Source organism: Anguilla rostrata, chromosome 18 (genome assembly GCF_018555375.3).
Source record: "Anguilla rostrata isolate EN2019 chromosome 18, ASM1855537v3, whole genome shotgun sequence".
NCBI classification, from domain to species: domain Eukaryota; kingdom Metazoa; phylum Chordata; class Actinopteri; order Anguilliformes; family Anguillidae; genus Anguilla; species Anguilla rostrata.
In genome coordinates, this window is record NC_057950.1 from 12,305,906 (window position 1) to 12,372,493 (window position 66,588).

Genomic DNA, 66,588 nt, shown 5'->3' on the forward strand with positions numbered 1-66,588 from the left:
TACATACATATAGGATGAAACAAAGCAGTGAGAGTGAGAAACAGAGGGGAAAAACAGAGTTGGGGCGGGGGGGGGGAACAAGAGAAAAAGGGAGACTTTTTAAAAGAAAGAGAGAGGGAGAAAGGGGGGAGACTAGAAGCCTGGTACTGACTGAGCAACATGTAAAACAGCCCCCGTGCTGAATCCTAAAAAAGTCTGTGGACTCGCCACCACTCACTGTCTCTGGGAGCAGGCATACGGTTGCTGATCACCAAGGCAATGGCGGTAAGTTTAGACATGCTGACACCACCCCGAGGCCTCTGTTCTATTAGCTCTGCGCCAGCCGTATGTGTGACAAGCACTTTGCTGGCAGCTGCTTGTTTTTGTGTTTGCAATGCCATGCCTCCAACCACAGGGAACCTGGAAACACACGCAGGGTAGACAGTTGGTCTCTGCGCAGCGAGACAACCTAGGGGATAACACTGAAGAAAATCAAAAAGTACAAGAGTAGGGAGGCATAGGAAGGAACACGGTGAACTAAGCTAAATGATGACAAGCAAGGTCCTTTCTAAAAAAACTTAAAAAAACCCCATCCCCATCCTGCCCAGCTGACTTGCGAATCAGAATCAGCAAATTTTGTCACAATTCTAAGAATCATTTTCTCATAAATGATAGGTCCGATAAATGCTTTGTAGCAATTCATGTCAATTCGTGGAATTCTGTACAGTACCTGCCTGTTCCTGTGAATAAGGTGCACCTGGATACTTAGAATCTACCGGGGTGTGGATGTCAAGCAGAGCTTTTTTATGTCCTCTTAATGACCTATCTCAAATTTTGGACTAAATTATACATTTAGGTCTTTAATATGAAGGCTCATTACAGATCATGCTGTCACCACTTAATCACACAGCATTTGGAGAGCAGAATATGTCATTGTCATTACATGTCATAATCATTTCATGACCTTCTGTTTCTTTTCTGTCATGTCATACTCATTTTATCATTTGTCAAACACATTCCATTATAGCCCATAGTCTCTTTATCGTGTGTCAAACTCGTTTCATCGTTGCTGTATTTGCCTGGTAATTTGTCATTGCCAGGTTTTGCGCCAGGAAGGGCAAAGTGATAGATCAGAGAGTCCATAAGTGGGCCTAAGGTATTAAAACTACCTGGCCATGGAGGCACAGGGAAATGAACTATGGAGAGGGAGTGACATTATTTCAAGGGACCACAGAAAATCTGGAGAGAATGTGATCAAGATTTTATAGTGTCTCTCTTAACCATTTTGTAAATGTATGCCATTCTGGGTATTTGGTCATATTTATTGTATCCCATTTCATACTTATTGACATATGTTCTTTACAAAATATTCCAGTTGTGAGTCATGTTCACATCTATAGTTTACTGCCTTGAAGCGAGCCAATTTTTTATTAAAAAAAACTGAAATTGAAAAAATATACTCCATTTGAAAGGGGATGGGATAAATGTTTCAGTTTTTTAATGTCATCAACATTCAGATATTACAGTCCAGCTAACACTGATTTTTTTTTTTTTAAAGCAGTCATTACAGGCTTTACAGCATATGATTTTATTTAAAAAAATATTTTCTGTGATCAGTTAAAATTGACTAGTACTGCATGACTGATTGAAATTAAATTTGGGGATTCTAAGCAATTTCAAGCCAAGTGAATCAAATGGCATAACATTTTATTATTCATCCATTTTCCAAAGATGAATAAATAATCGAACACCAATAACAACAATGAAAGAAAATCTCTCCCTTTCTGGAAACAGATGAGAAGAAAGCTCATACAGATGCCCAGTGGGGAGTTGGGGGGTTTTACTTGTCGAGATGATAAAAAATTGAATGAGAAAAATGAATAATTCATTAAGTGAAGTGTGTCGCTCCTTGTCACAGATGCTTTGATGTGTGACACACTGTAGAGGAGGAGCTGAGCAGCCTTTCATACATTTGTAAGGGTTGCAAACAATATTGTTAGGGTGCCCTGAGAAAACAAAGGAGAAATAAGATAATGTGACAGAAAGTTTGCAGGAAGAAACGCAAAGTGTGGGTGGGCCTGGTGTGTATAAATATCTCCCCCTCCCACCACCTGAGACAGCGTAATCCCTCTTCTCACCTCCTCCATAAACGGCCTCTCACCTGTGGGTGTGTGGTACGCGTTATAAAAGTATAAGTCTGTTCTTTTCTGCTTTAACAGTGTCTCCTCCAGAGTCGCAAAGTCTCTGCCATTACTCGTGCTCATCGTGAAGAACATGGTTCCCATGGGGGTTCTATACCCACCGGATTTCGTGGTTGACCCCGTGAATGTGAGATGCTGACGTTCACCGAATGTCACACCAAAACATTCCGTCGTCTGACCCTTTCGTAGCCTTTCTATAAATTCTCCACGTCTGGAGATCCTTATCTATCTCAAGAACGAAGGACTATGGGTTTGGGAAACCAACATGTCAGCACTAATACTCCATTTAGCTAATTAAAAACCTAGCATTGTTCCCCACAGTTTATTGAAAGTATATCCGCCAATGCCTTACGAGGTGAATATGGCACGATACATTTTAATAAATAACAAGGTGCAACAAAAACATACATCCAAGAGGCCAGCCATGGTGGTTTTTACTCTAGAATTCCACTGTGCTCAATTATTTTATCCTTAGAATCAACACATCAATATCTTTCATAAACTCATAAATAAATGAACAAATCTCTTGTACCATTTTTGCTGCAGTGATTACCTGAAATGTTCAAATTACATTCAACATGTAGTAATGTAATAAGCAATATCTGTCAAGCTGACAATTAGGATTTAAGCTGTGTCAACCTTTAATAAATATACCATTTAGTACAATGCTAACTACATATTATCGAGGCCTACAAAAGTTACATTAGTTAGTAATATCAGTGAGGTAGTAACAGATTACATGCAGTTAGAACGATCTATAATATCTGTAACTCAGGTTATTTTATGTATGTCGTGAGATTGCAGTTACTTTCAAAATATGCAAATATCAAAATTTAAAATGCAATAAATCTATCTAGCTATGGATCAACAGGTCATCAGCAATTTTCCCAGACTGGAACACCATTCTTGAGTAATCTAAAGTTTAGGTAACTTTAATACATAAAAATGTTATATATCAATACATTAAAAAGCTATATTATAGTATAGCGCATCCTCAAGCAAAAACAAAAACAGAAAATTCTAAAGCTAAGCTGTTAAAAAATGTAAATAATTATAGACTATGAACTACATTTTCTATAAAACAAAGTCTTCTCCTGTTATATGTGAATTGTCCTTCAGTTATTTTCTGCATACAGGGAGAGCACGAAAGAGAAAGAGACCGAGAGACAGAGACACTGGAGCTGCACATTTTTTGCACTGATTCTACAGCTCAGGCTTACACATTCCTTGCTGTCACTGCCACACGCCACAGATGGGGCTCGACAGCCATGCAAATGGGAGATTTCAGGTCTCTTATCCCTCATCTGCCCATTAAAAAAGAAAAGGTAAACTTTGCTTTGATGACTGCACAGCTGTTCAGCTGAGCTTTCAGTCGTGCGAAGGACAGGCACAGTCCTGCAGAACGGAACAGTGCCGATTGTGGCGCGCGGCTAGCCTTCGTAGGGCCAAAGCCTCTGCACTCCGCTACTTGTTTGTGAGCTTTGGCTTGCTTGGTGTATCCAGTAATGAATTCCACCTGCGTGGACAATTTGAGCAGAGTTCCTGAACTAGTGTCCGAGGACCCCCGGGGACGTATAAAGGAGTCCCAGGGGAGCCACAGGGCAGTCAGTACATGAGAGCCTTGAGATAAAACATTCTGGCAACCCCTAGCTCAGGGAACGCGTATCAGCGTAAACAGACGACGGCATAGGAAGCGAGGAGGACAGAGGGGATATGTGCCCCCAATATTGGTACCAGTGAAACTTGTCCCCGCAAAAATTGTACCAGAAAAAAAATGTTCGTCACGTACTTTTATTTTGAAAGGAAAGCTGCGTGAGTCAATGCAGCAAAGCACAATCTTAAAAAAAATAAATTAATTAATTTAATAAAAAACCCTGACCAAATCGTGCAGTAACCTAGTAAACAATTGGCTCAGCAGGTTGCAATCAGACGACTGAATGGCTACGGTATCAGTCTTTAAGAATCACCCCATTCAAATCATGCACCGTGGGACTTTGCAAGGAAGTTTGTAGCCGTATGAAGGTAACGTGAATACTATGCTACAGCTATTACTTAAAATAAGTTCCTTGCATTGTTCAAAATGTACTATATAGTTACTATACATTTACATATACTGTTTATGTCATAAATTGAACATGCATTAATGGACTACGTATTTGGGTGTCTTATGTGTATGAAAGAACAGAGCCTTTTTTGGTTCCACCATGAATCAAGCTATGGGTAGACTCTTCTGGAGCTGGATTGCGTAGTAATGTTGGCTGAACGTATCTGAGCCGGGCTAGAAGTCGGATGGCCCAGTGGCTGATTTGGCGGTGTTCATTTCATTTATTTCCAGCTTATTCCAGTGGTACACTGGAATTATGGAAACCACAACCTGCATTACCACCTAATCTTCCGACATGAGTGCTTTGGATCAATCCAACAGAAAATACTGCATTTACAGGACTAGGCTTTTTAGGATAATTAAACTCGGTTCTGTTCTGTATGCTACAGAACTTGAATTGGAGAGGGAAGGAAGGATTACCAGAGCTCTTTGTTCTCGTTTTTATCAAATGGCAGATAGACCCCACACACCATGTGTGACAGCTCAGCTCCAAGCTCCATCATTCCTCACCACAACCTGCCAAGAATAACTATATAAATTATATAGCGTATTTTTAATGCTTACACCACAAACGTGTGACACATTCAAAATTGATATATACTTCAACCCCACATAAAGAACACATGGACTGTGCGCTTTATGATTTATGCGTTTATTTTATTTTTCTGAAAATGCATGTTATCCATTTTTAAAGCCGCGTTTTCAGGGAGGTTCATTTGGCCTGTTCTCCTGCCTTGCGGGGAAAGGCTGTTTATTTATTTACTAAAATCATCTAAGTGGGAGAGGAAACTGGCGGGGTGAGAAATCTCATTTTCTGGAGGCGTCCCAAGGAGCGGCGGCGTGCTCGACGGGGTGGCGGCGGGGGGGGGGGGGGGTTCGTAATCGGGAACCGAGCGTGTGCGGGCGAGCTCATTCCTCCGCGTGCCGACGTCGGGCCGAGCAGACTCCGGCCGTTCGGGCGGCAAGCGTCTCTCATCGATACGAGCAGCGCTTTATTTATGCCTTTTCATCTATCCACCCGTCTGTTTAGGTGTATCAGCGGGGCTCGGCTGCCCCTAGCCGGGGTCGGCCTGTTATTTTCGGCTGAGCGGATCCCGTTTCTCTCTCTCTGTTTTTCAAACCGCACCTGAGCCACACTTGTCATGCAGCCGGAGCTCCCTCCTCCGACAATCTGGGGCTCACCCCCCTGCCCCCCCGCCTCTCCCCTTCCCTCCCTCTCCCAATGTTTGTGCTCTGAGCATATTCCCCAGCTTAATCAGTGGGTTGCCATACTGCTTAAAACAGATTTCCATGCTTTTTTTTTTTTTTTAAACAATCCAAGTGTTTCTGCTTTGCAGGAATTTAGATCATTTGGTTCCCTTCCCACTTTTCAAGTATCGTTTAGCAATTAAAAGGCAAGAAAGCCCCCCAATTTGTATGCGCTAACCTCTTCAGTGATGGAATCTATGAATGTTGGCTCTGATTCGGATGTATTGTGGGAATCCTCCTGAGCGAGGAGTTCTCTGTTGGCTCCGAACTCAACGTAGTAATCTCTACTATATGTTGGCTCTGATTCCAATGCAGAATCCTCGTTGTTGGCTCTGCATTGTATGTAGTAACATGTGCAGACGCACATCCACATGCAGCCCAGCAGTTTCAGATTCGCACACAGCGACCTCTCCGAGCAGGGCAGACGAAATCACAAACGGTTCATGAATATTTACGAAGCTGTCTTTTTCAGCAGAGTGCTTTATTTAAAAAGCAGCGAGCCGATTGCCAAAATCATTCTCGCCCATCACGCATCCAATCAAAATTCTTTGCTGAAATTTGATTTTTAGAAACAGATTACATTTCAAGGAAAAGGAAAATTGATAAGCGCTAACCACAGAAAGGGCCTAATTTGCACAGGACTGCAGTGAGGAACACTGATATTTGCGCTCCCTTCACCCCACAAGAACCTACAGCACTGAAGACCAATGCTGCTCAGCATTGTCATGATGAAAAGATTTCTTTGTCAGTTCAATTCCAGATTTTGAATTACATGCAAGACCGTGCTCATTAAGAATTAACAAGCTTCACACTTCCTGACACAAGATGCTTTCATGATTTGAGGTTTTATGCAAAATATACAACAACCTCCAAGTTGCATGACTTTCTAGAGTTGGACCAAAGTGCAGATTAAGACAACACCATTTCTGTTCAGTTCTTTGGCTGCAATTAATCACAAACAAATTGCTTTAGGGGCTTCATAAATTGTTGACAAACATTTCGATTAACATGCAATCATTCATTTATTTGATGGTAAAACAGGAAAACAAACATAAATCATTTGTTAAAGACAGGCAATTAGGAAACCAGTCAGGCACCGCGAGGTTAATAACACTCTTAATGCTTTAATAATTGATACAGTTTAGCCTTGAGGTGCTGGCTGTGGCATAAATTGCGCGTTCTCAGACCGCCCTCCATCCCCATCCCAAGCATTCACCAGGTGCTGCAGGTGCCAATATCTGCACCTTTAACTCCACAACAGATTGCAGCGTATGCAACATTTATAGCTTCACACCCATTAGCTAAATTGTTGCCCCGTGTTTATGTTCTTCTGAAATAGTTCAAGCTTCGGGATTCAAGGGACCCCATTAATACAGTGTCAGAGCCTAACAGGCTCTCTCTCGCTCTCGCTCGCCCTCAGCAAAGGAACTTCGCTATATTCTTATATACTTGTATCAATTTTCACAAGCGAGCATGTGTGCATGCATGCATACAATCCACATTAACGAGTCTATGAACAGCATTACTGTGCTTTTTCAGCCCACACAATAACCACCCCCGCGCCTCAGGGGAACTGACGGATGAACGGATTTGCCCGTATGATTTATAAGGCTTTACTTTCAGTAATTGATAAGCCATTACAGCATTTCGGTCCAGACGGCTTGTTCGCAGGGACAGAGCTGGCGCGCACTGATTTCTATGGAATGTGGCAATAGGTAATGCTTGTTCATAAGTAATGCATGCAACACTCCTGGATGTTACACAAACCCGTTGAAGTAAGGTTGCCCTAATCCATGTCTCCCATACTCTCTGAAGCCAGAGATCAATTGCAGCAGTGGGTTTAGATATGGTGTTATAGGCTGATATAACACCATACCATGCATTATCAGTCTCACTGGGGATTTTATTCTTTTACTGTCCATGCTAAATGGCACTATGATAAACACTTTTCTTAAACCCCTGGGTCTGTTTTCACAGCAGGCAAAACGGTGAATTTGTGATCTTGACCCAAAGAATATCTGCAAGTCTTTAGTCACGGATTGTCAAGTCCAAAATTGGTTAAATCATCAGTCCAATGAGTATTCAGACTAGTAGTATCTGTATGGATTTATGTGGTTTTTTTTAATTATTTTTTTTAAATGCCAATTCATGCCAACTGCAGATTTTATTATGAGGAGTATTTGGAAGGCACACCCATTTGATAGCCTGTAATTCCATATAACTGAAAAACTCTAATCTACCTGCCTGATCTGTGGCCTGAATTACAGTGATCTTCTGGGTCAGGGTCCCCTGCCTGGCATTTTATGAAAGATACAGGACATTAAAAAAACTGCATTGTCATATCTGCCATACAGGGCAGGCTGAAGTCAACACTTCCTCTCCTAACACACATTATTCCATTGAAAGAATCACTGAATGGCAGCTGAAAATAAGGAAGGGTTCCAGCTAAATTGAAAACTGAATTTGAAAGTTCTCTGTGCGACTGTAGTTCACGAAGACATTTTGAACAAAATTTTGATTACCCATATATTTCGGTATGGTGGGGGAAGGGGCCGGGATGCAGTTAAAATATCAAAATTCTGAGGCACCCCTTTCACCCCGGAAGTGAAATTCTTGAAAGGGTGGGGGGTTGGATTGGGTCACTTGCCAGACAAGACAAATGATTGTCTTATGCTTTGAATTGTAATCTACATTTCTCCCTGTGAAAATGGAGGGTAGGTAACAGGCTGTGGGGGGAGCAGGGATCCCTATCCCTTTAAATGAAGGCCTGCTTGGCTTAAACACTGTAAACCTGTCCCCTTGATTAACATCTGCAGATCTGAAAACCGGCCCCTTTTTCCCCCTATTCCATTTCTGTCCTACGGAATGGAGCAATTACTCTTTTCCCATAAAACTTTCCCCAAACGACTCTCAGCTGCCCAGCTTTAAATCTGCACAGCACGGCGCAGTCACGCCTGTGAACGCACAGCCTGCATGCGCAGGCACTGCAACACATCCAGATATGCGCACGCGCGTACATGCGTTCATTATGCAGCACAGCCGCGTCAGCCCAGGACTGCGGCTGGGAGTCTGCTGCGGCGGGACACAGTTGACCTAATCACCGCTGTATTCCTCCTAAACGTGTGGCACTTTCCCATAGGGCAGCAGCTGTTTTTGGTGAGTCGTCCTTCCAGTCAGCGATACCTCTCTCCAGTAGTACTGTGTGCCCGGTGTTGCGTAAATAAGAATATTTGGCTCGAAAGCAGCGGAGGAGAACCTCAGCTCCAGCAAACCTTTGCGTGAGTGGGATGTGCGGCGAACAAAAATTAATTAATACAACACGTGCCTGCGCAGGGGCACACACACACACACACACACACACGCGCACACGCAGATCAGTGCATTAATAAGCCCACATACAGGCACAAATCACATAGAGGCTTGCCATCATTTCCTTATGAAATGCAAACATAGCCGTTTCAAACAGTCAAAAATAGCTGAAGGAGGAGGTGCTGTTTACGCCTCCTACAGATCCTCTCAACCTCCTGATGCGCAGCTTGTAAAAGAGTTCTCATCCGTGGGAAAAGTCCTTCTTCCTTCTCCACGGCACAGAAAAGAGTGGGAGATTAAAAATCTTACACGCTCTCAACACACCCTCTTAAATGTGTCTGCTCAAGGAAAACTTTCAGTAATGCTGCAGAGAGGCCCAGAGCTCTGTTCCTGGAGGCAGATGTATGTATGTATGACGCAAGTGGTACAGCATACAGTAAACAAACACGTGAACACCGCACCTACCCTCTTAATCACCCAGAGCTCTCAGAAAAGGGCTGTGCACCCTATAACACATATCTAAGATGGATGGATGGAGATTTCTCTTCCTCTCTTTTTAGGGGCTTTACAACATTCTACCTTGAGTTGTTTTTTGTTTCTATGTCCTGTGTTCTATGTTTCTATCCAGCATATTTCTATCCAAGCTTTGTGTACTAGTAGCAACACAAGGATTTTTTGCTCTGTTTTATAATGAGGTTTACTCTGATTTGTGGTTGGTTAGCACTGCTGGTCTTTGCGTTAGATGTTACGGGGGTTCGTTAGCCCCAGAAATGGCTGACCGAGGTTCTCACTGAAGGCCAGTGACTGCTGTAAACTCTCTCTTCTTCTCTGATGTCTCCCACCCTCCCTTCCCTCTCTCTCTTCCTGTCCCTCCTTCCCTGTACTTGTTCTCACCTGTTCCTTGCTTTCGTCTCCGTTCCTCTCGTCCTCGTTTTCTCTCAATCTCCTTTTCTCACAGCACCCTCTCTTCTGTCCTTCCTCGTCCTTTTTCTCACCCTCTCTTTCTAATGCTGTTAATACACTGATGAGTAGCTGGGTGTGGGATTCAAATTTTAAAAAAATGAAATGAGGGAAAGAGTGCATTCAGTGTAAGCCTGGAGTCTGGATTACACTTGGCTACATGGAGGAAAGGAACTGACCTCAAAAAAAATGAATAAAAGAAAAAGGTGGAGATGGGGAGGAGGCTAGCACAAGAGGGTGTAGATTGGTCATTTGTTCATACTTGTTAGCAGAATTGGAGGTAATAACTTCACAAATTCATCTGCAAAATGTTGAATGCACATTTGAAACTGTATACATACTGTAATGGCACCCAGCACCCAGTCTGTGTTCTTTATTTCATTCAAATTGTAATAAAAACCGCAATCAAAAATCTCTCTCGATCGCTCGCTCTCAAAAACAGAACTGCTCATCACACCCGCACAAAAGATTAAGGTCCCGGTCTCTCAAACAATTACAAACTGATGAAAAATGCAGACTGCACACAGACATTTATTTGCATTGATTTTAACAGCATAATATGTTCCGGATGAAGGCGTGAGCTTTCATGCTAGAAAAAAAAAGTATACAAATAAATGTGTGTGCAGTCTGCATTAATCAGAATACGTCCAAAAAAATCCCACGAGCGTGCAGATTGAATAAGTACGTGCAATAATCTGACAGGAGAGTAACTGAATCTCTCAAAGGGGTAAGAGACTCTGCTAAGCAGGATTAGGAGACTGCGATCGGGAATGGGCCTCATTTTCATTCTGCCCATTACTGCCGCTGCCTTCGCTGAGCCCCCACCCTCTCCCTCCCCTAGGTAAGTAGCCAAATTGATTCACTCAAAAGTTCGAGACCCGCTCAGTAGTTCCCTCGCTCCAGTTTCACAATGGGTGCCACTGCTGTTAAGAGCTCTTCATTAATAGGAAATGATCCTTTTAAAGAGCGGCAGACAAAGGGCTTTGATTGGGCGTCTCAGCCCGGCCAGGGCCCCGGCTCAAACAATGAGAGAGAAACGCTGGACACTGCGAGCCCTCCGCACACAGGGGAGAGAGAGAGAGGATGAAATGGGGAGAAAGGGAAAGGATGCCAGGAAAGGCAGAAAGAGCACAGGAGTGGATGAGAGAAGTAGGAAGGGATGGGGGGGAGCAAATCTAAAAGAACGACTGGAAAAGGGTGTTGTTGTTGAAGAGAACCGTGTTGATGGACAGAGAGAAAATGCAAGAGACTGCAATATGAGGAGGGGAGTGGTGGGGAACAGGGACAGGAAACCGAGAAGCAGCAGAACAGAGAGGCTAAGGGATGGAGACAGGGGAAGAATGAGATTTAGAGACACTGAGAGGAGAGGAGAAATTAGGGAACGACGATAAAGAGAAGAGTCTCAGTGGGGGGTTCACGGGAGAAGGAACAGACCGAATGAGTGAAAGAAAGAGGGGAGGGGGGGAATGGGTAATGAAGAGAGGAGCCCGCTGTGTGTAACCTAAGCTGAACTGGCGGAGAGAAAAAAATGACTGACTATTGATTTTAAACATTTTTAATAGAGTACATTGAAAAATAATCCACATCTGATTCATTATTCATTTTCCTGAGGCTACATGAAGTTTCCCCCCCTGCTCTTATGAGAAGTAACGGCTCCGTGAAAAACAGAACCGAGCATCTGGTCTGCAGGGGGTCCTCTCTGCTTTTCTAAGGATGGCGGGCAGGTCACTGCAGTCCAGTGGATCAAAAGCACTGACCGAATTAACCATCGCTGTGAATATATGCCTCCCATATTCAGAGCTGCTCAAAGGTGCCAGCTATTCATATCAGAGACCGTTATTTCGGTATAAATACAGAGCATTTGAGGGCGTAGATGTAGAAAAAATAAGATCCAACAGTCAGTCATCTGTATCAAAAGAACAACAGAAAACCAGAAGGCATTCAATTTTTTAAAAAATGTATTAAAATAATCAAAGCTGACCCTGATCCTGCCTCAGTGAAAGAAAATTAAACGAGAAAAAATAGCTTCAACCTTTCCCTGTTAATTGCGGTTTTCTTCAGTCTTCAAACTTTTAAATTAAAGCGGTGAAGCACAGAACATTTACAAGAAGTTAATGTCACTTAACATTGTGTTCTGTGGCGAGCCCATTTAGAGTTAATGTTTTTAGAGTACAGATCTTATACGTCTCCCACAGGAAAACTGCCTTCTCTCTGCTCCTCGGATTCCCTCAGTTCGCCTTAGATTAATTAAGTCACTGTGATGTTTTCAGTAATCATTTTGTTTTTCCCCAGCATACCGCGGGCGAAGCGCTTCATCATGTATATTGCATTGTTTATGAAAACATAATAGCTTGCGTTTAAAATGGCTTTATAGTAAGGTGAGCTTGTTCCTGCGTATGCACGAGTCGCAAGGAGTTACTCGGTTACAAGGGGAATATCGGAACCATCATTGTTTGTTTACTCAAATTAAAATGTTGGAGCTGAAAGTATCACATTTCTGTCTGAGTTTAATGGATCATAACATCTTGGGTTTGTCAATAATGTCTCATAGGACACTTCAGCCCAATAGATCACACCACGTAGGTTATGTTAATTATGCCTGACAGGGCATCTCAGTGTAATGGATTTCAGCATCTTGGTTTGTGAATAATGTTTGACAGGGAGAGTCAGTTCAGCGGATCATAGCATCTCCATTTCGGCAGGACAGGGCATTTCAGTGGATTATGAAATCTTTGCTTTCTTAAATGTCTGACGGGCCTCACCAGTCTAGCGGATCAGGTAATCTAGGCTTTGCTACCGTTGCCAGACAGGGTACCTCTCTTATCTAACAGAATCACATCATGGCACAGCGAGCAGGCCAACTCAATTCAGCTGAGTGCAGTTATTACCCTCCTGCACTACACCTGAATGCTTCAGAGCTTGAGCCACACTGGAGAGCTGAGCCCATACACACCATACAGCCATTTGATATTACTTACATATAAATGGGTTGAACCTAATCTAAATTCAGTACAACTTACACCATACCATTACCCCCGATCATATAAAAATGAGTAAATATCTACAAAACAGTCCAATTCTTTGTGTTTCTGGGAAGCATAGAGAATGGCTCCATCAAGGTCTAATGCTCTATATTTCACACACATTCTGCATGTAGAGAACAGAAAAGGCCAAGTATATTGCATTACTGAGATGGGCAACACTGATGCAGTTTACAGGAAAAGTAGCCTGGGCGCTTAACCTAAACATTCAGCTAAATGTTCAATAAAAAATGCATACATGATACAAAAGGGGGGAAAACAACTCCTAGTGACATTTCTAAAATTATATGCTTGCATTGCAAACTAATATTTATAATTTTAGTGTAATAAAATTGAATTTCTCAACTGTGCATTGCCATGAGTTATGACTCACCAGATGGTCCACCAGTTTCGTCTACAGTCATTTCCTCATGACGTTCTTCAGTCCTCTGCCAACAAGAGGTTTACAGCCATTTAGTTAAGCCACATGTCAAACAATTACCCTGATTTCACAACCCCAGTCATCTACTATAGTTACCACTGATTAAGCAGAGGATGACCAATAATGCTTTCCAAATGATGCTCACAAGGTAATTTCAGTCAAATTACCCAGGACCCCTGTGTGAAGTGCATCAGGTAGATACTGCAGCACTCCCAAAGACATGCACCCTTCTTCCTTGCCCTCTCCCCATATCGGGTCAACTAACCGCTTATGTGAATTTCGCAATTAGCCAGTCAGTCGTATATTATGCAGTTGATTATGCTGCGCTAGCACCTATAGGTACCCCTGAAGGATAATGATTGAATTTAATCCCTGTGTAGATCCCAGTCAGTAAAAGGACAGAGACAAATGTCCCTAGTCACATAACAAAGGGTTAGACTAGTTTGCACTGCTTTGATGAAAGCAAACCTTGTCACAACAGAAGTGCCACTGAGAATCATTGCCATGGAACTACAGAGAGGACTTTGGCAGCTTTAGGTTTGCAGAAATACAACCAAATAACATTTTAAATCAGTTAAAAATAATAATATGCTTGCCATTAGATAATGTTTTCAATCTACCCTGAAGCGCGGGTAATCTGAATGTGGCACACAGTGCTTTGATCGCTGGCCATCTCGCGTCACCGACTGTATTCAAATCAGAAATCTTTCATTCGCACACCTGCCACACACCCCTGGCTTTATCTTTTCCATTTATCGACTCATCCGCTCGGTTCCCCCCCTCCCTGCAGCGAGATGAAGAGTGAGCCAGGAGGGCTGATTAGTCCGAGGCACAGAACCCCTCGCAGCAGGTCTCCTCAGGAGGGTTAATAACAGTTCGCTGCAGGTACCACCGCCACCCGAACGCACAAACGGGCTCATCTCTCAGGTCCTGAGCGTTCTGAGTACCAGACCAGGGCGAGCAAGACCACTGGGGAGTCGGGGGGGGGGGGGGGGGGCAGTGATGTCATTTACATCCATCTGGAAGAGGATGAAGGCCGTGAGCAAGGGGGGTATGTGATTGAATGGGTGAGCATGCATGCATGTTCCTTTGTGCTTGGGTGTGTGTGTATACATTCAAATACATTTTTATTCATGTGAAATCACTTAAGTTAATCCAAAAGATGAGGTTCAAGCAGAAGTGAGTAAGGATAAGGATAAGAAACGTTTAAGATAAGAAAGTGCATTCTAAAATACAGGATTTAAAAAAAAAAAAAAAAAAAAAGATCATTTTTACAGCTACTCCAAAAGCAGGGGAAATAAACTTTGCTTATTCTTTAAAATGAGTAGAAGAATAAGATATGGTAATAATAAGATACCGTCCTGCTTCAGACACTGCCGCAGCACATGCAAATGCAGCAAACAGACCGTGCCAGGGGAGACAGCATGGGTCCCGCGTCCCAGCAGAACCGGCGAGGACACCGCTCGGTGAATTAAGGACTCCCGAGCCACTGTGCGGCGCACACGCATAGAGAACGTTAATGCAGCGGCCAGCGGGAGGGAGCGCCGGAATCCAGGGCTCTCCGCTAATCTCAGTGTACACGCGGGCACGGAAAACCAAACAGAGATGAGCGAGAAGAGATTATCTGAGGAGTAAACAAGAGGCGTTTTTACCCAGCGACTCGCCGCATCGGGACAATGGCAGTGATTTCACCGCCCGGCAGATTAATGCTACAACAGCAGCCTTTTCTTAGAAAAAGACGCAGAATCTATACTCGCTATAAATACGCACATCACATCAAGCGCAAGCGTAAAGCAGCCTGGAGGGGAGGGGGGTCTGAGCCGCTGAAAGATGAATCGATCGGACATCTGCCAAGCCGCTATCTTGCTGGAGTGATCAGCGGATGATGGATTTGAACTCGAGACCCCACTCTTGAAAAAGAGGGCATGAGACTACAACAATGGAGCTGGGAAGAAAGGAGAGACATTCCACCTGAACATGCAGGGGAACAAGAACCAGACACGATCAGATTCTACACCACGAGTATGAACATGGTGGAGAAAAACACTCACTCTCAAGCCTCCCCATCCTGTGGCATTCTGGGCACACTGAAGCGAAGGGCTTGCAACCTCCTGCCAATGCGCCATTTGTACCGATCCGCAAATACTTAGTCACTTGACCTCTAGCCTTGTACACTGCTAACAGCCCCGATTGCCCGGTTAGCCATATGGGCTCAGAGCACCTCCTGGACTTGCACTCTGACAGAAGGCATTCCAAAGATACAGCACAACATGACCCTTTCCTCCGTCTATTTTGGGAACGGATCTCGATTGGCCGTCGCTGTGCACTGACACGACGCGCGGTTGGTGCTCCTCCACCCCTTCCATCCCCGCGAGCTGCTCTGATGGACACATGGTCTCCTCCTGGATAAATAAAGCTTCCCATCGCCCTGAGCTCCCCCTCTTTTACCAGCCCCCCCCCCCCCCCATTTCAACCTGATCCAGACGGGAGGAGCAGGTCCAGGGAGGTAATGGGGCGGGGGGAGGGGGGAGGGGGGCGGTACGGTGGGCGAGGATAGCGTGACATCCTTAAATGGGTTCCCCTCCATCAATCACTCGCTCAGCAGGGAGACGCTTCAGGGCGGCTGACAGAAAGCAGCGTGGCTTACCGCGCGCTGTGTTCTGCTCCGCTGCCACACCCTGCTGCTGTGACTCAGCCGAGACACTACGAGGAGGGGGGGCAGGGGGCGGGGCATCTCTGCACGCTCGTGTACAGGGTCCGGTACCACACAGTGCTGGAGGCCTGGGCTTGCAAGGTTCGGCAGTTGGGAGGGAGGGAGGGAGGGGGAGAGAGAGAGAGAGAGGGGGGGGGGAGAGAGAGAGAGAGAGACGGACAGACAGATAGAGAGGGAGAGAGAGGGGGGAGAGAGAGAGAGAGGGGGACAGAGAGAGAGAGAGAAAGGGGGGGACAGAGAGAGAGAGAGGGGCGAGAGAGAGAGAGAGAGAGAGGGACAGACAGATAGAGAGGGAGAGAAAGGGGGGAGAGAGAGAGAAAAAGCAAGGAGAGATTTTTGATCACATTAACACAAAGCATCTTACATATTTAGGTGCCATTACTATATGCAGTTTCAAACATATATTCAACATTTTGCAGACAACTTCAGTGTCATTACCTCCAAAACCAGTTTTGCTAATAAGTATAAACAAATGACCACTCCACACCCTCTTGTGCTAGCCTCCTCCCCATCTCCCTCTTTTTCTTTTATTCATTTCTTAGAGGTCAGTACCTTCCCTCCATGTAGCCAAGTGTAATCCAGACTCCAGGCTGACACTGAATGCACTAAATGTTTCAAATGAAATTGCTTCCTGAAAACTTGCATGGAATTTTTGCCTTTTTTGATGAGATTGCTTTCATCTCAATTTTTTATTTGAACCCAACACCCAGCTACTCATCAGTATATTAGAAGCATGCAGAAAAACCTCCAGCGCCTTTGCGCTGGAGATCAGGAAATTGATTGTGTGTCACTGCCTGCGGTTGTATCTAATGGAACTGAAAATTACACCAACTGAAAATGGCATGTTTAAGGCTAACCATTGCCACGCAGTGCTGGGGTGGCCCACAGTGTCACAAATGGCAAAGACAAAACCAAAATGTTTCGCTTACCACCTTTGAGCCCAGGAACTTAAAACAAGGCAAAACACACTTCAGAAACTTAGAAATTATTATACGAGAAACAAAAACTTTCCCGGCAAAGCAACCTACCAACAACAGTCACATCTCCTCTTTAGGCCTGGGAGCAAGGCCTTTTATAAAGTGCTATAATTAGGCAATGGGCCACAGCTGTGAAAACTACAATGGGCTACAGCTGCTGCCTTAGCTGTGAGTGGAGCCGGCGCTGTCCATGGTTCTGCAGCTCTCTCAGGCAGGAGCTCTGAAATGCCTAGGGTGCTGAAGGGACAGCGCACCACCACCCTTCATGGCACCACGCACATCTATTCAGATTTCTATATGACTACCCCTGGTAGAACCAAGCACAAAATATTCAAGTGTGAAATCAGCTCTGAAAGAGTATCTTTTCTCGAAAAATATCAAAACCGCGCTTTCCTTGTTCACTGGCCCGAAAGTACAGAGGACTGAGTATGACTCACTGTTTCCAAATATAGTAGAACACTAAATTCAGCAGCAAGAGGGGACTTCAGGGAGCTGGAGAAGAAATGCCCCGTGATTTTGAGCCATAACCCACAACTCAGTCCCTTCCTCTTTTGCCATTAATGTCATTCCCAGTTATGTACGGACAGTGCAGAAGATGTGGAGGATGAGTCAACAAGTATAAAACAATTTTAGAAATTTTTTTTTTTTTTTTTTAAATCACAAAAACTTAGAGCTTTCTTTATATTGGTTATTTGTAAGCCTTGTGCTTTGTGTTTTAGATTTCATTTATTCACTCATTTTCAGGAGGCACAGCAGTCAGCCCTCCAAAATGCAACGGTGATGAACCGGCCTGCCCGCGCTGCAGCGTTTCCACGGAAACCGGCCCACATTAAAACAGACCAGAGGGGACGCTGGAGGAAGGAGGGCTGGATGCCCCTAATGGATCAGGCAGCACAGCGCCAGCGTTTGGCAGGCTGACCAGCGCATTCCTTACAGCTGACGAGGGGCATAATGAGATCTCCCAGGCTGAGTGGCAGACCCACCCCCACACTGCTCACAGACAGGGGTGCACGGAGAGCCACGAAAACGGCTTCTCTGCTCCTGCCACACCCCCCCCCACCCCCCATAGAGAAGCCTCGCTGTGAAGCCCCCCTCGCCCCCCGCCCCAGTAATGCCGAATCATTCCTTAAGGCGCAGGCGTCTCCACAGCGCCACCTCCGCTCCTTCTTTTGAAATTATTTATAAACTGCCCCTCCCTCACCATTCCTTATCCAATTATAAGTGAGTGGCAGGAGTGTGTTCAGCTCAATTCGAAAAGAAAGAAAAAAATGAAAAAACTGCGAGTTGGGGTGTTTATGCTTTTACTCTGTTAGGTTTGGTGTTCCAGGCAGACTATGAAAGCGTAGCGATATGCCAGGCTAAAGCGTTTAGTTTTACTCCCTTGTCTTTTAGTGCTTTGGCAAAACGAAACGCTTTACTAATGCGCACACTTCTGAATAACGGCTGGAAGGTCCCTTCATTCATCACAGGAAACGTTCCATTTTTCATTTGTCACCCGCCATGGCGACGAGCACGGGAGGAGCGCGTTTCCCCAGCCTCGTCCCCGTTAAAGGTTCCAGAACCGCAGCGGAATCCTGGCAGCTGCCAGCCCCTCCGCTCTGATACGACGAGATTCTCTGAAAATGCAAAAAGGTGGAGGAGAATCGCTTCTTAGCAGGAAGCCTTTTTTTAAAGACCAAATGGAGCTGCGGAGATGTGTTCTGTCACTGTTCTTTATGGTTTTTAAGTAGGCTTCCCCATAAAAGGGAGGGAATATGCAATCTCTGTATGACTGGTGTACATGCTACACAGAAGAATAAGCATCCGTTTAATGATTTGTCATGGTAGTAAAGCTTTGGTAACACAGAAAATATATTCAGTATGGAGTAGCATTGCCTCCTCTAGAATTTCACTTCATAATATGAGCCCAGCAGTTCATCTTTTAAAGCCCAAGGTAGGAGAAGCCATGAATCTTAAGGCACGGTCAGCCACCAAACTAATTGAAGCTCAAATAAATTAACTTTTAATATTAAAATCACAATTATGTTTTCAGAATGAAAAATAATGGAAGTATTAGACAGGGTTCCGCTTCTGCAGGCTGCGTGGCCTTTTCCTTTCGGCCAATAGAGGGCCGGGTGGAGAGCGGCAGTTTATCACGACGCCCTACGAGAACGCGGCGAGCGCAAAAAAAAAAAAAAAGCCATTTTCACAGGAGGTGAGCGTGGCCCCGTCGCCTCCTCCGGCTCGATCGCGCCTCCTGTTACGCGCTCCTAATTCGCTCCTCCTGGCGCGCGCCCCTCCCTCCCGCCACAGAGAGCGCGTGCGTGCGTGCGCTGCACCCGGCCAGCCGGACGGAGATTCGGAGGCAGATTAACGCAGGCGAAATGGATGAGCTGGGCTTCGGGTGGCTCCAGACCCCGGGGCGCGGCGGGCCGGTGCGCGGACCGCTCCTCCGGAGGGGGGGAGCCGGCCGTGTCGAGCCCCGCCGAACTGCCATGTATTACCCGAGCGCACCAGCGCGGTTTCGGGTTTTTACACCCACGCCGGCTCAACAGGCGAGCTCCGCGCTGGCTCTGCTGGCCGCGGCCGAACGTGCTGCTCGGGACCAGAGCTTCCACGGCCCCCGCGTGGGACCAGACAGGAACCTGACAGCGGTTCTGTCAGGAGTTTCTCCAACTGATGGCCAGCGATGGCATGAGTCACAATGCACAAAACGACGTTCATTTCACCATTAAAGCAGCACCTGCATTAAAAGATGTGGGGACTGGTGGGTGGGCTCATCCTTTTAAGGCACTGCCCTACTGGATGGACGGGCCCCAGCCCCAGGTCGAGACAGGGCCCACTGAGGCCGGCGGGCAGCACAGCGGGGGGGGCTGGCGAACAGGGACAGGGGGATTTCATTTCAGGGGGCATCTCATCGTGTACCAGCAGTCTCTGGGGTGCCTGCAGTTCTGCCCCACAGGCTGTGCATGAACAGTCCTCCTCTGGCTTGTGTCAGTGCAACCTGCTAACAATGTCAAAGAACAACACCACACACGCACACAATGCCCTTTATATATGAAATTTAAGTGTTTTCATTTTTTTAATTAAGAGTAATAAATACCTTTGTAGCATGACAGATGTGTTTTGTAACACTTAACGTGTCGTATACACTACAGTAATTCTAGATAACGCTGTTAAGATAACTGTCATAAGTGTTATAGGTTGCCAAGGCTTTTTTATGACAACATATCACAGCTTACAAAACATTTCATAGCACTGTCCTGTCACGTTTATGCCAACAATATGTTGGCTTTATGGAGAATGGCTGAAGTAAAATACCATTTTCCTATATGATTCCTCATATATCCTGTAGCCTAAGTCAAGTCATTCCTGGGCGCTGTTCTTTTCCCATTTTTTGTATTTTTCTTTGAGTTTAGTGTGAAATGCACCCTGGTCAGTCATCCAAGACACCGTTATTACGTCATTATGGTGAAGGAGCCAATAGCCCGGCGGTGGTCACAGCGTTTCTCTGTGAGCGGCGGGGAGGGGGGTGGGGGGGTGTCAGCTGCAGGGTGGGGGTGTCAGCTGCACGGTGTGAGGTGCTGACAAAGCCATTTGAGAATGAGAGGGGCAGACATCGTTGGAAGCCAGCCATCGAGCAGCTGGGGATCGGCATTAGGGGCTGCTTCTATAGCTTCACTACAACCGGGAACAAATTTCGGGGAGGTTTGGGAGGGGAAGCGTGTCCTGTGAAATAAACAGAGCATTGAGCCTCTGATGAACAGAAGGGGCCATTCCCGTCAGACGCGAGGAGGGTGGGGGGAGGGGGCGGGGGTCTGCACATTCACGAGCACAGCGTACTCGTTACAGTGTCAAATACTGCCGGCCTGGGGGGCGGGGGGGGGGGGGGGGGGTCACACGTCAAAATGGCCACCGTAGAAACGAACAGAACGAGTTAGGGCAGAGAAAGAGAAAGCAGGTTCCTGCAGTACGGCTTTAAAATCTAAAAATAATACAATGGAGAAGAAAGCAGTGCAGATAAATACCGCCTGAAAATTGATATTAAAATCCTCATGAACCTCCAGAGACGATTTTAGAGTAATGAATGTTTTCAGGCACACAGTGCAGTTTGTTCTGTGCAGAAAGACAAGCATACATCATTTACCGTTTTTGCCGTTACTGCAGTTAGTCCCCAAAGTGGCACTTAAATGTTTGTGTTAAAAGAAAGCGACGAAGGCACGTGCGGAGGTTTGTGTGAATTTCGTACTGCATGACTTCAAATTTACGAACGTCAGATGTGCTAGGTCTTGCTCACACTCAATTTGCTGCACATCACATCAAAGCCTTACAGCTCAACTCCAAAGTGTAATCAAAATACAATTATGCGATTACAGGCCCCAGATGCATGTTTAAAAAGAGGATACACAGTTAAAACAACCTTCTCTTGAGGATACCACACAGTACGACAGGATTCCTGGGAGCACTGCTCCTGTTGTGTGAGAAAAGAAATGCAGCAGAGTCAGAGGGTCAAATAGCGTTCCTCACACACCGATTTCCTTTATACATTTCAAAGGAGTGAAACATCTGGCAGAATGATACTATACCTCAGCAGGAGGCCACCTTTAAAGAACCAGCGCCTCATTAAGGTACGATAACACATCTATGTGCCCACAGCCACACACAGTCATTGCACAACTCCATGCATGCACACACACACACACACGTACCACACCACTGCTGTTTTTGCCAGCAGGTTTTGATTTAGTCAGGGTCTGGAGTATCAGATGCTTTTTGTAAACTACAATATTTCATTTTCATACAAAATGCTGCCAAAAGGTCACCGGCCAAAAAGGCTAGTAGGAGTGAACGAATTACACGCCTCCACCAAATTCTACACACAATTGGCCGGATGTTAATGTCAAGCCCTGGTTGAAATATATTTATATGTGCAACAAAGCAACCACAACAAAAAAAAGTTGTGGTCCGTTTTCTTTTCCTTCGAGTTTTCCTCGTTGAAAATGCAAAACAAATTCATCATTGTCATCGTTCTAAAAAGGCGTTTTCATCATGTTATTGTCTACGGCATTACCATCAAAAAAACTGGGCACTGACAAAAAATTCAGTCATAATTTTAGTTGACAAAAACACACACAAACGCAAACGCAAACAAACACACAAACGCAAACGCAAACACACAAACCGAGGTGTCAAATAGAGATCTAGTCCTTACTCGCACTTGTGTACAATTCTGTGACAAAGAGCAGCTGATTGGACACAAACATCAATCATTTGTTGTTCCAGCGGTCAATCAGCCGCTGAAAGGTGCTTAAAGGAAGCGGTCTCTAAAACCCCCGGGACAATATATCTCCAGGGCCAGGAGTGGATGCCTATGAAAAAGATCATGAATTCACCTTGAATTACTGCGCTCCGCGGATAGCGTCTTGATAAATTAATCCCGGCATAACCGTTGAAATAAGATTCCTGGCCCAGTTATCTGCAGCCATTTACAGAGGCCCGTATAACTCAGGGTTACAGCCTAACATAGGGCTTTCATTAACAGTGCTGAAAGGCCCTGATAAACGTCCAAGCGCAGTATAAAATAAATAAGAATAAACTTGGAGCCACTGGGGGACAGAGCGGGCAGGAGCTGGTAGGTATAGGGAGAGCCAGTGAACCCTGTTCAGTGTCCCTCACCTGTAATGGATCCTGGCTCCGAATTTTAAAAAAGGAGACCTTTTCCCATGCGTCAGTCCTCGCTACAAAGTTCTGTAGTCCTATTCTCAGGCCCAGAGCACACAGTCATGCTCCATGGCCAATGCAGAGGGTAATTTACTCAGTGCCACTAATTGGATGGAAGGTCAAACAATCTTTTTTTTTTGGCATCAGGCTCAAATCGAACCACTGACTGAAATGTACTCAGTCTCCTTAAGCGCAGATTCCATTGGATGCATTGGAAAACAATTTCTGGAATTACTATACGCGTTCCTTCTGAACCAGTTGTAACACGTATGAATGCAACATTTATTTGGATTGCATTGGGAGTTATTGAAGTTGAAGTTCATTCTTGGCTATGTTTGTCTGAATTTATCAAAAAGATTACTGGCAGTCAAAAACTCATCTCTTTAAAGGCTACCCATTTACATTTTTAGAATTTTAAATGTGAAGCCATTTAAAGAGGTGGCGTTTAGACTTATGGATTACACCTTAGAACTTAGAAGATTTTTATTTTTTTTTTACCAAGGAGAAAAGATTAAAACAAGAGATTTATGATTATTAAATTGACTGAAGGATCTCCTAAATGCGGGGGTTTCTAACCTCTTTAATAAGATGTGAGAAATGACAAGAGATGCATGAGTCTTCATGGTGAAGAGGAAAGAACCCTTCCTGGACAGCGAAGGGTTAAAATGAGATCAGTAGGTGAGCACAGGGAGTATTTTTAGACAGGCCCTGACACATGAGAACTCTCAGCTAATTAATAACTAGTCAGTTGCTCTGGAGATGCGTTTGAATATTCAGAGAAAACTCAATCATTTATTAATGAGACCACCGCTGCCAGCACCAGAGGCCAAGAGAGCCGCCGTCATACCGCTAAACCGCCCCACACCGCCGCTCGTTTTTAATCCCCTCACCCCCCCCCCTCGCCTGCCCCCAACTCTCACTTTCAGCACGCAGCCAATCAGAAATATTTCGCCAACGTGAGTAAATACTCATACTTTTCTTCAAAAAAAAAAAAAAAAAAAAAGAAATGCAGGATCTTGAGCCGAAAGTGCAGGAAAGCGGGATTTCATCGGTGGAATCTTAACGAGCGCGGATCAGAGCCAATCCGCTGCTGGGACGCGGAACGGGAGTCCCTGTCTCCGGAGCAATTAGTTCCACATCTGGAACCGCCTCAGGATAATCCTGTAAGTATTTTATACTCTGCACTGTTATATCTGCAAAAACAAAAACAAGAAAACCCAAGGCCTTGGAGGGAGGGGGGCCACTGGGATGGATGGGGGGGGGGGCTGATGTGGGTGTGGGGGGGTGGGTGTGGGGAGGGTGGTCGGGGGGGGGGGGGGGGTTATTCATGTCTCTGCAGGACTCAGGGCTTAGCAGCTGTTAACTCTGCAGCAAACTGCTGCATGGAATTCTCGCATCATTAGAAATGAAGGGATTCTTTCTTCCCACTGATCCCCACACATTGGGCTTCTCCATCAAGGCAGCGCATGGAGATTGCAGGGTGAAAATCTCTGGGAAATCTTTCACTGCCTTACTTGAACTCCTTCAGTTATGCGTTTGCTTCTATGAATTTAAACCTGGGGCTTATAAAAGCTATTGTAAATAAACAGGCCTGCCAATGGCATCTATTATAAGAGCACTATTTATCTGGATTAAAATATCTATATAGGAAGCAAGAGAAAGCCACCACGCTCACTAGGGCTAAACTATACACTTATTTCTTTCATTGACTGCTAGTGATTTATCTGAACTTACATCATGGTCATGAGGTAAACATAAGATTACTGTCATAATATAGATTTCTGGTACATATTTATATGGCATAAGCATGCCTAAATACCCCTTAAGATTGTTGGTACACAATTACAGAAGTGCACGGTAGGTACATTGTAATCACATACAGGTATTTGGGCCCCAACATATAGCCTAACGTTACACCATTAACCAGTATTTAAAGAAATATTCACATAAAAAAATCTATATATTTGGAAGCAAACCGTTGGAGAAGTTTTACATACTGTCATAAATCTCTCTCACGATGTCTGCGGTGTGGAACTGCCTGGGGATAGATACTGAGCCTAGCCCATTCCAGCTGAAGTGTCTGCGAAAAACCAAGGCTTTGATAGGTAGTGTGTTGAGCGCCTTGTTTGGACAATGCTAATTAGCACGGCTGACGGTTTTGATTGGCTGATGGATTTGACTGCACCGATGAAGCTGTATGGTCTGGAGCACTCTACCTTAAGCGGTTACCAAGACCTCCGGGAAGAAGATTCTCCATTCTCCAAAACACACACGGGCACAGAAACACTTCCCACAAACATGGTGTTTGTATTGGTATTGCTTTAACGTTTGTTTCACAAACAGGGCATTTTTTTTGTTCCACTTTAGTAAATGCTGTGTAGCACCAGTGGCAGCGTCTAACCTAGATTCTGGCAGGTTTCAATGCATAAGCAGGGTCACCATCAGGCTTCATGTAGGGGAAACCCAGCTCTCCACACAGTTCCCAACCTCCCTAGATCATTCATAACAGCCTGAGGACTTCAGTAGGTTTTCCCATTTTACCTGCAAATGCAGCACTATGCACTTATTTGCCTATTTAAGTCATTCCTTCAGTAGTTGATTTTGTTCCCCTAAAAAAACCCAGTTGTGTAAGAGGATCATTTTAGCAGGCAAATAACACGCTGCCATTGTGACAAACATGTCTGAACTCTTAGCCTTGTGGACATGCCCAACTTGGGTCCCTTCATCCACAGACACCCTCCTCTCCCCTTCATCTTCTGTGGCATCTGCTTTTTCCGTGAATATTTTCAATAGCTAAAAGTGATGTTTTTTTTTGTTTTTTTAGAAAGGAATTTGTTTTTGTGTTGTCAGCTCTGTTGGTATAGCACTCAGAGCGCTGATGAATGGCATTTATGATGGGTGACTAATGATGCAAATGCTGCAGCCTAGGGCAACCACGCTCCACTGCGGTTTTGCCACTTAGATATATAATGCGACACAGTGGAAAGTTTCAGAGTTGTTAGTAATCCGTTTAGGGCTACATTTGATGAAGGTGTACATTCTTCAAAGCACCTTATCTAGCTTTGCAATATTATTGTACTGTCAGGAACAACAGCAGCGCTGATGAGGATAAGCATAATGGGGCCTCACTTTATTTACTTATAAAGTCTCATGGGACACCCTGTGGAAGAAAATTCTGTTTACACTAATGTCTGTGGACAACGGGGGCCTCTAACAAACAACTTAAAAGGAGCGTATAAACGAGCTGGAACCCCGGTGTGTGTTTAGCAAGGTACAAAATCAACGACTATCGCTAAATCAGATTAGAATGAGAGAAGTCAAGAACAGAATCAGATTGAGAGATATTCTCCATTTTATCCTGCTAGATACTTATTTGGGACATTCTAAGTGATTATAAGAGTAAATGATTAATAATTTATTTACAGCGTCATGAAAAAATATTTGCCCCCTTCCTGATTTCCTCTAATACTTTATATTTGTCACAATGAATGGCTTCAGATCTTTACACAAAATTTAATAAACAAAGGTAGCCCGCATAAACACAAAACACTTTTTTTATGATTAGTTCATTTATTTCATGAAATAAAAACCCATGTGAAAAAGCAATTCCCCCTTAAACTTAACTGGTTGCACCACTTTTATCAGCAATAACTGCTACCAAATGCTTCCTATAATTTGATATCAGACACATCGCTGTGGAGAAATATTAGCCCACACTTCTTTGCAGAGCTGGTTTATTGCAGACAAATTGGTGTGTTTTCGAACATCAACTGCTCGTCTCAAGTCCTGTCACAGCACCTCAATTGGGTTCAAGTCAGGACTTTGACTAGGCCACTCCAAAACAAACCTAATTTTGTTTCTTTCCAGCCATTCAGATGTGGGCTTGCTTTTCTGTTCTGGATCATCATCTTAATACCTAACCGAATTATGCTTCAGCTTCAGCTCACAGACAGATGACCGGACATTCTCCTTAAGAACTACCTGGTACAGAGCAGAATTCATGGTTCCTTCAAGAACAGCATACTACCACCACCATGTTTGGAATGATGTTGTTATAGGGAATAATGTATTTGCTTTATGCCAGACATATTGGGACCCGTGCTGTCTAAAAAGTTCAATTTTTGACTCATTTGTCCATAGAACATTACGTCAAAAGGCTTGGGAATCATGGAGATGCTTTTTTGCACATGTGAGATGAGCACTGACGTTTCTCTTGCTCAGCAGTGGTTTGTGCCTCGCCACACTCCCCCGAATCCCATTTTTGCCCAGTCTCTTTCTTACTGTAGAGTCATGAACACTGAGCTTAGCTGAGGCCCGAGAGAGGCCTGCAGTTCTTTGGATGTTCTTCCGGGACCTTTTGTGACTTCCTGGATGAGTTGTCACCGTGCCATCAGAGAAATTATGGCAAGCCAGCCACTCCTGGGAAGATTCACCACTGTTCCATGTGTTCTCCATTTGGAGATAATGGCTCTCACTGTCGTTCGGTGAAGTCCCAGAATCTTAGAAATGATTTTGTAACCCATTCCAGACTCATAGGCCTATATTATGATATTATCTAAAGAAACAAAACAATGTGTGACAAATATACAATAGAGAAAATTAGGACGGCGGCAAGTAGGCCTACCTTTTCATGGCACAAAATTATTTATTTTGCCATTTGTCAAAGACAAACCCCCGATCTCACACTCAAAGCTGCATTTTTATAAGAACAGTGATGTGGACTGATGTCATCAGCCTGCTCCTTGACCCCCCAAGTTTGATAAATTCACTGGACGGGGGGCGACCTTAGTAAAAATAGGCGTACGCTAATAAACCTGACAGGCCGTGCCCGCTGCAGAAATGAATCAAAGATTTATCGACGTCTGGATAATGTATGTGCGTTCATTGTCTGTTTATGCCTGATGGATCTTGCCGAGTGACCCCTGGGGTGGCTCTGAGCAGCTTGCACAGACGGGTCTCAGTCTGTGATAAAGACTATATCGACTGGACTGGGACTGGCATTGGGCCATCTCAGCAGACCAGTCAAGGCGAACGCACACACGCAAACACGACACTTACCCATTCCGAGCCATTTATTATGGCTGAGAATGAACCTTTGGGCATTCTGAATGCACCACTGTTCAAATATGACAACAGCGATTCGATCATGGGCTGGCTATCCTTTCACAGGAAACCAAGGCTGAGCAGCGTATCAGCACCCCCCCCCCCCCAAGCAGAGTGGCACACAACTGGACAATGTCCTATCGTAGAAAAGTACATCAACCTGGGAGGAGGGGTTTGATCTCACACAGAAAATCAGTTTTTTTATGCACACACGGGCAGTTTTGAAATAAAACTGAGAAAAGCGATAATTCTCACGTAGTACAGCAGCTGCCAGCTAGTCTGGACAAGGTCTCCTATGGGCCCTGAGTCTGGACTGGAGCCCGCATACTGAGGAAAGCTGCTTACATCCCTATAACCATTTCATTACAAACAGCAGAGCTGCAGCTGCAGTAATGAGAATGTGTTTGTCTTCACCCCCTGCCCCCCTGTTCTGTCAGACAGAGCTAAAAACACTTGCATACAGCTGAACTGAGGTCCAACTCCAGGCCTTTTGTCTTGGTTCTCTAGCTGTTTCACAGCACACCTTCCCACTTCATTTCCAGCCCCCCCCCCTCCACTCACCTCAGCAGAGACAGGCAGACTATCGGGGACACGTTTATTCCGGATCGGCACCCATCCTCAGGTCAGGGCTCCTTTAACGCAGAAAGCGTCCGTGGGAAAAGGTCAAGCACGGTGAGGATCAGATCCATTCCCCTGGCGTGACGGTGAGTGCGTGGGGGGGGGGGGGTGAGGCGAGAGGGAGCCAGGCTGGCAGAGCCGTGTCACCCCAGCGCCATCCCTCACCCCAGACGGCACGCCACAGGCACCGCTCACCACACCAAACCCCCCCCCCTCCACCCTCCACCCCCCAACCCAGCATGCACTGCAAAGCAGGACTCCAGACCCAAGACCCATGGGTGCCAAAGTATGACCATCTGTGGCAACACTAACACAAGCTGCACAAGCAAAGCTACAGCACAGCATGCACCATTAATCTCATTTCCATTTAGTTATTTTCATTTATATAAAAGTATATATTAATAAAATGATCATTTTCATACTGATGGGAAAGAAGACAGCATACAAAACAATCTAGCTGGCCAACATTACTATTTTAGATCTGTTTTGAATCCAGCTTAGAAAGGACAGAATCCAGTTGACTGAAAATTCATTTTGTCCCCACGGCACAGACAGCCAGGGCATTTTCAAACAGTACAAAACATTTCCTAAACCAGGAACAGGCCATCAAGACAGGCAGTCAAGAGACACAGGCTCTCTTTATAAATCCGTCCACTGCCCTACATCTTTTTTACGACTATAACATAACCACAGGGCGCTGCTTTCCAAAAGAAAGGAATTCATCATTCCCTTAGTTACCGTCCCTGAACGCGGTGTGTCCTGTGACAGCCTGTCACATCTCCCACTCCCCCACACGTTCACATTTTAAAAACATTGAACAAATCGTCCGATATTTTTAAAAAAATATGTAATTATATTTCGACAGCAGTTGCAGCTCTAATGTTTGGTTCTTCCGGGCTGGATGCAGTCGCACACTCAAACCTTTAGCCTCCACCTCTCATTGTTCCCCACCCGCGTATCGCACTGCTTTCTTCCCTTCCCAGGCATCGCCATCATTAGCACCGTCGTCATAACGACTTTGTCGACATTCTGTCATTTATACCTTTGGCCAGGCCCAATTAAGACTTGGAGCCTGCAGTTAGCTGCTGCTAACCGAGAGCGCTATCCATTGATTGGGTCCACGTCCAAATCCTCCCACTCCATCCGGTCCTCCTTTAGCTAGGGCTTGTGCTAATTGATGCGTCCGTTTGGCACAAACTAGCAGGCATTCACAAATTCACACAAATTATCCTTATTATGGGAGGAAGTGTTATTTAAAAAGCCCTTCCCTTCAAAAAAAAAAAAAAAAAAAGCCAAAGTGTTTAGAGAAAACATGCACTAAACGCCACAACATGCCTCCGCTCGTAACGAGGACACGCCGCCCTGTCGCTCGCGCTCTACGGCACCATGCTAATAATCTGGGGATCGTGGCACAGAAGCCCGGCTCAAGGTAGGTGAAGGACAAAGGCGAGGTCTCGCACCCGAGTCCGCTCTCTCGGCCTTGTTATGTGGCATGCGTTCGCGTAGGATGCCTTCGGACACCGATCCGCTTGTCTAAACAGCCGAGAGCGCTCCAGGCACCAGTCTGTGCGGGAATGGAGAATTCCACGGCTCATATAGAATATGGCTGGCGAGTACGCGTCGTTTTCCCCCCTTTTTTGATATTGAGTTTATGAATCGTGAGATTACCTCGAGTCTCATTAGATTTTTTAGAACCTCGACAGGGACATGAGTGCGGTCCAGCTTCTCGCTGATTTTGAGGAAGTGAAGTTTGTGAAATACAGACAGGAATCCTCAGAGAAGGCTTTCTTTCCGGCTCAACTCGCAGTTGCGCAAACTGTGGCAGGATCCAGGAAAGTCTGCAGAGCCTTCCATGTGAGCAAACGCTACAGATCCAGGAACGCCTGCGCCAACATTTCGCAAATAAAAACTGGGAGCAGAATCTGCAACCATCTCAGTCTTCAACAAAAAAAACAAAAGAGACTATGCAATCCTTTCCCTGACCGCCACCAAAGAACAAAAACTTTATCTGTGCTGATGCAGAGAAACTAAGCCAAAACAGACAGCTTCACACTTTTTTTGTCTTCAGCTCCTTGTGGCAAAAGAAGTTCTTTTGTGGACTGAACAATTACAGGCCATGGTCAGCAGGATTCAGGAGGAAGTGATATTAAACTTGAAAATAATTTAGTATGGCAGCTGTGCAGCCACATCATGGTCGGGATCTAGGCTACATTTTTGCTAATTCATTGCATTATATTACATAAAATTAATTTAGGAGACCATTTTATCAAGTGACTTGCAACACAGGAGAAACATAAGTGCATTTACCTGATCGATACGAGAAATCAGTGCCAAAGCTGGCTAACAAGGCAAGTCCAGAGTGGAGATGCAATATCACTAAAACACCAGAGCATTCTTTCTATGCTCACATGTATATTTTCACATCACTGCACATCCCCTCCCAGTGGAGTAAATCTGGTAGTTCTCCCGTTTGCAGTTTAAAAAGATAAAGTAAACTCTTTTTCATGGCCTTTGCCAACTACACATCACACACAAAAACAAAAATCCATAGTAGAGTGATGCAGGACTCAGGTGGGTAATTGCCCGATTGTTCCAACCCACACCTGAACCTGCAAAATAGCTTCGATCTCACGCTGGCAAAATGGCCAATTAAGAACCCCAGCAGGTTTAATTAAAACAATTAGCCGAAACTGTTCTCGGAACATGGAGGATCTTTCTTCCGCAATGGCCTTGTCCATGCCATCTGGTTCTGCACCGAGTGTTCAGAATCGCCGTGTACAGTTTCAGAGGGGTGAGAGGGGAGGCGGCTGAAGAAGGTGGCCCATGGCTCTTGCTGGAGGGAAGATGAGAGTTTAGTGCGATTGCTGGGAAGGGCCTTTTATAGATACAGAATATGGAAAGCACTGAAACAAAATATACCATCTAGATATTGTGGCAATTTACAATATCTAGGCAAATACACACATTAATTTTACATTTCCAGATATTGCAACTTTAGTATATTGATTTTTTTTAACGCACTGCTGCAAAATATATATATTTTTAACCTTTTTTTTTAAAACATAAAAACTTATTTTAAAATGTGGACTTAAGATTTAATTTCAGTAAGGGGTGAGATGTCATTCAGTTCACTTGTCTGCAAGACTTGAAAGGTGTAACGGTAGGCTACATATAGCCTATAGGAACAAGCGGCCAGGCTAAAGTTGCATTTAAATCACATCTATGCTGAGGTTCCAGGAGTCCTCAGTGCAGTGGGAAGAATACCAGGAAGGTCATTCCCCTCCTCAACAATTTTAGAGAGGGAATTTTCTGACAAAATCAGTGTAGATAAATATATGAACGCGGCTATCACGCACAGTATCCATCGTCTCAGCAGCCTTAACTCGGGTTTAACTCCAGCTCCTTCTCAATTTAAGAGTAAGAGATGGGCTGAACGCAGAAGACATTTGGCTGAGAAAATAAGGCACTGAATCTAGCCTAATTCCTGTGCAGTTAAAGTGAGGCAATCAGAAGGTGAGCAAAATGTCAGCATTTTGGAGCACTGCAAAAGGCAAAAAAAAAAAAAAAAACCTGTTGTGCCAAGGTAATGCTGCCCTTGCGCTTCTTTCCTTGCAGCTTGTTTCAGGTCAGTCTAATGGAGGCTGAATCCGTGAGATTCTGAGTGGATGTGGACTGGCACAAATGCACGGCCCGGCGGTACGTGCACGGTCTGTGCAATCCACAATGACAAAGGTTTTGGTTCAAATCAAAGGGCAATTACAAACGCATTCAATGGGCCAGTGAGGCATCTACAAACAGATACTACTACAGAGAGAAAAGCATTTAAATCCATCTTAGCAAAGTAAACAAACAAAAATGTTTTTTTTTTTGTCAGGACAAGGCAATACAACCACAACACAACTGGTCGGCCAGTTCAAGTAAAATTCTGAGATGCTTGTTCTAGGCTATATAAAAGTGGTGAAACGAGGAATTCTATCCGTATAAACCCTTCGCTCTTTTAGGCCTAATAGTTTTGTAAAACACACACCGACCATAACAGAAAGCATTTTAGCTTTAAAAGTATTTTTTTGAAACATGACCATGACCGATGCCATTATTACCTACAGTTCAACCCCATTTTTGGAGTTTCTCAGACTTCTGAAGTCACGGAAGAGGTTGCTGCAAAAATACTTTCTTTAAATAGCACAGAAAAGTTCAGAGCCATAGCTTTTGGTGGATGAGGTACTGTAAACTATAGACGGGTTGACCAGCCTGATATATGCTCTCATAAACATGGCTCAACAACACACTCATAATAAAGTTAGAGGGGAAATACCCAGGGCAGATTACAGTGAAACGGGGCCCCAAGCACATTACTACGATACGTTCTCTCCTGCACTCAGACCTCAGAGTTCAGAGCAAATGCTTACAAGGCTGTAATTTTAGCAGTTTTTATTGGTACTTTGATAACTACATTGTTGTTTCATTGGAATTTGGAATGCCAAATAGGCCATAGACCATTCGGTTAAAACAAGTAGCCTACTACATACGGGTTACACATTTTTTCTGGTTTACACACTTCTACTCCAGATTTTTCAAGTAGTTGGACGGATGTGTGAAAATGTAGCACATCTATGGGTTTTTTTTGAGTAAATTACGCCTTTTAATCTGTAGAGGCAGTGGAGGAAAAGGACTTGGGGCAGGTTTGTTTGTTTTAGGACACATGAACGGAATCCCAGATCACTTGGTGTCGACAAGTGCAGGGAAAGGTTGGGAGGGGGGGCTGTGGGCATGCGATGCATTCTCTGCCAGGCTACTAAAGGCCAGCTTCAGACTGTAGGCCTCATCCATAAAGCCATGAAATATTCATCCATTGTCCCTGCCTGGCCATCATTAAAACTCCACCAGGGCTGTGGCCAGCCTGTTTGGCCCGGGTCCCTGTGACCGCTGTACAACACTGTAAAGCAGCGTGCTGATGAACGTGCCCGCGTAGTGCACGCAGGAGGACTGAGGAGGGGGACAGGGCCAGAGAGACGGAGAGAGAGAGAGAGCGCTGCCCTGCCATTCCCACACAGGGCCGCTTTCCCCATTTCGCTCGCCCGCATTATGAGGAAGAATCGTTAAGGGCTGAGCGCGGCAGCTGGAAATTAAAGCTGACATCGCCGGCAAACCGGCGGGCCCCATCAGCACGAGCTCCCCGCCTCCGGTCCCCTTCAATACAAACTACCGCTACCCAGGATTCATTATCAATGCCAGATACACGTTATCAACCTTAATAAATACGGCGCGATCCACCAAATATTATTAGCCTCCGGGCCTGGCCTCCCTAACCGCGCCACGGCAGAACCGCCATGTATAATACAGTTCACTAAGCTGGTGGCACTTAAGAGCGCGCACAGTATATCGCAGCCACGGCTGAAAGTCATAATATAAAACACTCCGCGAGACGGACCGGCTTCTGCAGTAATGCCGTGGAGCTTGTGGCCGCGGCCGGCTGCGTGTAATTAACGCTGATCGTCACGGCATCGCTAGCGCCCCACCGCCCAACACTCACCCCAGAAAGATTAACCACAGAGACGCGGGCTTATCATCTTTACTGCGCCGGGGCCCGGCATTAACCCACACGAATCGTGTGATTCAAATTTTACCTTTAAACTGATAGGGGGGGGAGACCTGAAATTTAATTTGCTGGTAGCTTATGAGAAATTAACCCTTCTGTTGGCGCAGTCTACCGAGGGCCGAGGTCTGCAATTACGCCAAAATGTCCTGCTGAGCCTTGAACAAAACAAGATGATGTGGTGCGAGCGATCTTCTCCTTGAATGGGATTCATTCACTCGCCACTCTTTATTCACCAAGGAGAGACAATCTTTATAATCAATGCCTTCCATTCTACTGCACAAATCCCCAAAACCCTACACTACAGCATCTGCACCAGATCCACTAAAGCCCATGTATTAGAGGACTGTTCTCCACAAGAGTTCGTACAGAGTATCCCGAACCCACTAACATGTCAGGCTTTTTCTCAGGTGTTTCACCCTGTTTGCCTTATGTCTTCAGCTTACATCCATCCTTACAGCAGCCCAAACCTCAAACATTCCACCCACAAGCAGGGGTGCCATATGGGGGGGGGGGGGGGGGGTAATGTGAGATGTTTTCATGGGGCCTAATATCCTGGGTGGAACCCCAACCCACAACTTTCAGTCCTGTCTTTTCAGTTTTAAACTTTTTCTTGAAACACTTTTTGCACATGCATACATAGTTGCCTATATCCACCCCGACACACAAAGGCTAATGATTGATACATTTTGCTTAGTCTTTCCTTTAAACGGGATATAGTAACAAAAGTGAAATGTATTCATCCCACTGTGCCCATCACAGTTCAAATCTGGACTTTCTTTATCCCAAATGGGGAACATAATTTGCATAAAACAACATAGTTGGTGAGAAATAAAATACCATGACACAACACATGGATACAACACAATCATACATCAATCGTGCCTGGATCCAGTATCACGAAGCATGATTGCTGAGCTAGCTGGGTAACTGCACCAAGTAAAACCCTCAACAGTTCGTTTAACTTCTGTCCATGTTCCAGATTTGGGAGGGATCTGACACTTACCCAGCAAACTTAGTGATTCAACCTATCAACAATGCGATCATATGGACATGTACAGTAAAAGTTTCTGCTAAAAATCAACTCTTGCTTAGATGCTTCCTTCGTCCCTAAACTCGTGGTAGATGGTAAAAGGGCTAATTAAGAAGTGCAACCTAAAAGTGTGCTGCAATGATGGGTATTACTACATTAAAACATATAACCGCGGCACTGTCAGCAGAGGTGGTCTCCAACTGCCCAGAACACTTGAGACAAAAAAAATAACGAACTTACCAGAAGATGGCGATTCAATCTAAGCAGCAAGGTGGTTATTTTAGGCCAGCCCAAGCTCCGGGCTCTGTCAGAATGCCGATTCATTGCGCCTCTTTTTCCCCAAGTTCAAATGTTTGCTTGTTTGCCTTTGGATCTAATAACAAAAAGAAAAAAACATTCCTTCGGCGATGTATGAACAATACAAAAACACACGCAGTACGGGAGAGCTAAATGGCAAGAGTGAAAGTCCAGAAAAAATAAAAAGTTTGAAATGAAACTCCCAGCAGTTTTGCAAAACACAAAAATACTGCCAAACTAAAATTCTCCGCATAACAAAACAAAACGCCGGTTAATTAGCCTCCCAGACACCCTGTAATCTCACATTTTAAAACCTTTTCCCGCCGCTGTATTTCTTGACCTCCGACCTGGTGGGTCAGGTGGATAAAGGGAAAATCAGAGGGAACAAAATGAGGTGGATGGTATCTTGCCATACCACAGGCAAAGCAATGTTCGATTCACTGATTACCTGTATAGTTACCCTCAAGTCTCTTTATATAAATATTTGGTATTCTGAGGCTGTCGAGTAGCCTTTTAACTCGAAAACATTTTCAATTAGTTGAAATTCATTTAATTTAATTTACAAATATTTTCCAGATGTTACCCACTAACCCATGAATACTACTTCGTGAGATCCAAGGGTACTGAGATTAATAATAGGCAAGTAAATAAACAAATAACATGTAAATACTGGACACATACCTCGTTTTATCCTCGCCACAATATGGATCAATAGACATGCACATATCGCTCATTGATGTAGCTATAATCATTTAGGCTATGCGTTTTATGTAAAACCTTTAACTTATCTTACTTATCGCTCGCAGTTAGTGTTCCTTAGCTCTCTATCACTCCGCATCTGTTTAACATCTTTACTGAATCACACGGGAGTCCAGAATAAGTTTTTAGAACTTAGAAATTCTTCTGTGTTCGTACAGCAACAACATCCAACAAAACACGTCTCTCCACAAATTACTAGTCTAAAAACAGAATTTTGGGAAATGTATGCTCAAGAAAAATACTGCTCCACTTTTATTTTACACAATATTATTAGGAAGTCAAATCTGTACCCAGCAAGGAGAAAATGTGATTGTATTATTATTATTATTTTCTTCATTGTTCAATCTGATTCCACCCTATAGTTTTGCTTGAAATCCTGAGCGACCAAAATTGAGGTCAATATCAGTGCATGCCCAGGGATAGCTTTTCTAAAGTCACTGCTTTCTTAAATCGCATATTGTGTGAAAGCTAATCAGGGGGCTCTTTGCAAAAAAATTAGTTAAGGTCCAGTGCTTTGACATAAATAGTTGTGACAACAGTTCAATGTTTGCAAAAGTACAATGTGCAGAGAGAGAGAGAGAATTAGGCAGATTCTGTGTTAAACTCTCCATTAGTCTTTAAACTAGGTCAACTTTGTACTTTATTTCCAATGTCTGAGTGATTTATGTATCTCCCAGAAAAAAAGGAGTAACTTTTTCATTACGAACCTTCATCCTCTGCAATGTACCTCACACACAGGACTGTTAGATAGTTGGTGGGCTGTGACTGGGTGCAATGCATTGTGGATACTCAAACACACATATACACACACACAGGGTTTCACATAATGTGAGTTGAGAGGTTTCAGAGATAATCTTTTATTGGCCAGGCAAAAGGCCAAGGGTATGAGATAACCACAGGCTTTAATAACAAACTCTTTCCAAAAAAGCACTAAGCAATTAAAACTCAAGCATTCTTCTGTTTTTAACTTTCGCTTGATCTTCAGAGGTTCGCGTGAGGGCTGGCTTGCTGCATCTAAGGCGCATCCATCCTGGAAAGAGGCATTAGGCAACCACTCTGCTCTTTCCCCATTTACAAATGTTGCCCTGGAAGAGCCAGACCACTGGTCCATTGGTCAGAGTTGATTCCAGGCAACCTAAAATATCAGTCCCGTCCCATCAAAGGGTCTCCAGAACTGGGAGTTACCTTGGTCTCACCAAGCTTTGTTGCCATGGTAACCGAGAGCTGGGATGTGCATCTTTTTTTTTTCCTTTAACCTCCAAAAAAAACCTTCCTCTACACACATGCAGTACATATATGCATGCACATGTACACACATGTAACAAAACATGCTAAAAGTTGACACTACCTAACTGACACATAACCACATATGCACATAGATATGCAGAGATATGACCACAGCCAGACGCACACCTGCACGCACATGCATGCAGCTATACACACAATTCACACACACAAACACACACTCACATGTTTACAGGCACCTACATACAAATGTACAGTATACGCTCCCAACCAACACATACACAAATAGACACAGAAGCATGCATTCATATGCGCAAAGGCAATAAGTCATCCACAAAGATACCTCCTTATTTTCAGTCCTTTGCTCCTCCTTGCTCTCTTTTTCTCACCCAACAGTTTTACAGATTGAGTCAACCACGGAACAGTCCATCCATCTATCCATCCATTATCTATATATGCTAATCCTGAGAGAGAGAGAGACAGAGAGAGAGAGAGAAATAAGTAAATTGTTTTGTGGTGCTTCTTAAATCTTTGTTCATGCATATTTATTATGGCAGTTTATTATTTTAATTGCTGTTTTAATTCTGCTTTATTGTTTGATTGTTATATTTGTTTATTGTGCATATGTTTGGGTTACATGAACAAGTCAGTCATGCCAAAAGGCATCTTGAATGGAAATGAACTGATGGGGAAATAAGGAGGGTGGGAGACACAAGGGCAGAGAGGAACAAACAGAGAAGGAAAGAAACTCAGCTGGCTTTGGGGAATGCTCCAATAGAACACTCTCTCATCTCTATTTCTGAAACACGCGGTCACTCCATCACATCTGTGCTGGCGTCATGGACCCCAGTGCCTTCACCCTTCACCCCTGAGCCCTGCATGTGCCCCTCATGCTTACCAAGAGGCACCCAGAGAAAGAAGGAGAGGAGGGTATCTTTGCACACTGAATTAAAATATGGCTGCAGATAAATCACTGTGCCTATGCGTACACATAAATATGTGTGTGTGTGTGTGCCTGTGCGGGTGTGTGTGTGTATGTATGAGGTAGAGGCAGAGTGTGTGTGCATGTATGTATGTGTAACACATGTGCACTGTGTCCCAAAAGCATATGCTTAACCAGATTTGCAGACCTGGTCTGACCCCTGCTGTTCATAGTGTATCATTTCACCCTTGTAGAACTTTTTACAGAAGAAAGTGCTAAGGGCTGGCAGTTAGGTTCAGAGGACATATTTCAATAGGCCAATGCTGCATAGGCTGCATCATATATTTGGCTATATGGTGTATCACCATATAGCTTACCTTGAGGTATACAAACATTTTAATTCCCAAGTGTGACATAGACCCATTTGGGTTAAGCTGAAAAGTGTGCCACTTTCACGAGTAGCTTTTTCTTTTTGTGAAATGTAGTCAAAGAAAATTGGTTTTGGTTTGCAAAAATGAGAGCCAGGAAGGGTCTCCTTTAGCTTCCTGTCCAGCATTATGCTCACAGTGGCCAAAGGTACAACAGACTGAAGCAGATGTGTATACTTTGATGTGTTGGGATGAAGAATCAGTCACACATCATCCTCTTCAGCCATAATCCAACGCATTAGCATTCCACGCATAAAAAGAGCAGCAATCACAGTTCCTTCCATTTGTTTCCTATGCTTGTTGTGTTGCTGCAAGGTAACATTACAATACACCGTATATATAGCACTGTTCTCATAAAGTAATGAAGTGTCACATCAGTGTCAACATCTTAGATAATTAGAAATAAGTGACATTTCAGTACAGAGCTGTAAAATAAAGGAACAAAACATCTGTCAGAAGTGTGCAAAATGTTCTCACAATGTGTTTCAAGTTCACTAGTTTTTCTAGCTAGCTTCCACACATAGGCTACAATTATAACAAAAACTCAAGAACACCTGTCAGTGTCTCTGGTACAGCTGAGAGGTAAGGTGACAGGGTGGACCATGCTAATAATCAAAGGAATCTAAGGTCACAGAGTTGAATTCAACTCTCTCTCAATATCTAAGACACCCAATGAAAGGTGTGTGTTTCTGTGTGTGTGTGTGTGTGTGGTGGGGGGGGGGGGGGGTCTCCAATTTCTCTGCTTTCCAATGGATATGACAGACCTTTTCCATTCCAGTTTCAAAATAATTTCTTATTTTAACAAAAACTATAGCTCTCACCCAAATACATGCCTGATAGATGTTCCTCGTGTCATTTCTTGATAACTACACTGCTAAATTATATTAATTACAAAATGACTTATTTTTCCAGTCTATTTAATGCCATACAAAACATAAATGAAAAGTTGGTTTCAGTATGCTCAATGAGATCAGAACTATAATAACTCAAAACATTCGGAGAGAGAGAAAGAGCGAGGGAGTGTTTTGTTTGAAAGTAGTTAGCAGGTGAAAGGTTCGGCAAAAACCTTCACACATCATTGCGGTTGGCTCCTGTCATCCTTTCTTGTGAAGCACGAGAAGCGATGTTCCCTCCGTTCCCTCTGATTTCCACGCGCCTCTTTGTTGGCTGGAAGCGTCTGCGCCTTCAGCTGCCTTCATCAGTGTTATAATTAATACATGGCAATCACATGGGAATCCCATGTGCCAAAAGTCCTCTTCTTCACAAGGTCCAAACCGCCTTCAGTTCAAAACCGCATGCACAGAAAACGCTGTGCAAGGTCACCCCAATTATGCTCGGAAGATCTGCGTGCATGTTACGATCATCGTCACTCGCCAGATAGAGGCAGCGAGCTCATTTGGATAGATTAAAAACTGCCAGCATTTCTCCCCGTTACCACATATCTATACATATACAAGATGACATATTTTCAGAGAGGAAAACTGAGGGGGATGGGGATGGATTGAGGGGAAAATATTGTGCATCACAGAACGGCACGTTTCTACCTGAAGGACTTAGTATGCTTCTCGTGGCAGTCGGAGCATGCGAGCTTCTGCACGAAAGGACCGTCCGCATGGCCTCGTCATGCGCCTCTCAGAATTTGGAACGCTGCGGATGCACACACGCCAAGCGCGTGCAGGACACTGTCGATCACTCCAGCTCTTTCAAAATATGGTGGCAAGAAAGGACAGGAATATCCACAAAGGGGTCGGTGCGCACCAAGCGTATTCAGGCATATTGAGACCCGCATTGGGAACCAGTTGATAACCAGCAGCTGGGAGCCAATCACCAGATCCAGCTGTTTTGCGTCTGGCTTCGGTGCTACGGCACAGCTACGTGGCGAATCAGAAGCTCATTGCATGCCTACGTTAATTCATTAAATCTCCTACTTACACTCAAGCCATTCTGGTCCCTTCTTAAGGGGAGGGCATGTGGGGCCAACGAGGTGTGTGATTAGTTTAGCCAAACTTCGCAACCCCGTGTGAGGACAAGGCTGTCAGGACATATGGCACATAATTCTTCTGACCATAAATGCTTGCAGGAGCCTTCCTTGGCAAAACACAGTGACAGATACTGACGTAGCAACCAAGGGCTAAACGAGCTTGTTTTTTTACAGAAATAGCATACATTAAAAGTGCATTCTGTCAAACTTTGTTCGATATGCTGACTTGTGTGACACTGCAGTACTAAACAGTTGAACAGGGTCACCAAACTCCAACAGAAACCTCAATAGTCCACTTTGGAAAATACATGGTATTTGTCTGGGCAGGTTATATATGTACATTATACATCAGACACGGCACAAAAATACAAAATAAACCCTTGGAGAGCTTGTATTTATGAAGACGGGTGAAAAACCCTTAGTTTGTCCTACTGGCAGCAGGGGACATGTCACATGTCCAGTCACATGCCTGGCTGTGGCTGGCTGCCCCAACTCAAAAAACAAAACAAGGCAATAAATATGTTTCAATCTGGTTCCCAGTTAATTCACCAGTCCTTTGCCCAGTGATGATGCACGTAAATCTGAAATTTCTGTCACCCACCTGTTATTCCAATTTGATGCAACCAAGTAAAATACAGGTTCAGTTGGTGCTACTATAACTTCCTAAAATGGGAGGAATGAGAGAATCCTGGAGCTGACCACCTGATTAATCCATAATAATAAATGCATCCTGTCCAAACCTGTGAACCAGAACCTGGTGACACCTGGTTATCATCACCATGGCAACTAGTCTCTGCCACTCAAAGATAAAGTGTGTGATGAATTCTGATTCGGTGACATGGGCAAAGGGGACTGTTGCATTATGGAAAGGGTCTGTGAGAAGATAAGGCTCCAGAGACCTGCCCAGCCACCCATTGTGTCAGGCAAAGACAAGAGGACAGTGGACAAAAATAGGCCTAGTACAAGAGAAAGATGAATGGGGGAACAGTCTTGAAACTGAAGAAAAAGCAGAAACAAACCGAGAATCCAAAGGGGGAACGTTGTTCAGAAAAGTTCTGGAATGGAATCTGCTAGTCACAAAACCTGTGTATGCCTGTGTATGCTATCATTCTGATTTACCCAAAGGGATTGTGGTTCTTATACCAAGGCAAACCACCTTCAGCTGTTTGAACATCAAACATGAGAATGCAGACAGTCATTTGGGAACAAATACAATGTGAGATGAAAACCAAATTCACAGTCTGTTAGAAAATATCACTGAATTGAACAGGGATCTACATCCTTGGTCCAGGAGAGCTACAGGGACTGTTAATTTGATAGTTGCTAATCAATTGAAAGAAGGTGATCAAACAGTTAACTCACCTTGGTTGATTTTTGCTTTATATTTTTGTGGTGAAAAGAAAACAAAAAAGTCAAATGACTAACACATTGATTGAATCCAGACCACAGTCACAATAGCCCATGGACTTATTGTATTGTGCAAATGCCTGTGACCACACAGTAAGATTAAAAATGTGCATACAGTGAAGGGCTTACCAGAATAGGATAAAACAAATTAATAACAGACACTGCAGAGGCAAAATGAGCTGATTGCGAATAACTGTTTTTCCTGTACTGCTAATCCATTCTTGTTTTCGTATGAATTTTGTTATACATAAAATTGCTGATTAATTTCCTCATTAATAATTAATTACTTATCAAGTTCCAGTGTCCTCTCAGTTAAAGTTTTCCAGCAAAAGAGTTCTTGTTTTGGTGGGTAGAAAGGAATACTTTGCTGGGATTTGAAGGAGATGTTCTCTGCATGTGCTTACTCGAGACTGAAGACCAAGGACACAGGAAGAAGTGAAGGCAGTTAGAACATCAATAGGGACAACCCTTAGACCTTAGTGTTATCAATGGAAGTGGGTGGACACACCTTGTCTAAGATTGGAATCGACCCATTCAATTCTGAGCCAATGTCATCAGTTCTTTGTCTTTAATCATGATTACTTTGTCAATCTTTTTTCCTTTTGTTTGTTTGTTTGATAATAAGGGTGACCCTTGAAGGGGGTGACAGGATGGTGGCGAACACTCTCATCTGTTCTTTAACATTACATTACATTACAGGCATTTGGCAGATGCTCTTATCCAGAGCGACGTACAACAAAGTGTATAACCAAAACCAGGAACAAGTGTGTTGAAAACCCTAGAGGGAAGTACAGTTCCAAGTGTAGGGAACGACCGCGTAGTTTAACTTGGACCCTGTAGGTTAAACATTGAGCCACAAGGCTATCTCTGCCTATGACCTGCTAAGTCTATGCCACTTTATTTCTATGTCCAAGCACACAAATACCACACAAATGTTCTCCCAGTACAGGACAAATAATTAAAGCTGAAAACATTAATGGTTGTTCAGATCAGGTTCTGACACCGGGCTTTCACAGATTTCAGCTGAGCCCTTGACATCTTAATAGTGTTGCAATGTGACAAGTCTGCTTTACCGTTTTTATCTTGTTTCCCCCCCCCCCCCAAGCGATTTTCAGTGATTCACTCATGCTTGCTGTTCATCATAGCAGCAGAAATCGATTCCAAGCTGCAATTAAAACTCTGTATGTTCACTTCTGCTAATCACTCCATCAAAGAACCCATGGTGGGTTCTCCAATGCCAGGTGGACTGCTTGGATGGCATTGACATGGAGGAAAACGTACGGTCAATGGGCAATGACATACGAATGCAGAGGAAAATTGACAGTAGAATTTAATATGAACACGGTTAAAAGAGGTAAAGTGTTGCATAAATAGAAGGGATAGATGCGGTAGGGCTCAAGCTTAGTTTCAAGAGAAAAGCAAATTTTATTGAGATAAGCTGTGTCATTATAAAAGCCATAAACTTGTTTGATAATTGCTTCGTAATACAAATTTGTAGCAGATTTTGCCATTCTGATGACATTCCACCTCAACTTATCTTCCTGGGAGGATTAAAATGAGCGCGAGCATTGTGAATATGTAGTTATCTAGCATTTCACACTAATTGCAAGCAAGGCTACTCTTTAATCTCACATTTACCCATAGGACTTGGCAGAACCAGAACAGTTTATTGCAATGCAGGTTAGACTGCGGCATTAAGGTTGGGGTATTGAGCTCCACACAAGAAGGCCAGTAGGACCCTGTTGCTCCCTTGACCATGGAACCTAACTCAAATTGTGTAAATAAATATACAGCAGAAACAGCAAAACATGTTTTAAAATGTATGTATGTATGTATCTATGTATCTGTGTATGTGTGTATATGTATGTATTTAAGTATGTATCAGACCTGGGACAAATACATATTTGTTTTGGATACAAATATGTTTCTACACTTTACTGATCTTGTCTGTTGTATTGAAACCAATAAAATACTCTCAAAAAGTGCAAACCCTGCCTTCTGGTCATATTGGCAGGCTCAATTACACCAGCAAGATCAACAGAGCACAGAAAAGTATTTGAATCCGAAACAAATACGTATTTGACCCAGGTCTGGTATGTACGTATGTAAGCATGCGTGTATGTATGTATGTAAAACGTATGCTCTAACTCATTATAGCCGAGAGCGTAATAAATAACTATCCAGCACCAAGCGGGTGACTTGCGCCTCACGGTCAGGTGAAGGTGTTGATTTTTAATCCAGTCCTACAGCTATTGATGGACAAGTCAGGCATTACGGCGCATCAGGCCCGCGCTCGCCCATCCGAGGAAATTGCTTCATTGACGAGCGGCTGATCCCGTCCAATCGAGGCTCCTTCGCCTACGGCTGAGGTCGGATCACATGGTGACACCTGGGGTCGGGGCGATATCCCGCAGACGCCGTTGTATCACATTACTTTCAGAAGGGTGGATAAGGCAGGCTCCTCTCCCCCCCCCCACCCCGACCCCCCCAGACACATCCATACGCTATCTCCAGCTCTCAGAACTGTCTGCGTAATAACACACACACATACGTAGACACACACACACACAGGCACCCACAAACGCACACACACAGGCACACACACGCACCCACACACGTACACACCACACCACACACACACGCACCACACGTCCCCACCACACACACACACACACACACACGCACCCACAAACGCACACACACAGGCACACACACACCACACACACACACACACACACACACACCACACCACGTGAATTATCAGGGTAGTTTTTTAGCGCAGGATGGAACTGTAGGTGCAGGCTTTAATAATTTAAGCAAATTGTATCTGGGGGGGGGGGGGGTGCGAATAATCATGTCTGCAGGATTCTCAGCAGGAGGTCCTGCAAACAGTGAAAGCCCGCAGTCATGGCATCGGATCAAAGTTAATCACGTCTAAAGCAGACCGTGCTACATTTCAATCTGTCCTGTAATCTGAGGGGCTTCGTCTACTTAACTTTTTTTAACTGCATTCTTCAATCCAACATCTTCATCTGAGCAGACGTGGTATATAGCAGGCAGCTCACAGACCCCCTGGAAGACACGAGTGTCCCCTTTCCTAAATATATTTCTCTGCTGATCTGGGAACAGCGTGCAAGGGACTTGTTTTTCACATGGGAATGGTGGAAGTCCGGGTATTTAGACAGGAGAGGAGAAGCAAGTAGATCAGAGGGAAGAGTGTAAGTATCAGGCATCCCTCATACCTGGACAGGTCCTCAGCTCAGAGGAAGGGAGAGATGGAGAGAGCGAGGGAGGGAGGGAGAGAGAGAGAAAGAGAGAGAGAGATAGAGAGAGCTAGAAAGCAAGAGAGAGAAAGGGATAGAGAGAGATATAGCGAGAGAAAGTGAAAGAGGGAGAGAGAGAGAGAGGTGCGAATGACTGAGGATGGAAGATGTGGGAAGTAAGGAGGTGAGTGCTGAGGGTGGCAGTAGGCCCGGCTCGTTAGTCAGACACGTACGTCAGGCTGACGTCAATGCGTCTCGGAGAGACGGAGAGCAGAGCGGAATGGAACTCGGCCATCGTTGCGCAGTCGGCAGAGAGCAGCAATTACAGCAGGCTTTAGTGGGTTTGGGATCAAGTCCCCAGCAAAGCACGGCCGCTCAAAACTTGCACAAAGTACTGCTTAATAGCTCCAGGGTCCCTGTTGGTAAATGGATTACAGGATGTGTGTGTGTAAGTGGTCCTGATATCTGCTGAGCAAATGGACAGTAATTTCACACTCACATGCATTTGGTATTCGGTGTCACTGTTAAATGGGCAGTTCTCCCAAAAATGAAATGAAGCTGTGTTTCCACTTACCCAGAGTGCTATCTATCCATCGTGATAGTTTTGCTGAGATTTGACAAGTTTTCTAGATATCCACAGCAGCTAACCCTGATACAACAGACCTCAAAAAGCCCAAGTTTCGTGGCACACTCGAAGCATCAAAACCTTACATTAAAAAAACTCAACAGCAATGTGTCTTTCCAGACATGATGACAGGGATACTCACAAACAGCACTCCAGGCAAGTGGAAACAGCTTTATTTCATTTTTCAGTGAACTGCCCCTTTAAACAAGGAGACAGAAAGAAAAAAAGCGCTGGATTTGGTAAAACAGTTGATGCTATCTTGACTCTGGCAGGTCTGTAGGACATGGCTTCTCGAGGATGTTTACATGTTAACAGTGACTGTAAGTGCTGATTAACAAATTTGGTGATTTACAAAGTAATTATTTACATTTTGATACTCTGTCATGGTTTCAATTGATCTTTTCTTTGCCCCATATTTTTCCAGTTGAGAATATTTGCAAATTTCAGCAAAAATTAATGTGATTGATATCATATCTTATATCCCACTTTGCATTGCTTCACATGCTTTATGATGTATATATTTCTGTGTATATTTATACACAGAACCTACACCAAATAAACACCCATGCTTTCTTATCTGAACCTGTTTTGAATACCCATACCTTATCTAGACCGAAAAAAAAAGGTCTTGCCCACACCGCCATTTATTCTCATTTACACAACCAACCTGAATAACAAGCCCCTGCATTCTTAGAAATGAGCCCACGTCCCATGGGTGACAATTACAGCAGCTCCTCCAGAAAGACAGGGATCTGTGATAGCCCAGACCAAACCACAGGTCAGCAAAACAGAGGCCCACACGGATATTCTGTCATCCTCCACAGAATGCGATGCATTGCCTGCTCTGTTTCTTTAAGAAGTTGTAGCTAGGCAACCGCATCAGCACCCAAAAGAGAAAAAAAAAGGGGGGGGGGGTTAAGAGATAACAGTTAACAGCAGAGTTGTTGAGCTGTTGAGCAGAGAAAGGAACAGAAGTCAATTTCAGCATGCTGTGGCCCTTGTTGTTTCCAGTGCCCCAGGGGGAAATTGGGCTGCATCGGCTTTATGAGCTAACTGGGCCTGGTAATGCCCTGGTCGTTTAATGCACTTTGTCTGTCTAGGCTGCTGAAGGTGCATGTGACTGCGCACGTGTGATGGAGGGGAATGAGGACACTCCATCTGCCTGCTCCGGACTTCGCCCCCCAGCAACCACGCTAACACTGAGAGCAGACGGAGAGTCTGTCTCCCCTGCCCTTGCTGGGTGAGTATGCTGCCACAGCAACAGCTCAGCAGGTGAGGGCAACCGGGGGGTGGGGTGTATGAGGCACACCCCCCACACACACACACACACACACACACATAATTACACATACATACAATGAGCTTCATAATGTATGGGACATACGAGGACATAGGAATAGGGGGAATTTGGTGAAACCAAAGTGTATAAAAACATTTTAACCACATGCAAAATATTTGATTACAAATTTAAAATAGTGGAGTACAGAGCCAAATCAAAGAAAAAAACTATCATATCATGGTAAGGACAGGAGATAAGGGGCTATGGTTGTGGCAGGAGGAGTGACCTGAGTCTGCTCAGGATGCAGTCCACAGGAGACACACAGCACACCTCCCCCTGTCAACCTGGAGCTGTCCGAATGCGCTGTGACTGACAGAGACGTCTGAGCACAAGGTGTCTCTCGGGCGATAACCAACGCCCCTGACAGGCCCATCAGAAGCCCCGCATCTCCCACCCGGGATTAGGGGAAGATCAGGATGGACCGCTTTAATCGAGGAGAGATTGGGATGCACCCAGCTTCTATTACCAAGTCCATTTCTACTTTATGACTACATTCAGTCTCTGTGTCTAACACACACGCATGCCCACAAGTACCGCTCACACTTGTACTCGCACATACATGTATAGATGTGCATACACACACACACTCAAACACAAACACACACATACAAACATTGGTAGCACCTTGATAGCACATTTACAGCATCGTGTGTTGAAGGTCATAACGCCCTTGAAAGATTTAACATTTTATGGAGGCAGCATAAGTTCTGTGGTTGGCGTCATATCCTCAGGCAAGTGTGAAGGTTAACAAAGTTCAGCATTTTTGCTTTGACCAGGGTCAGTAAATAAATTGCAAATACACACCTATAAAACCAAATACACAACACACACACATACGCACACACACACACACAAATACACACACACGCAAACAAACACACATGCACAGTCATGCATACAGAGAAGGCGTTCATGTATAATCGCAGATAAAATGATAACAGAGACCAGAAGGAAAATGAATTGGTTTGGGAGAGATGGTCCCTTACAGTATTTATCAAGATTTATTATTCCATCAGTTTACAAACTCAACAGCCACTAAAGATCTTTGCCTCTTTAATATTGTTCCGTAATATTTATCAGGCGTCAGTTAAACTGGCGCCTGATAAATCACAAGCCATAAAGGCTTCTCTAGCATGCAACTTTCATATGGCCTGTACACATCTCAGATATCTTATTTGGCCACTGTCATCCCACTGTCAACCCACATGCAAGGAAAGCGAGCTGTAGTTAAAGAGACCGTATGCAAGTCAGAACTGGGTTGGCATTTTACTTAATGAAAACTAAGGCCTGTATTCAATCAAAATATATCCCTGTCTTTCATAAAAACAGGTTTGGCGAGTTCAGCATGATTAACATCCTCACGTGAGTTTGTGGGGGGAAAAAAAGACATAAACTGACAATTGCATTTTATATGTGAGTCCATGTTAAGTACAGATTGGTTGAATTTGGTGTAAGAGATTCTTTAAACTGCACACGCACTGCATCGCCGTCCATTCAGTCCGGTTGAAAATAAAAGTGGAAATGTCCAAATTGCATGAAATTGCTCGTGATAATGTACCTTTCAGCACGAGGCAATCCAGCCAGCCTTCACACGGATCCCCGAACAGCCGCCTTAGGGTATGGCTGGCAAATGCAAATCCCTCTCAGTGAGAAAATGCCATTTCTGACAGGCCAGAGGACCCAGACAGCAGCGGCTCTGACCAGACTGCTCATGAATTTGGGCGTAACAGTTCCCCTGAAAGAAGAAGGCGCCGGATGCTGACAGACCGAAAGAAAATGATGTTGCTGATAGCGGCTGATGCTTTCACTCAGGAACAAATGTTCATTTTGATTGACTGGCAATCATGTCATAGTCTCTGTCAGACAAGATTTGGGATGTTTTGCTATTTTATGAAAGAGCGCAAAAGAGAGAGAGAGAGAGAGAGAGAGAGAGAGAGAGAGAGAAAGAACCTGGATGGGTCGAATGGCCTGTCGTCATCTTTATACATTCTTATGCTTATTCTTATGCATTCCTACGTTCATTATCCATAATACCGAGGGTTTTCCTGAACCTTAATGAACTGATGCCAAAAGGATTCAACTTCTTTCCGTTTCTCAGCGCCCTGGCGCTCACTCAGAGCAGTTCCACCGCACAGGCGGGAGACGAGCGCGTTTTTCATACCGCTTGACACGAAGCACATTTTTTTTCATCCTCGGCTGTCGGTACATTTATTTCCCCGCCGAGTGCATTGCACGGGTGTGGAGAGCTCCTATGGCTGGATGTTCCCTTCGGCGTCGCGCCCCCCCCCCCCCATGATTTACCCTCCTTTCTCACAATCCGTGACAGCCACAGGGCCACTCTTGCCGAGTGATAAACCGCCGGCAGAATTGAATTCCTTTATTAGATGTAATCGAGCCCCGAATTCCCTCCTCCCCCCAGAAACAAATATCTTCTTTTCATTTCGGGCAATAAAGTCTCATTTGCAGGTTTCCTTTATTGCGGGGAAAAGTGTCCGCGGTGCCGGTGACATCAGTCACGGTGACCCAGTTCTCAGGTAATCATCAATGCTTTAATGGTGTAAGCACTGCAGGACCTGAGCTGCATTTAAGTGCTCCAACCTGTCACCGCCTGCTGGAAGCCCCATTTGTGTCTCCGGCAATTATAAGGCCCCGGCAAAGAAAAATACTACAATTGTTTTCCGTCTGCCGGCAAAATAAATAAGTGCATAATGACCTATATGTGGCCCTTTCTCTGCTCAATTAGGGACAGATAAGGGTGCTCGGATAGATGGCCTGCGACTGCCTGCTGCAGAACCCCACTCCTGCGGCCCCAGCCAATCATTCATCACCGCCTAGGGGTCAGCGAGGGGGGGTCAGATGGCCCATTCCCCTGCTCTACAGCTGCGTGGGCACAGACATCGCCTCTCTCTCCCTCTTTCTCACTCTCTCGCCTTCTCTCTGTCACTCTCAGAATCAAATTCAAATATGCTTTTTCTATCTCTCTGGCTGCCTCTCGTCTGTTCCTCCCCCTCTTTCTCATTCCGAGAACTGGGTCATGATTTTTTATTTTTTATTAACAGAAAGAGTGAAAAATTGTTCAACTTTTTTGCGTGTAAAAGCACAATTTTCTTTCTATTGTGGAAAAAAAAACTAGGTAGGAAAAGCAAACAGCACACAAAGCTTTACTCTCATTTATAACCAGCGCTCAAGAAGATGAGAAAACCATGACAATTTAAAGGATGCAGAAAAACTAATTGGTCCATAAATATCCAAAACCTGAGCTTTGAAACCTGGTGATTTTTAAAGTTCACCATCAGATCCAGATCCAACTGGATTAAGATAGCGGCAGTGAATTAATTCTCTATATGTAGTTCACCCAGATCCTCAAATTATACGATCCATTGCCACCAATACCATTGTATGTACAGGCAAATACACACACATGCACACGCACAAGCCCACAAAATACACATACTCAAACACACACACAACGTTGACCCCCCCCCACCCCCCTAGGAGTCAAGGTGAAGGTCCCGATGGCCCGGTTCATCAGTTAAAGAGGAATGAGGTGAGTTTAAGGCACCCCTGACAGTGGATTTTCACATTTGGAATACATGAATAAATGATGTGATGGTCTACAGACTGAGTGGAATTCTGACGAGCCTCATCGACTCGGAGAAGCGCTTGGAGCGCAAGAGAGTCTGACTCAGACGATGTTAACAGGGCTCATTTTACAAAATGGCGCTTAGGGACCTCCTCCCTCAACACTCTTTTCATAAAGCCATTTAAGACAAAATCCTAGTTTTAAAATTACTCCTGAAACGCCGCAGGTTTGAAGCTCTGGTGAGGCATATTTTATCTGCTGCACGCGTCAGAAAGTCCTTGTCCAACCTGAAGACATGTGCCCCTCAAAGGCTCTGTCAAATCTATGAGTGGCGTAAAAACCATAAGCCTCTCCTTTCCTGCATGAAATAGGAATCCTCTCCACTGTGCCATAGAAAGAAATTTCCCATAATATTTTCCTATCTCCTTTCAGAAGGTGAATTCCTCACTCAAATAACACTTATTTTGTCCACACATTTCCTTTTCTTCTCTGTCCTTAAGACTGTCTACACAACCCCCCACCCCCCACCCCCTTCCTTGTGTGTCCATTTTTCTCTTGGTAGTTCAACCTTCCCCTGTCCTTAGGACTGGAGCGTGCAAGAGAGTGGGTGGAGTGGGTGGCCAAGTGCAGATAAATTAGGCAAGACTGACCTCAGAGATCAGCTTTCTCTGCATCTGTGGAATAGAGGACAATGAAGAGTTGAGGCACGGCTTGGCCAGGCCATGGTCTGTGGGTCTCTTGAGGGAAGGGGCTATCAGCATGTTTGCTCAGCCACAGCCCTTACTGCAAAGATTTTGCCATTGAAAGGTTTCAGCTCTTGAAAGTTATTCTGCCTGGAAGAACTGGATAAACAGCAATGTGCGCTGATATCGCTTTCTACACGTGGGTGTAGTATGACCAGCTCTTCTGAATCTGCTTTTCTAATATTAATCCGAAACAAAGGTATATATAGAATCTGTGGGAGAGTAGATTAGAATAGTTGGGGTTCTGGAATTGTGGCAGTGTGGTACCCCCACAGTGGGCCTGTGATTGGGGAGCACGGGAGCGAATAAAAATGGTGGGCTACTGTTGGAGAAGATCACTAGCGTTTCCTCACATGGAATTGTTTCCTTTCATTTCTGCTACGGGCCACATTTGTGTGGAATAGTTTCTCAGTTGGGTTTCATTTATTGTAGTTTACGAGCGTGTTGATGCATAGCGGTGGAGGGATATGTCGAGGCTTACCTGGGCCTGAGCCAGTGGACGGAGGCTTGAGGTTCGAGGATCCGCCTGGGAGGAGAAAAGGAGCAAAGTCAGTATACCGGGGCTGCGGGAGACAGCAGCAGGGAAAACCCGGACCGGAATGTGAAGACCTTCAGAGGGACCGTGCGGAATGTGCGCAGTGCCAGGGTTTTGTGGGGCAGCGTGGGTCTGATTACAGAGCGATCGCTGGGCTGAAATGCCTTTGCTTTCCCCGTCAGCTTGGATGACTGCAACCTGTCTGAAAAAAGAAGACCCGGCAAGCTGGAGTGGAGGCGTTTTTGCGGGAGCCGACGCTTGTTTTATTTTTAACTCTCACTGTAGTTAGGAGTGGCAGAGTGGCGTGGGCAGCGGCTGCATCCGGGCAGCGGGATGTTTTTCTTTCCATCTGCGTTTTCAGGGTCCTGAAGATCCTCTCCCCTGGCAGAAGAAGGGTTCCCCCTTGGAAAGTGAGGGGCAGCAGGTGTGGAAAAGATCACTGTGTGCCCTGCTAACTGTGTGAGGTGAGTACAAGAGTTCACGTTTTATTTCACTCTGTGAGAAACTGATAAGACAGTGTATAAATCTTCATGCCGAGTGCATTCACTTACCTACAGGGCATCTTCATCGAGGGGAGCAGTTGGGTTGGAACTGGGTGAAGAGAAGAGGGGAGCAGTGTACAGGATATCAGTGCCTCCTTCACAATGTGTTCATTGTGTGAATGGAACTGTTACTAAAGTTTATTTACCATGCTTTGGTACATTCTGAACTTGTGAAAGGGAATAGAAAGCATTCATTGATAATCGGTGTCATTGGGGCTTCTGACATATATATCCTACAATCCATTGAATAGATCTGTAATAATTTACTCATATTCCAATATATTTTATTTTTCATATTTTACAATATGTTTCCCAACATATTTTCATGAAGACATGGTGGCATTCAATATGCATGTTTACAGCTCATCCTGAAGACAATTTTTGACATCGGTGTAGATCCAGGAAAGGAGTGCAGATGCGGTCTGTGCAGACAATTGTGGTCAGTTCTGCTGTAAATCTACATAAGCAGAATTTCTGGTCCATTCCCCATCCCTCCTCCATCAATGAGAGAATCTCTGACTAGAATGGACAGTGAGCAAAGGAAAAGTTTCCACTTTCTTTCTCTGTTGTTTGGGTCTCTGCATGGTTCTTGAAAAAAAAAAAACTTCACATTCTCTTTGAAGCATTGTGTGTACAGCGAGGCGAATGGACAAACTGCAGCCCGATAAGGTTTGGTTCACATCTTCAAAAGGAAAACTTAACAAACAACAGACTAATGGGGAAGAGAAGCATTCCAGTGTGACTGTTTCTGCTTTCACTTTGAGTGAGGAATTTAATCAAGCGTTACATTTTTCCTTAACAAAACAGTGGTCCAGGGGACACCGAAGTTAATAAACCACACTGCGCAAGAATCTAAAAATTTACTGTACAGCATATAATGCTGGGTTAGATGTATTACCTGAGCAGCCATTGAAAATAGACTGGCTCCCCCCTGATACCTCCCCCACAGCTTCCGAAGACCAACATTTTGACAGATTTTTTCATGAGGAAAATACATATCCTGTCCTCATACAAGTTTACTTTTGGGTTGCAACCCAAAATGGCTTTGAACATAAAGTGCATACAGCAATGACTGGCAGGGTTATTAAAAGTGTGCAGTCTGGATGGGCTCAGTAAGCTGCGGAATCAAACCACAACTGCACAGCTAGTTTAACTGCATGGAAAAGCAATATTCTGCAATTCTGCTCCTTATGGCTGGCAATACACCAAGGGCCTGATTTACTTTAGCGCATACAAAACCTGTTAGCACCACACAAAACAAATAACACAACCCATGATTGGTGCAAAACAAACACCATGACCAATCATTGGTCATGTTATTGGTTTTTACGTGAGCTGAAAGGTTCTGCAAGCGCTAAAGGTCTCAGTAAATCAGACCCTAAGAGCAGACTCAGTCACAGCACTGCTGCCAGAGAGAATGAGCTGTCAGTGAAGGAATGGTGGAGGAGTGCATTCTGGGTCAGAAATGAGCTGCAGGTCTCAGCACTGAATGAAAGCAGCCACCGCCATTCAGTCTGTTTCATGACACATGTAAAATGAACCTGAAATTTCACACATAACACCCCTATTCATGACTATTTTTTACCCCACAGTGTGCAACATTACTGTTCCTAGGTAAGGCGCTGCCATTATAACTTTGAGCAATGTGCTTAACCTAATTTGTTTCAGAGAAATATCCAGCAGTTTAATGGATGCATGTAAGAAGAATCTAATAATCAAATGTCGCTCTGGAGAAGACTCAGCATCTGCTAAAATGTAAATAAGAAGTGCCAAGTATTAATTTGCATGGATACCAATTAGCAGTTTCAAGTACAATTTGAAAAATGATGTATTTACAAACGTAATTTATGATAATATAACAACGAGGAATTAATAAACATCCATCCATTATCTAACACGCTAATTCCTGGTCAGAGTTGGGGGCGTGGGGGTTCTGGAGCCTATCCCAGCATGCACTGGGTGAGAGGTAAGAAAACACCTTGGGCAGGTCACCAATCCATCCCACGGCACACAAGCCATTCATTAATAAACATGTTTAGCTTCATACAGTGTCCATAAAGAAAACTAAATGACACATTGGCTCTGTGTGTAAAGACAACATTTTCTGAAAAAAGGCATAAATCACTCTAGAAATCATTCATTAACAATGATTAAAGGTGTAACAGTGTTTGCATTTGAATAGACAATAGCATTTCTATTTTTATGTGGTCCTGTGAAATTGTACGTAATGTGCTATGTACTACTCGTCAGTAATGGTTATCTCTGCTCCTAGAACATCCTGATAAAATATCAGACAATTTTAAGCCAGCATCCAAAGAACATCTGTAATGGCAGATGGTACAATTTCTCATCCAAACAATCACTGCAATTAAGCAATCAAACTGTGAGGTGGAACAAAAACCTGAGCGTCTGTGAATCTCAGGAGGACCTCGCTGTTTCACAGGACACCACAGACATTTAGCATCTGCTAGGCTTGACAGGCGATATGCAGGTCACGAGAATGCATCCAGTGATGGTGTATGAGATGCCTATGGTGGTAGAATCTCAGAACGTATTCATGTAAAGGATTTCCTCTTTGTCCATATTTACATATACATTAGTCATTTAGCCATGTTCATGTTCCTACCCAAAATGATTTAGATTGTGCACACAAAACTATTCGGGGAAGCATACTGTAGTAAAGTTATTAGAGTTGTGACCAACAGTAAGTGACATAAAGCAAATACATAAAATATAACAAAGTACCACATCAGGCACATTTTTAATGCAAATACTGTTATAATGTTATTTTTAGATATTAGATTTTATTCCTGTTAGAATTAAAATGTGTTTGTTGCATACTTACATATGTCAATTAATAAACTTGAACTGGGACTATGACCAATAAGTTTGATTTCAGAGTATTATGTAAATGAGCAGCGATAGCGTCCAAGTTCTGGTGCCATCTGAAGAAACCGATGGAGGTTTTTCTTAAACGCTATCATTTTGTTGGCTTAATTTCCACAACACTACTGTGTAATTTAAATTCATAAAAAAACAGAGGGGCTGCCAGGAACATGCTTCAAAGATAGGCTCTAGTATTCTGTAGTCAAGAGTATTCCCAAAGGCATTAAACAAATAAATGTGACTCTCTGCGAGAAAACAGGCTCATTCCTTTGTGAGGCAGAAAGTATAAACTGCACTTAATGATAGGGTATGCAATCATCAGACACAAAAGCATTATAAAATCTGATTTTTGTCACTTCTAACTTTCTATATACTCCCTTATTTGATATCTTTACCTGATATCCTAGCTGGGCATCGTTATGACAAAAGTGTTTAATTAATTCTTAAACAGCAAGGAGGATAAATACGAAAGTCCTGTGGTTCAGATGAAGAACCAGTCCCACTATACTGCTAAAACACCCTCGGAAGAGGAAGGACCATCCCACTTCCAAACACACAGAGCAAACCAATCTACCATTACTCACTCTGAATAGGCATTGAAATTACATTTAAAATTGAGCTCAGCGAGATTTCGGCAGGGTGTTCTATGAGAAATTGCCAACTTAATACACCCACAGTGTAGGCCATTGCTGGAGGGGAATATTAATAAAAGTTTCTCAAACTCGGTTCACCTCAATACCAAAATTACTGTCGTCCTCCATTTTCTCACTTGAGTCATAGTATGTGGTCAGTTTCTTGCTATTTGCAAGCCTGGTACCTGTCACTGAGTATTTATAATAATAAAATATGACTAAAATGGTAAGATCATGAAATGAGTGTAGGAAAATTTAATGAGTACTCCTTGGCTGTCTTTCTTTTTTACAACAAATTCATTTTAACAAGTTCTTTTTTTGGTTTGGTTAAAAAATAATAAGTAAATATTACTACTTTCACATGGGATGGGTTGGTTTCCTTTACATATTGCTGATCATTAGGACAGCAGTAGACACAATGACTCCTCCCCGATGCTTGTTCAGTTGTGACTGAGAGGTACAAGACACAAAGTTTCTGAGAACCTCCTCAAATTGCTAACTGAGACTTCTGAGGTGTACCCAACTGTCACGTTTCAGACCAGAACCTTTCTACAATTATACAGCCTGTTTCCAGAAGCTCTCTTGACTGTCCGTGCCAGTCGGCCATACTCTGCATTTCACTAGCTGTTGTGTTTCATCGCAGGACGAACTGATTCCTTCAGAGACACGAATCCTCCAAGATAACCACTCCCCAGCCCCCACCGGACACTTAGCTACTTCCATGAAGGACACGAGCCCTCCCTCCACTCAGCAGCATCATGGTCAAGGACAGCGCATTAGAAGAAAATTGAGTAAGTACTTTAATTGTACTTACATTGGACCGCACACCAGTGCAGCGGGAGGAGACATGCTGGTACAGCGCTGGAGACGGAACGACCGAACTGCTATTTCAATCCAAAAGGGCGACCTTTGACCCCTGTGAAAACACAGCAGCCGCAGCCCCTGCCACAACCCTGACCTTCAGGTGCCCCCCCCCCCCCACCGCCGCGGCGGGAGGTCTCCCAGCTGAAAGCTGATACGGACTCCAGGCGGAGGGCGGCTGTGATTTAAAGCAGCGCGGGGGTCAGGAGAACGCCACGGCGTCGGACCGCTGATGGCGCGGAACGGCCCGCCGCTGATGGCCGTTTTATGATCTGAGTAAATTGAGGTGTTACGTTTTACGACCAAAGAGCCGCGGCGCTTCTCTCCGTCGATCGAACGGTGGAGCGAGGGTACGCGGGGGGGGGTCCTTTACCCAGGGGCTCTAATAAAGAGCGTCGCTCGCTGCCACTCAGCGGAGATGACAGGCTTCACGGCCGCCTTTTTACCGCTTTAATATTTCGAGCCAGCGCTGCAGAAAAAACGGCCGGCTCTGGCGACACACAGAAACGAGCAGCGATTTCGCCTCCTGTGTCCTACATTGTTCTTGAAATGACGTCATTTATTTGAAACAAACAATCGTCCCTCTGTGACATTTCCACCTAATTACCGTGTTTCAATTTCGAACATTGTAAACATAACTATGAAGTTTCAGCCATAAACAGAATTGCAACAGATATAAATTGTGCACATCGCAAATATTTTTCAACATTAATATATCTATCTCTTAACCGTCTTGGTCAACTGCATATATATTTCTTTCCTCTCAGCAAAGATTTCATATCTTTTCCTCCCTTGAGAGGTATTAAAGTGCCCAGAAGAATGAAGGAGGAATGGAATATGTGATGTAACCATATAAGTTTTTTTTTTTTTGTTTGTTTGCTTAACCGCTCACAGTTATTATCTTTCATCTCTCTTTCAAAATAGCACTGCAGGAACTGCAGAAATCACTGATGGATTTCTTCTGCGAGATCACCTCCCATTTTGAATGCCTGAAGATGGTCACCATGGATATAAGAGCCTGTCAAAAAAATAAAATAAAACAGAAACCTCTTCCCCGTGATCCTGTCTATAGGTGCCACATGCTTGTTGTGGCTATTCTCTACAAATTGACAAATGTCGTTAGTTTGAGGGTTGGGGTTTAGGGTCAGAGTTTGAATTTGGGGTTAAGGTTAGGGTTAGGGGACGTCACCTCTGAAGATGAGATCACTCAAAGAATGATGCCTTTTTTCAGACAGGTCTGCCCATCCGCAGTCAGACCCATTAAAAAATGTCTGCTAGCCAGAGAGCCGCATCCCTTCAGAACATATTGGGGGCAGACAATTCTTCAGTGAAGATGCCTGTCAATTTTAAACGTCACAACCATGTCGCCGCAACCCGTCTCCTTGCAGGAGGATTTTTTTTTTTTTTGGCAACCTCATCGCCTAGATGGAACATGTTCTTGTTGAGAGAATGTTGGCAGCAACTTCATGAAAGCCACATTTTTTGTTCCATGTATTCTCTACACAGAATTTAAAAAAAAAACAGATCTGTTTGATTAAATGTGAGTTGCAGCCCTGATTAAAAACGAAAACACAAAGAACAAAAAAATATACATTTTTACCATTCTAAAGAAAACCACCACTAAAAGGCCTGTGGCAGTGTGTTGGTTTTGTGGATGGCAAAGGTAAAATGCTAGAATTTAGACTGGTTCTGAATTTCTCAAACAATTTTGGGGGGGCGGCGTTACTGGAAAGCATAAATCCACTTCTCTAGAAATGTCAACTGCCTAACCATAAAGATCTGGCACCCATTTGTCCTTTTCTGTCCTAGGTCTACCAGGAACGATTACAGTTCTGCAAAATGAAAATGTTCTGTGTTAACACTAACAGCAGTTATACAAGGCCACATATGACTCAATATAAAATAGTCAATATTTATGTGACTATCAGGGTAAAATATACCCTACCACACTAACAATAAGAACTGTTCTGTGCTCAGTTTTGTCAGGTGCATACTGACCTCAACTGCTGCTTTAAAATAGCGGAATATTTGATATAGACAAGAGTTGCCAATGCATAGTAGAACTTGGGCTGATTGCCAAAAAGTGGTCTAACAAGTGTTGTTATTCCTGGGAACAGACAGTAGTACCTGGTGGCTAACGTGAAGCTGCTGACCATCTCTGTAGACATCAAAACAGAAACTTACAGAAAGAAAAGGTGGAGATGGGGAACAGGGGGACTGCTAGAGACCTGGCTGAAAAATGTATGGCAGATGCTGACATCCACACATGCACGAAAACAGGTTTGAGGTAATTGCAGAGGAACTGTCTGACAAATCCTCTGAAATTATGCCAGGGATTTCCTCACATGAATTTGATATGGCTGTGTATGCATGTATGTATGTATGCATGTATCGTGGGCTACCCGGCCAATCCGGAGGTTGCAGTTGACAAAACAGGATTAGAAACAGAGCAGTCAGTGTCAAAGGTTGCGGTTAACAAAAATCTATTGAAACAAATTACTGGGGAAGGGTAAGGGGAGAAAAGTAATTCAAGTTCTTCCCGGTCTGGGCTTCAATGTTCCTCTCCAGGGCACGGAGGCTGCTCCTGGGGAGAGACAATGGGGAAGGGCATTAGACAGGGGCTGGGGGGTACAGGGCAGTCAGGTCCTTGGCTGTATCCTTTCTCCAACTTCTCCTCTGGCCTATTGTCCTCCAGCCCTCTGGCTGTGGTGAGAGAATCCAGATGCACAGGCGAGGCAGTACTCCAATACTACAATATTTCAATTCTTCAGTTATTCAATAATCCCGTTCGAGGAGATTAGTTTGGCCCACGGCCGCTTACCACCCCAGGAGCAGGTGAGGAGAGAAGCCAGGTGTGGCTCAATCAGAAGACCCAGCAACTCTGCCACTCTGTTGTTCTGCTGCTCCTTAAAAGCCCTGTGAGCTAATCAACTTGAGCTGCTTCAGGTGTGCTGCAGCAGAGTGGGAAAATTCCACAGTCCTGCACTCTGCTGTAGCTCTGTCCATGGTGCTGAACCTGTGGAATCTCACCTGGTCTGCACAGTGCTTTCCCTGGTCCTGAAATCCTCCAATAGGTATTTGGGGAGGTAATGACCTCCCACCACTTGTCCTAGTGGTCGGCGGCGCCGATAGGGCTGGCCGCCATGGTGTTGCTGGTGTTTCTTCGTGGAGCACCGATAAGGGATCGGGGAGCCACTATATATATATATATCCCTGCGATAGAGTGCTGACCTGTCCAGGGTGTTTTCTTACCTCTCGCCCAATGCATGCTGGGATAGACTCCAGCACCTTCCGCAACCCTGACCAGGATGAGCGGGTATTGATAATGAATGGATATATATAGCCTAAAGTGAGTGCACATAGCTTTCCTCTCCTGAATTATCTGAGCAGTGTTACTCTGGCATTGCATCACTCCCATCATGGTCTGACCACAGTGGAGGGACCAACAAGGAATCTCTCTTATTGTACCTAGGCTTTGACTCAGTTTCCCATGAACCCTCAAACCTACAAAATATGTGTATATCTGAAGGCACGTTAAAATCAAGGATTGGAGCCAATCACCATTGGATTCTATGCACCACCCTGCACAGGATTTTGTTTTATAAGGCCAAGGTAATTTGCTTAGAAATTTTGAGGGTTTTTAAATTAAGACCTCATGATATTATGCTACTCAACACAATTTCTCAGTTGTATACATTTTGAATATAAGTCTATATTCATACTACCACAGAATCTAAGAATAAGTGTGCGCTTGTGTGTGCATATGAATGTCTGTATGCCATGTATGAATTAGTGTTTTCCAATTAATCGTGATTCCCTACATACAGTAGAGGTGCTGGTGTCATAAGATATTGCGTATGAATGCAGTTTCAGTTGGCTTCGTATGCATAAAATAATCAAAGCAGCCATATTTTCTCTAATGGTGCCTTTGTATTCTTACATATGCCATATCAACCAAACAATTCCTGATTTAAGACAAAACCAAAAAATCACTTCAATAAAAACTGCCACATTCTGAATTTAAAACAAATCTTCAACTTGTCAAGCTATCACTCAGCCAGAATCCAAGGGACCTGTAAACAACAAGTGCCCCATTTTCTGAACATTTATTATTCTTCAGCTATGGATGAGAATGAATAAGTGATCAAAGACCAGCTGGTTGCTCTCAGCAGGATTCCAACCCCGGAGTCCAACTGCTCATTACAGGGCGTTTCCTGACATCTGTTGGTGGCGAAGAGGAACTACAACTTCAAAGCGCTTCGACCACGGAAAAAAAAAAGACTATCAACGAAGCCACACAGCTGACAAACTGGAAATTACGGGATTGATAGCCCTTGGCTGGGCCTGTGCTGCTCAGATTGCTGTCAGTCGGAACTGTAAAAGGGGGAGAAAAACAAAACATGAAATGCAGCTGTTAGGCACATTAGCGCTTTCGCCTGGAGTGGCAGTGTTAACCAGCTGTTGTTGCGCTGGCGTCAATATTGACAAACAGCTACAAACACTCATCATTATTTTCAGCGCCAGCAAGCCCCGATGATGAGAACACGCTTTGATGCTGGGGTGTGGATGGACGTGTGTTTCACATCGTCATTTTGCATTCGGAGGCAGACCGCAGCTCACATTTATTATGGAAAATCAAATGTATTCTTAAACATTAACGCTGTGCTGTGTTTTTCCATTTATGTCGTCTCCTGCTCTGCTTGGAATGCAAAAGTGAGCTGATTTTGTTCTGTAGAGCGCCCGCAGTGCACTGTAGGAAGCTCAAGGACACCTGCATTCCTAAGTTGATAAGCCATGCTAAAATCGCAACCCTTCCTCACCTTTCCTGTGCTCTCCTAGCCCACAGTGTGTCCAGTCACCTCAAGGTTACAAAGTGTACAAGTTTCAGCAGTGTTTTAGTTTAGGCTGTAACTCTTAATAATAATCTCGTTGTGGTCAGTTTACCACCAGTTATTACATATTGGGAGATTTTACAATGCATTCAGCCTGACGGATGTTCCAATTCTCTGCATGCGTTTCTTATAGATGTAAAGCCAAGCAGGAACTAATTTATCCTAAAATTAATGGCAGGCAGTATATGTGTGTGTGTGTGTCCTCACCCGTTCATTGTTCCTTTCATACTCCTTTATAAGTCTATCCTTTCTTTAATTTTACTTTACTTTAAGGCCCAGGTAACATAGTAGGACAAAGAGACTGATTTTGCATATAACAATTCAACAGAACAGCAAACCACTGCCCATGCAGCGCATTCAGTCGGCATTGTGCATTCGCTGTTATTATTGTTTTGGCAGTGCATTCTGGGAAAGGCACAGCCAGAACACAGTCCATTTATTTATTTATTTCCTCCTCTCTTTTTCTTTTAGGTAATTTCTGTTGTTTCTTTTGAAAAATCCAATACCAGCAAGGACTCATACTCTGTGGGATTTGGTGTGTGAGTGAGAGAGTGCTGGATTGCAACAGTGCTCTAGTTTAGAGTATGGGTGAGCAATGGTCCGGCCTCCTGGTCCATTAAACTTCCAGGGCTACCAGCTACAGCTTAATCGCTCGACATCCAGCTAAAAGTTCTATTGATTTATTCCTCTTCCTATGCAAAATGAAAGACCAGGGTAAAACAAAGAAAGGGGGTAGGAGATCATGGTGGGATTAGGTATCCCAGACCTGTGGTGAACAGTGGTAAAAAAAAAAAAAACACATTTTTATATACTCTAGCCAGCAGCCATCTTCATCCACCTGGCTGACCTAGGGTTCTAGCACTATCTGAATTTGGACAAGCAAGGGTCCTTGAAAATGGGTGTCATTTTGCTTGGGAAATTCCTGTCATGGGGAGAAAATGCAGTTTCTCTAGCCAGCAATGTTTGTTTTCACATTTCTACAGCTATTGAAACAACCGCCAGATTAGAATTCAGGACGGAGCCAGAGGTCTTCCACATTATACCACAAGTACAATATTGTGACAAAGATCCATTTAGTTGAAAAAGAGATTCCTCGGCAGGGAACCCTTGTCAATGAATATTTATGTGACAATGAATATTTATGAAAGGTGATTATGTCTGGCCAACCCTAGTTCCGCAGCATGCATTCATATTTATATGGCTAGTCGCGTGTGTATATCGATAATATGCATTCAATGGCAGCATATGACTTCACTTTATTCATAGTTTAAGTTTTAGAACATCATGTGTGGGCCAATTTTGAGTTCTCTCTCTCTATATATATATATATATATATATATATATATATATATATATACACACACACACACACACACACACACATACAGTGAGCTCCATAATGTTTGGAACAAATGGCTTCAAAGGTGTTTCTGATTAGTCAGGTGTGTTCAATAGCATATTGTGCACATTGCTTCATTGCTATATAAATGGCAGCTGTATAAATGGATACAGTGTAAATGCCAGCTGTATAAATGTTGTGTAAGTAGTTCTGTATAAGAGCGTCTGCTAAACGCCTGTAATGTAATGAAGAATAAACCCCTAAACACCTGTCAGAGAGATCAGAGAGACTCTGCAGGAGGTGGGCTTGGATGTGTCAGTGACTACTGTCAGCAGAAAACTTAACAAATAGAACTTCAGTGGCCATATTGCAAGATGCAAACCACTAGTTAGCAGAAGAACATGGTGGTCAGGTAACAGTTTCCTAAGAAGTACCTAAAAGAGTCCGCAGAGTTTTGGAAAAGGGTCTCGTGGACGGATGAGACCAAGATTCACTTGTATCAGAGCGATGTTAAGAGCGACAAGTGCTTCCAACTTTGTGCAAGCCCTTTCCTATTTCAGCATTTCAGCATGACAGCGCCCCTGTGCATAAAGCAAGGTCCATAAAGAAATGATTTGCTGAGTTTGGTGTGGAAGAACTTCAGTGCCTGACCTCACTACTGCTCTTGTGGCTGAATAAAAGTAAATCCCTGCAGCCAAGTTCCAAAATCTAATGAAATGCCCTCCCAGAAGAGTGGAGGCTGTTATAGCAGCAAAAGGGGGACCAACTCTATCTTAAAAGGGCCGTTTAACACATCAGAACATTGCTTATTTTAAACATACAGCGTATATTGACATCAATACAGTATATAACTTGTGTAAACCTTGAAGGTCCCTGAAATGCAGAACATCTTATCCCACAAAAGTTCTACCATTTTGAAGGGACAAGGACATACACACTCACTAGTAGTTTGTAACCAGATGTGTGTATTAATTTGGTTCTATGAATAAGATTTTTATTTTATAAAGGTGAATTTGCATTTAATACAAAAGTATATAATATATTATTTTATTTATTTATTTATTTTTGCATCAGAGTTACAATTCATAACAATTTAGGCAACCAACCTACACCATACAGACTTTGAGTATGAGCTATAGCAGAGAGCCTGTGTGTACTGGTGATGCATTATCACTTAACCCACCACAACAAAGGCATCAGTAGCACATCATCTGCCTCCCTGACTAATTTGTGGAAGGAAATGAATGAAGTAAGACAGAGAAAGCCTAAGTTGTTTAACGCAAATGCAGAGTCGGTAACAGACACAAATTTTATGTATCACCCTTTCTTCTGCTGTGCATTTTAATTTGCCAGCTTGAATGCTTTTTAAAGGAGCGAAAACTTTGGCAGCCAGACAAACTGCATTCACTCCTCATTAAATGTCTCTAACAGGAAAACAAACATTTTGGAGGAAGACCAGTGAATATTGCATAGAATAAACTCTTGCACACTCTCAGTAATTGAAAATGTCACATTTATTTGTGCTAACCTTTTTCAGAGCACACCAGGAGACCTATTTGCCAGTAGACTGTGTCCTTGCAGACAGCTTGAACCACATCTACTCAAGGACTCTTGCAGGCCTAAGTTCACTTGTTTTTCCATGCACCCCAAGAAACTGTTTTCAGCAGTTGGATTTTTCTTTCAATTGTACATATTTCAGTGTTTTAATGCTTTTATTGACGGCTACTCAATCAAGTGATTGAGCTTCTAAAACACATACGTATGTTTGTCCTTCAATAGTGATTGTCATGCCAATAGGCATCTACTCCAGTTTAAACACTAATACTTTAACAGACAATGGGACTGCAGAGAGTATGCTATTCGTTTTCTTTTGCCTGAGTTTCCCTTTAAAATTTTTTTTTAGGTAATTGATAACCATGTTCATTATATAAAAAAACTACAAAATACTGGCATTAAGCATTCATGTAAAGTACATATAGGACACAACCAAGTTTGACATGTTGTTCCTTGTCTATGTAGTTTTTCTCAAATAACTTTCACATAAGCCTCAGAGATTAAGGTGAAACATTACAGCTAACCGAATTACCTTATGCAGAATTAGTAATCACTAACCAATAAAGGAAGCATCACAAGGAGATAAATACAGAGTTGGGCAAACACAGATACAGATATATCGGCCTTGTAGGAAGTGTAGGCCTGTTCTTTCCTGTCCATGATAGGAGTGCCTCAAGACGCCTATTTCTTCATGTTCCTGATCTAATCATTATTTTTTCTTGTGTGAGCTGGAGTTTATCTACCTCATCTCAGCTGAGATCAATCAACTCATGAATTTGCTGTTTAGTGCCCATGCCAAAAATGTCATAAAATGGAACTAATGAACTTATAAAGGAGTGTGGGAAAGGTCAGAAATCATGAAGGTTATGGATTGTCCAAAGAGATTTTTCTGTGTGTGTGCGTGTGTGTGTGAGATAGAGAGAGAGAGATCAGACATGAGACATCATTAAGAAGACATCATATTGTAAGTAGGGTAAGTAGGGTAGGCAAAGCATTTCTTACCATGATCCAGAGTATCCACATTGCATGAATGTATCAGCAAGGTGAATAATGATCGCTATCTTCTGCTTCAGGGAAAATGGGACCCCTGGGAACACTTCAGAGAATCAAGTTTCTTTATGTAGCCATGCTATTCACATTAATGAACTCAGACCATATTGACATTTCAAATGTCTCTTGTGACAGGAAGTTAGTCAGACAGTTATCTCCCATATTGTAATTCTGCAGCTGTAATACTGTCTGCTGCTGATTTTTTTTTTAAGCAATCATTGGTGCTTTTTTACAATCAATTATGGCATAAACTAGTATGGGGATATTGGCATCATTTTATTCCAGGTCCATTTTTCATACCTTGTTATTCACAAGACCAAATAGACTTTCACCTAATCACTTTCATGAATTACAGTTGTTTAGAGCTTTTAAATTGATATTTATTGATTGTGACTATAATTAAGATTCTAATCCTGTGGCTCCTTTATTTGTCTATGAAAGTGTGTAAATCCAGTTTGGCTTCTGCTAAGGAAAAATGTCCCTGCATCTGAGGAGTCAGCCAAATGTTTGTCCAATAATACTGTCTGGAACTAACAAAGGAACAGGGCACTGCAATTCAAGTGTGTGTGTGTGTGTGTGTGTGTGTGTGTGCGTGTGTTTGGCAAGCACAGGGAGTTCCATGTGACCCGCATCACCATCCCAAATTCAGACTTCTGAGACCCAAGGTGCAGTCATGTCAAAAGCCATCAACCCAGAGGTGAG

At 43.8% G+C, this 66,588-nt stretch overlaps 2 long non-coding RNA genes across 2 annotated transcripts; both read right to left on the reverse strand.

Annotated features, from left to right (window-relative positions):
* Positions 1-11,340: 11,340 nt before the first annotated feature.
* On the reverse strand, positions 11,341-35,598 carry LOC135244977 (uncharacterized). Its single transcript, XR_010327111.1, has 3 exons — positions 35,244-35,598; positions 13,216-13,270; positions 11,341-11,707 (listed from the first exon to the last, which is right to left on the reverse strand). It is a non-coding gene; the product is annotated as an uncharacterized LOC135244977 (long non-coding RNA).
* A 23,919-nt stretch (positions 35,599-59,517) lies between these two features.
* Positions 59,518-59,916, reverse strand: LOC135245107 (uncharacterized). Its single transcript, XR_010327149.1, has 2 exons — positions 59,873-59,916; positions 59,518-59,754 (listed from the first exon to the last, which is right to left on the reverse strand). It is a non-coding gene; the product is annotated as an uncharacterized LOC135245107 (long non-coding RNA).
* Between the last annotated feature and the right edge of the window lie 6,672 nt (positions 59,917-66,588).